Here is a 72,089-nt window from a genome sequence, read left to right on the forward strand (position 1 = left end):
AAGCTGAAAAATGGCCTGGGCAGGAAGGGGATGAAAGTGCCTGGTATTGAAGTGGTTATGGACCCTGCTTTGTGCACTGGTCCAAATCATTTGGTGGAGGGGGGGATCATGGTTTGGGGTCGTTTTTCAGGGGTTGGGCTTGGCCCCTTAGTTCCAGTGAGGGGAACTCTTAAGGTGTCAGCATACCAAGACATTTTGGACAATTTCATACCCCCAACTTTGAAGGAACAGTTTGGGGATGGCGCCTTACTGTTCCAACATGACTGTGTACGATATATACAGCGGCAAAGTGGCTCCTCTGCACAGAATCACATACGTGTAGGTGCCCTCAACAACCCCATTTCCGCTGTAATTGGACACAGAGGGAGGCAATCAGTGGGTCCAGCAGATGAGAACCGATCGTTCCCAAGAAAGACAGAAAGGTGATCTACCTATGTAAAGCAGGCAGAGCACCGTTCTGTGAGGAGCGGAGACAGTGATCCTGTGTTTCTCAAAACAGGAACATGGATCTCTGCCTTCCCACAGTACAAGCACCTCCCCCACACAGTAAGCACTCCCTAGACCAGTGATGGCAAACCTTGGCACCCCAGATGTTTTGGAACTACATTTCCCATGATGCTCATGCACTCTACAGTGTAGTTGAGCATCATGGGGAAATGTACTTCAAAAACATCTGGAGTGCCAAGGTTCGCCATCACTGCCCTAGGAACACATTTAACCCTTTGATCGCCCCTTGATGTTAACCCCTTACCAGCCAGTGTCATTAGTACAGTTACAGTGCATATTTTAGCACTGATCACCATTGACCACTTCAGCCCCGCAAGGTTCACTTTTGCTTTCTTTTGGTGGTATTTGATCACCTCTGCGGTTTTTATTTTTTGCGCTATAAACAAAAAAGACCGACAATTTTGAAAAAAAAAAAAAAAAACAATAATATTTTTTTACTTTCTGCTATAAAACATATCCAAAAAAATGTAAGAAATCTAATTTCTTCATCAGTTTAGGCCAATATGTCGTCTTCTACATATTTTTGGTAAAAAAAATCCCAATAAAACGTATATTGATTGGTTTGAGCAAAAGTTATAGCTTCTACAAACTAAGGAATATTTTTATGGAATTTTTATTGATTTTTTTTAACTAGTAATGGTGGCGATCTGTGATTTTTAGCGGGACTGCAACATTGTGGCAGACAGATCAGACACTATTGATATTTTTTGGAGACCAGTGACACCAGTCCAGTGATCAGTGCTAAAAATATGCACTGTCACTGTACTAGTGACAGTGGAGGGGAAGGGGTTAACATCAGCGATAAAAGGGTTAAACTTGTTCCCTAAGGGGTGCTTTGCAACTGGGGGGGGGGGGGTTGCTGTAACTGGGGAAAGAAAGAGATCAGAAATACAAGAACGCTATCTTACCCTCACAGATTGGCAATCTGCCTTGTTTACATAGGTAGACTGGAAGCAGTTAATTCCACTGGTCCCCAAAAAAAGGGTCAAAAGTGGCACTTAGTGTCCGAATTATCCACCATTTACTTATTTATTTTTTTACCAAAAATATGTAGCAGAATACATATTGGCCTAAATTACTGAAGAAATTTTTATTTTTTTCCATTTTTTTTTATTGGATATGTTTTAAAGCAGAAAATTTGATTTTTTCCCCCAAAATTGTCAGTCTTTTTTTGTTTATATTGCAAAAAAAAAAATGAATAAAAAAAAACAAAAAAACGCAGAGGTGATTAACCACTTGCTTACTGGGCACTTAAACCCCCCTCAGTCCCAGACCAATTTTCAGCTTTCAGTGCTCTCACATTTTGAATGACAATTACTCAGTCATGCAACACTGTAACCAAATGATTTTTTTGTCCTTTTCTTCATACCAATAGAGCTTTCTTTTGGTGGTATTTGATCACCTCTCGGTTTTTTATTTTCTGCACTATAAATGAAAAAAGACCGAAAATTTTGAAAAAAAATGAATTTTTCTTCGTTTCTGTGACAAAATTTAGCAAATTAGCAATTTTTCTTCATAAATTTTGGCCACAATTTATACTACTACACATCTTTGGTAAAAATAACCCAAATTTTTGCATATTATATGATCTGTGTGAAATTTATAGAGTCTACAAGCTATGGTGAAAATCAAAGATTTGCAAAAAAATATCACATCTGATGTACTAAGGCCTATCTCCATTCTTGAGACCCTAACAAGCCAGGAAAGTACAAATGCCCTCCAAAATGACCCCTTTTTGGAAAGTAGACATTCCAATGTATTTAGTAAGAGGCATGGTGAGTTATTTTAAGTTGTCATTTTTTCCCATAATTCTTTGCAAAATTACGATTTTTTTTTTCCCACAAAATTTTCATTGTAATAGCTTATTAATCCCACACGGATTGTGCATACCACAAATAACACCCCAAAATACATTCTCCTACTCCTCCTGAGTATAATGATACCACATGTGTGAGACTTTTACACAGCCTGACCACATACAGAGGCCGAATTTTGAAGTAGCACCTTCAGGCATTCTAGGATCATAAATTACACATTTCATTTCTCAACCACCTATTACAGTTTTGAAGGCCCTGGAACACCAGGGCAATGGAAACGTCCAGAAAATGACCCCATTTTGGAAAGCTAACACCCCAACGTATAATCTATGAGGCATAATGAGTCTTTTCAATGGTTCATTTTTTTCCAGAAGTTTTCGGAAAATGTGTAAAAAAATGAAAACGCATTTTTTTTTAAACAAAGTTGTCCGTTTATAAGATATTTCCAACGCATAGCATTTACATAGCAAAAATAACACCACAAAATACATTCTACTACTCCTCCTGGGTATGGCAATACCACATGTGTGAAACGTTTACACAGCCTGGCCACATACAGAGGCGCAACATGCAAGAAACACCGTTGGCGTTCCAGGGACACATAGCTTGCAAATACCAAGAATTACACCCCCAAATACATTATGATGAGCAAAGGGTAAAGAAAAGATTACCTGTGGTTTTAGAAGCGCAGTTGTCCACAGGAGGATATCACTGGTCCAGGCAGCAGGCAGGGACTTGGCCAGCAACAGCAAACACAGTTTTTCAGGCAGCAGGCAGGGATACTGTCCATATTACAGTCCAGGGTCAGTGCAGAGATGTCAGCAGTGCCAAAAATATTGGTCCTGGTAGTAGGCAGGTCCTTGTGGTGTGGTCAGTGCGGCATGATGGCAGTAAGTCCTACAGGCAGCAGACAGAAGTAGAGCCTCGTTCAGGACAGAATGGGGATAGGGGTAGAGGCTTCTCCCTCCCAAATCTCTTTGAAGCCTCAAAGTCTCCAGACCCTAATCTAGGAATAAGAAAACAAAGAAAATTGTTTTATTCTTCCAGAAAAACTATACTGGAGCCCCTCACATATGTGAGACCCCGTGTTGAATCCCACTAGTCCAGTTGCAGAATACAAGATCAGTCCAAGAGGCAGGCAAATATCGTGGTCAAACAGTCCAAGGTCAGTTCCAGATCAGGCAGAGATATGTACAGAATCGTTAGACAGAAGCATGGTCGAATAACAGTCCAGGGTCAGTTCCAGATCAGGCAGAGGTATGTACAGAATCGTTAGGCAGAAGCATGGTCGAATAACAGTCCAGGGTCAGTTCCAGATCAGGCAGCGGTATGTACAGAATTGGCAGGCATAAGAGTGGTCAAATAACAAGCCAGGGTCAGTTACAGAGCAGGCAGTGGCATAAGGGGTGTGAAGGTGTATGAAGGCAGGAACTGAGGATTATGTTTACCATACTTCACTAAAAATGTATTGAAGTATGGTAACGCCGAAAACAGTCGCCTATGCAGAGGCCTGGTTGGGAAGGACATTGTGCACAAAAATAAGATGTGTCTCTTCTGACTCCTGCTCTGGTACACACCTTACATCTTTTTTGACGTCTTTGGCCTGTTGGTTTGGGGGGGATTTTATCGGGAAAGTGGCGCTCGGAGAGTCGACTAACAACGTCTGATCGGATATTTTCTGGTGGGCCGTTTGGGAAAATAAGGGCAGTGAAAACTTCCTCCTGGTAGCCAAAGAAACGTTTGGGGTTTTGGGTGGAGTTGCGGTAAATGACATAGGAATTATAAATGGCCAATTGAAAAAAATAAATTGCTACTTTTTTGTACCAATGGTATGTCCGTCTTGTGACAAGATATGGTTCCATCATTTGGTCGTTGAAGTCGACTCCTCCCATGAACAAATTGTATTTGGAAATGCATTTGGATTTCTTTACGGGGCCATTCCTTCTGGGGATTTCCACAAAGGTATCGTTGTGGATAGAAGATAACATATACACATCCCTTCTGTCCCTCCACTTCACTGCCAGAACCTCCTTGTTTCTCAGACTTGCGGTTTCTCCTTTTCGCAGCTTCTTATTCACAAGACTTTGAGGAAAGCCCTTCCGATTCCTTTTTACGGTGCCACATGCTGGCGTCTTCTTCCGGTGAAGGTTGTGGAACAGGGGCAGAGATGTGTAGAAGTTATCTACATACAGGTGGTAGCCTTTATCCAATAGGGGGTATATGAGGTCCCAAACAATTTTTCCGCTGGATCCCAAGTAGTCCGGACAATTAGGGGGCTGCAGCTGGGTGTCCTTCCCTTCGTACACCATGAATGAATATGTGTACCCTGTGGCTCGGTCGCATAATTTGTAGACCTTCACCCCATAGCGGGCCCTTTTGCTGGGCATAAATTGCTTCGTTCTAAGCCTGCCGCTAAATTTAATAAGGGACTCATCCACACATATGTGTTGGTCCGGGGTAAACAATTTGGGGAATGTTTCTGAAAAATAATTTAGTATTGGTCGAATTTTGTAAAGCCGGTCATAATTTGGATCATTTCGTGGAAGGCACTGGGAATTGTCGCTGAAATGTAAGAACCTCAGGATGATCTGATACCTGGTTCTGGGCATTACCGCGGAGAAGAGCGGTGAGTGGTGGAGGGGGTGGGTTGACCAGTAGGTACGTAATTGATTTTTTTTGTTGAGTCCCATATTAAATGTGAGGCCTAAAAAAACCTTGAACTCCTCCACCGTTAGGTCTCTCCATTCGTAGGGACGGGCATAATAAGAGGTCGGATTTTGCAAAATAAATTGTTGTGCATACAGGTTGCACTGGGCCACAATTGGCGACAACATATCCTCCGTAAAAATTAAATTAAAAAAATCTATTGGGGTAAAATTCTCCGTGTCCACCTGGACTCCTGGCTGGGCGGTGAAAGGGGGAACATTGGCCTCTCCTAAATTAGGAGGAAGCTACAAGGGGTTCTGAAGGGCATAGGGAAGGCCAGCATGGCTCCTAACCCTTTGGGGCTGAGATGACACCCCACTGGTACTTGGCCTTTCTTGCCGGGGCACTGCGGTGCTGGTGGACGGCACTGCGGTGCTGGTGGACGGCACTGCCTCACTAGAACGCCTTCGTTTGATGGGCCGGATATCTTCCTCCTCGGATTCAGTCAGTGTTTCACTGCTGAGGACTGGCTCATAATTTACGTCGGCTTCAGAATCCGAATCTGAAAAGGAATCTGAAGAGGAGAGCCCCCCGTTGCTCACTGATGGGCACTGATGAGGTGGCACAGATGTGCACTGATGAGGTGGCACAGATGTGCACTGATTATACAGATGGGCGCTTTTGAGGTGGCACAAATGGGCGCTTTTGAGGTGGCACAAATGGGCGCTTTTGAGGTGGCACAAATGGGCGCTTTTGAGGTGGCACAAATGGGCGCTTTTGAGGTGGCACAAATGGGCACTGATGGGTCGGCACAGATGTGCACTGATTTATTGCACAGATGTGCAGATTTATTGCACGGATGTGCACTGATGAGGCAGCAGATGGGCACTGCTGAGGCGGCAGATGGGCACTGCTCAGTCGGCACAGATGGGCACTGCTCAGTCGGCACAGATGGGCACTGATTTATTGCACAGATGTGCAGATTTATTGCAGATGTGCACTGATGAGGCAGCAGATGGGCACTGCTGAGGCGGCACAGATGGGCACTGCTGAGGCGGCACAGATGGGCACCGATTGGCACTGGCGGGCACTGGCAGTGCAAAGATGGGCACTGGCGGTGCACAGATGGGGCACTGGCGGGGTAGAGATGGGGCACTGGCGGGGTAGAGATGGGCACTGGCGGGGTAGAGATGGGCACAGATGGCACAAAAGACTCAACTTTTCTCAACTCACAGTACAGTATTTCTGTGTGAGGAGACAGATTCGGCAATGGGTGATGATCTCATTTGTTTACATTTGAGATCATCACCCATTGGAGGCGGCGATCGCGCTGTAAACGACCGCTGTGATTGGCCGTTTACAGCGATCTGTGATTGGCTGTGTCCAGGGGACACGGCCAACACAGATTTTCCCCGATGCGCGCTCCCAGGAGCGCGCGGGGAGCTCTTAAAGGGGACGACGTCAATAGACGTCCGTCCCGGAATTTGAGATCCGCGCTGTAGCCGTCATTTGACTATAGCGCGTATCTCAAGTGGTTAAATACCACCACGAGAAAGTTTTATTTGTGGGAAAAAAAAAAGGAAAAGGACAATATTTGGGCATGACGTCATTCTTACTGTATGCAAATTTGCGTTCGTGGCATGAAGAGGTTACTTTTTTTTTTTAGAATGGGCGTTTGGCTTTTTAGTGATAACAACCAAAGGCGGCTAAAATCCGTTCGAGAGGGGACGTCCAACCCCCCCTCCCGCCGCTCTTCCTGTCCCACTGGTAGACCTGAGCCACCAGTCGGCACATCCGCCGCCTAGGCTGAGACCTGAACAAAGCCAGATTTGGTTTGGATCGGGTCTCCGGTGTGAAATCCCAACAGCACCGATTTATAAAAAAAAAACAACAGTATTCAGAATCGCTGATTTTGGCTTTCTGAATACTTGTAAGTGCAAAAGGAGGGTCTTTTAGACCCCTGATCCCTCAATAAAGAGTACCGGTCACATGCCTATTACTGTCACAAGAGATATTTACATTCCTTGTGACAGCAATAAAAGTGATCAGAATTTATTTTTTTATTTTTTTAAAGGGACAATGCAAAAAAAGAAAACAGAAAAGAAATCAGATAATTTTTTTTTTAAAGCACCCCCTCCCGTCTTTGCATGCTTGCGCAGCAAAGAAAACGCATACGTAAGTCACGCCGCATATATAAATGGTGTTCAAATCACACGTGAGGTATTGCCACAATCGTCAGAGTAAAGGCCCATACACACGATCAGACTTTTTGACAACAAACATGCAAATTAGCTGTTTTGGAGCAACATCCGACTGCGTGTACGCTCCATCAGACAAACTTTTTTGGTTTTCATCGGACTTTTGTTGGCTGTGCGAACGGACAAACTTTCTGGCAACAAAAGTCCGATGAAGCAAAGTCTGATCGTGTGTACAGAAAACCATAGGACTTTTGTACAAAGTACAAACAGGCATGCTCAGAACCAATGCAAAAGATCAGACAACAATACAGAAGTTGACCAAAGGTGGCAGTAGAGAGCAGAAAAACCACGTGGTTTGGTGAAAGTTGGCTGAAAAAGTCCTGCTGTGTGTATGCAATACAAGTTCAGGGCCGACGCCCTTTGTACAAAAATCCAAGGGAAAGTTTGTACAAAGTCCTATCGTGTGTATGAGGCTTAAGAGCAATAATACTAGCACTAGATCTCCTCTGTAACTCTAACCTGGTAACCTTTACATTATTTTTAAAAGCGCTGCCTATGGAGATTTATTAGGTACCTTAGTTTGTCGCCATTCCAGTAATGTTCACAAGCATGACATGTTAGGTATCTATTTACTTGGCGTAACATCATCTTTCACATTATAGAAAAAAATTGGGCTAACTTTATGGGGGTTTTTTTCATAAAAGTGTATTTTTTCCCCCCCAAAAATGTGTTTGAAAGAGCACTGCGCAAACATCATGAGACAAAAACAAAACAATTTCAACGATCACCAATTTATTCGCTAGGGTCTCTACTAAAAAATTATATATATATATATATATATATATATATATATATATATATATATATATATATTTATTAATGTTTGGGGGTACCACGTAATTTTCTAGCATAAAAAAAAAACAGATTTTAACATGTAAGCAACAAATGTCAGAAATAAGCTTCGGGATAAAAGGGTCAAAGTAACGCAGTGCCATATCGCAAAAAAATGGCCTGGTCATGAAGGGGGGTAAACATCACATACATTAACATGTATATATAACACATCCTAATACACAGGGGTCAAGGAGGCCTGAAGATAATTTAGTTACACACAGCATTTGGCATAACTCTCCTCCAAAGTAAATTTACAAGTAACACCGTAGTATTGTACATTAGACTGTAGCAATGTAGAAATTTCATCATTAACTACTAGCCGATATACGTCGGCACAATGGCAGCAGTGGGCAATTGGGTGTACCTGCACATCCCCTTTAACCGTACGGGCTGGGCTAGCGCGCACAGCATGACCGTGCCCATGGAACTGGCAAACGCGATGTCCGCCGGTCTCTCGGCGATCGTGTCACGGAGTGGCAGAATGGGGAAGTGCCTATGTAAACAAGGCATTTCTCTGCCATCAGGAGCAGTGATTGCTGTCATGTGAGTAGTAGCCCCCCCACCACATTTAGAATCACTCCCAAGGACACACTTAACCCATTCATTGCCCCCTAGTGGTTAACCCCTTCCCTGCCAGTCTCATTTACACAGTAATCAGTGCATTTTATAGCACTGATCACTGTATAAATGGCAGTGGTCCCAAAGTAGTGTCAAAATTGTGTCCGCCATAATGTCACAGTCACAATAAAAATAGCAGATTTTATTGCTCTGGTCAGGAAGGGGATAAAATCTTCCAGAGCTGAAGCTGTTCATTTAGGTTTTCATCGATGAGTAATCAGTAGAGGAAAATCAACTGTTTCAGAGATAGTTATTGAAATCTGAATGGAATCGGAAGCTCTGAATGCCACTTTATGGCCATAAATTGCAAATGAGTACACAATGTGGAGAGTAAGAATGAGCTCAGGCGTGTTCGCATGGTCCACGTGCAGAGCCTGCCAGGAAGTCGGCGCAGTGCTGCACTAATCACAGGCAGTGAGACATTGCCCCGATGTGCGGCTGCAGAGATCAGGCAATGTCTCACTGGCTGTGATTAGCACAGCGCTGCGCCGACTTCCTGGCGGGCTCTGCAGGTGGACCATGCGAACGTGCCTGAGCTCATCCCTAGTGGAGAGGGTGATACAGGGACAAGGTTGCAAGCCAAAGCTTTGAACTTTTACTATATGCTGCAATGGTATAACTTGATATAATATACAAAGCTTGGTTTGGTTCCATGGTGGTGGCTGGATGGTAAGCAGACTTTATTGAAAGGCGTTAGCCATAGTACATGGAAATACAGTTTGTGATACAAATCTAACATTGTCTTACCTTCTTGATGTCAGGTAGCCATTGTACCCTTAGACAAACTGAATGTGAGGATCCACCTTCTCCAACACATCCCTGAATCAGTGAGTGAGTATCTGATTCATTACTGGTGTTGCTGTTGCTAAGGTTAACCCTATAACCCAGCACAATGTTCTGCCAGATTTGTTTCTAGGTCTTATAATATAAATACTATATTGTCAAAAGTATTGGGACACCTGCCTTTACACGCACATGAACTTTAATGGCATCCCAGTCTTAGTCTGTAAGGTTCAATATTGAGTTGGCCCACCCTTTACAGCAATAGAACTGGGTTCACACTAGTGTGAACTGGAAACGGGTTTCCCCACTGCCAATTTGCATATCGGCTCGCTATGGAATAGGGTTGCCACCTCATCCCTTTAAAACCGAGCACATATTAATTGCACAGTTTCTGTGGCTGATTAAGGTGATAATTAAACTCACTTGGTGCCTTATCTGCATGAAATTAGCCTCAGAACCTATGTAATTCATATGTGTTCAGGTTTAAAGGGATGATGTGGCAACTCTACTATGGAGCCTGTTCACGTATCTTCGGTGGCTGTGGAGCGGCTTGCACAGGGGTCCTGTGCGTCTTTGGCTCCATTTCAGGGCAGAATTCAGGTAAAAATTTGGCCTCACTGGACCTAGAGTTGCCACCTCATCCCTTTAAACCTAAACACATATGAAACCAATTTAATGCAGATAAGGCACCAAGTGAGTTTAATTACCACCTGAATCAGCCACAGAACCCGTGAAATTCACATGTGTTTGGCTTTAAAGGGATGAGAGGGCAACTCTAAGCCCTTGTACACACGGTCGGAGATTCCGACAACGAAATCCGATCGTTCAGAACGTGACGACGTTATTTCGTTACGACGGGACTACGTTTAGGATAGTAGCCAATAGCTTTGATGTAGGAATTTGATCTGAGCATGTGTGGCACTTTGTCTGATCGGAATTCTCTACACATGATCGGAGTATGTCCGATCGGAGCATTTTGTCGGAAAATATTTCTGGCAAGTTGGAAAATTTGGTCCGGCGGAAACAGTCCGATGCAGACAACACACAGTCGGAATATCCGACAAAGCGCTCCGAATCTCCGATCGTGTGTACAAGGGCTAACAGTCCATTCACACAGGAGCAACTTTGGATCCGACTTGAAGTCATCCCAAGTTGCCTCAAGTCGTGCAACATGATTAAATCAATGTAAGTGAATGAGAGCTGTCTTAATGTACACTACTGAAGTCGCTCGGACTTCAGAAAAGAGAGGCCCGCAATTAAGCTGAAAGCTGGGTGGAGGGCCGGGCATGACAGATGCTAGGGGAAGAGCGTAGGGGGTTAAAAAAGGAATAGAAGTTTGGGGGGTGGAGTGGCGAGAGAAAGGGAAAGGGGCGGATCAATATAAAAGGAAGGGGAGGAGCTTAGAAGGCAATGTGGGTCAGAGCGTACAGAGAGTTTCCCACCCACCCGCCCAATTTTTGTTTTTGTGGGGAATGCTGGTATTTATGTGTTTGTTGTCGTTCTTGTTGTCTGTGTTTTGCTTTTTCTTGCAGGTTTCGGTGATGAGGGTCGTCATAGCAGCTGCAGCGGTGGTGTCTTTTGCTCTTTGATGGGGCAAAAGAAAACAGATGATGGAAATGTGGGGGGGAGCTCATAGGGATATGGGCCCCCTTTTGGTGTATCCCAGCGGAAGGGTAGGCTGGAATACGGGATTTGGTGGCACTGCGGGAAAGGTGGTTGTCTCCGGGCTGATAAACGGCCGGAGGCCTGGTATGGTAAATGTGGTCCCACAGTGTAATGGTGGAGAATGTTATGTTTAAAAGGTGGAACGTGGTACCGTCAAAGACCAACTGACTGGGAGTTCTTTCAAATTGCCGTTACTAAACAGTGGTTATATATATATTTAATAAAGTTATTTAAGTTATTGGTTTGAAGAGTTGTTAATAAAGGCTGCTATGGCCATTTATACTCCAAAACTCCTGTGTGGCCTGATTATTGGGATAGAGGGGGGGTTATATAGAGTAAAAGGTAATAAGAAATATATGAAAGGTGAAGGGAAAGGGTAAAGCCAAGGGTAAAATTACGGAGAGGTTATGTCCCGAATGCATTGGTCAAGGTTCCTGTACTACTTCAATCTAGGGTTGCCACCTTTTCTTCAAGCCAAACCCGAACATTTTCACGGCGCATGGCATTTTTTTTTGTAGTACACGCTATAGGATTGTAAAATACCTTGGGTTACCCAAAAAGAGTAGTAATGAAGTGTGCTACAGTGAACAGTTGCTATAGCCAAATTGCATTAAAAGTGGGGGGACTTAAAGGGGCATGATTAAATAAAACAAAAGCATTTAGTGTACCCATAAAATATGATTCGATTAATAAAAGAAATGTCAGTGAAAATAGCCTACCTTAAAAGTGGACACTGTCAGCCAGTAGAGCAGAGGACGGTGTCAGTAGGGCAGTGGACAGTGTCAATAGAGCAGTAGACAGAGTTAGTAGGGCAGGCAGTAGACGGTGTCAGTAGGGCAGGCAATAGACGGTGTCAGTAGGGCAGGCAGTAGACGGTGTCAGTAGGGCAGGCAGTAGACAGTGTCAGGAGAGCAGTGGACGGTGTCAGTAGAGCAGTAAATGGTGTCAGTAGAGCAGCGGACAGTGTCAGTAGGGCAGGCAGTAGACGGTGTCAGTAGAGCAGTGGACGGTGTCAGTAGAGCAGCGGACGGTGTCAGTAGAGCAGCGGACGGTGTCAGTAGAGCAGCGGACGATGTCAGTAGAGCAGCGGACAGTGTCAGTAGAGCAGCGGACAGTGTCAGTAGAGCAGGCAGTAGACAGTGTCAGTAGGGCAGGCAGTAGACAGTGTCAGTAGGGCAGTAAATGGTGTCAGTAGAGGAGTGGACGGTGTCAATAGAGCAGTAAATTGTGTCAGAGCAGTGGACAATGTCAGTAGGACAGTGGACAGTGTCAGTAGGGCAGGCAGTAGACAATGTCAGTAAGGCAGTAAATGGTGTCAGTAGGGCAGTAAATGGTGTCAGTAGAGCAGTGGACGGTGTCAGTAGAGCAGTAAATGGTGTCAGTGAAGCAGTAAATGGTGTCAGTGGAGCAGTAAATGGTGTCAGTAGAGCAGAGGACGGTGTCAGTAGAGCAGTGGACGGTGTCAGTAGAGAAGTAAATGGTGTCAGTAGAGCAGTGGACGGTGTCAGTCGGGCAGTAAACGGTGTCAGTAGGGTAGTAAATGGTGTCAGTAGACCAGAGGACGGTATCAGTAGAGCATTAAACGGTGTCAGTAGGGCAGAAAACGGTGTCAGTAAGGCAGAGGACCATGTCAGTAGACCAGAGGACCATGTCAGTAGACCAGAGGACAGTGTCAGTAGACCAGAGGACAGTGTCAGTAGAGCAGAGGACAGTGTCAGTAGGGCAGTAAATGGTGTCAGTAGAGCAGTGGACGGTGTCCCTAGAGCAGTAAATGGTGTCAGTAGAGCAGTGGACGGTGTCAATAGAGTAGTGGACGGTATCAATAGAGCAGTGGACGGTGTCAGTAGGGCAATGGACAGTGTCAGTAGGGCAGGCAGTAGACAATGTCAGTAAGGCAGTAAATGGTGTCAGTAGAGCAGTGGACGGTGTCAATAGAGCAGTGTACGGTGTCAATAGAGCAGTGGACGGTGTCAGTAGGGCAATGGACAGTGTCAGAAGGGCAGGCAGTAGACAATGTCAGTAAGGCAGTAAATGGTGTCAGTAGAGCAGTGGACGGTGTCAGTAGGGCAGTAAATGGTGTCAGTAGAGCAGTGGACGGTGTCAGTAGAGCAGTGGAGCAGTAAATGGTGTCAGTGGAGCAGTAAATGGTGTCAGTAGAGCAGAAAATGGTGTCAGTAGAGCAGTAAATGGTGTCAGAGCAGTGGACGGTGTCAGTAGAGCAGTGGACGGTGTAAATAGAGCAGTAGACGGTGTCAGTAGGGCAGGCAGTAGACGGTGTCAGTAGAGCAGTGGACGGTGTCAGTAGAGCAGCGGGCGGTGTCAGTAGAGCAGCGGGCGGTGTCAATAGAGCAACGGACAGTGTCAGTAGGGCAGGCAGTAGACGGTGTCAGTAGGGCAGGCAGTAGACGGTGTCAGTAGGGCAGGCAGTAGACGGTGTCAGTAGAGCAGCGGACGGTGTCAGTAGAGCAGCGGACAGTGTCAGTAGAGCAGCAGACGGTGTCAGTAGAGCAGCGGACAGTGTCAGTAGGGCAGGCAGTAGACAGTGTCAGTAGGGCAGTAAATGGTGTCAGTAGGACAGTGGACAGTGTCAGTAGGGCAGGCAGTAGACAATGTCAGTAAGGCAGTAAATGGTGTCAGTAGGGCAGTAAATGGTGTCAGTAGAGCAGTGGACGGTGTCAGTAGAGCAGTAAATGGTGTCAGTGAAGCAGTAAATGGTGTCAGTGGAGCAGTAAATGGTGTCATGTAGAGCAGTGGACGGTGTCAGTAGAGAAGTAAATGGTCTCAGTAGAGCAGTAAATGGTGTCAGTAGGGCAGTAAACGGTGTCAGTAGGGCAGTAAATGGTGTCAGTAGACCAGAGGACGGTGTCAGTAGAGCATTAAACGGTGTCAGTAGGGCAGAAAATGGTGTCAGTAAGGCAGAGGACCATGTCAGTAGACCAGAGGACAGTGTCAGTAGAGCAGCGGACAGTGTCAGTAGGGCAGTAAATGGTGTCAGTAGAGCAGTGGACGGTGTCAATAGAGTAGTGGACGGTATCAATAGAGCAGTGGACAGTGTCCGTAGGGCAATGGACAGTGTCAGTAGGGCAGGCAGTAGACAATGTCAGTAAGGCAGTAAATGGTGTCAGTAGAGCAGTGGACGGTGTCAATAGAGCAGTGTACGGTGTCGATAGAGCAGTGGACGGTGTCAGTAGGGCAATGGACAGTGTCAGAAGGGCAGGCAGTAGACAATGTCAGTAAGGCAGTAAATGGTGTCAGTAGAGCAGTGGACGGTGTCAGTAGGGCAGTAAATGGTGTCAGTAGAGCAGTGGACGGTGTCAGTAGAGCAGTGGAGCAGTAAATGGTGTCAGTAGAGCAGAAAATGGTGTCAGTAGAGCAGTAAATGGTGTCAGTAGAGCAGTGGACGGTGTCAGTAGAGCAGTGGACGGTGTAAATAGAGCAGTAGACGGTGTCAGTAGGGCAGGCAGTAGACGGTGTCAGTAGAGCAGTGGACGGTGTCAGTAGAGCAGCGGACGGTGTCAGTAGAGCAGCGGGCGGTGTCAGTAGAGCAGCGGGCGGTGTCAGTAGGGCAGGCAGTAGACGGTGTCAGTAGGGCAGGCAGTAGACGGTGTCAGTAGAGCAGCGGGCGGTGTCAGTAGAGCAGCGGGCGGTGTCAGTAGAGCAGCGGACAGTGTCAGTAGGGCAGGCAGTAGACGGTGTCAGTAGGGCAGGCAGTAGACGGTGTCAGTAGGGCAGGCAGTAGACGGTGTCAGTAGAGCAGCGTACGGTGTCAGTAGAGCAGCGGACGGTGTCAGTAGAGCAGCGGACAGTGTCAGTAGAGCAGCGGACAGTGTCAATAGGGCAGGCAGTAGACAGTGTCAGTAGGGCAGTAAATGGTGTCAGTAGGGCAGAAAACGGTGTCAGTAGACCAGAGGACAGTGTCAGTAGAGCAGCGAACAGTGTCAGTAGGGCAGTAAATGGTGTCAGTAGAGCAGTGGATGGTGTCTGTAGAGCAGTAAATGGTGTCAGTAGAGCAGTGAACGGTGTCAATAGAGTAGTGGACGGTATCAATAGAGCAGTGGACGGTGTCAGTAGGGCAATGGACAGTGTCAGTAGGGCAGGCATTAGACAATGTCAGTAAGGCAGTAAATGGTGTCAGTAGAGCAGGGGACGGTGTCAATAGAGCAGTGGACGGTGTCAATAGAGCAGTGGACGGTGTCAGTAGGGCAATGGACAGTGTCAGTAGGGCAGGCAGTAGACAATGTCAGTAAGGCAGTAAATGGTGTCAGTAGAGCAGTGCACGGTGTCAATAGGGCAGTAAATGGTGTCAGTAGAGCAGTGGACGGTGTCAGTAGAGCAGTGGAGCAGTAAATAGTGTCAGTGGAGCAGTAAACGGTGTCAGTAGGGCAGTAAACGGTATCAGTAGGGCAGAAAATGGTGTCAGTAGGGCAGAAAATGGTGTCAGTAGAGCAGTAAATGGGCAGAGGACGGTGTCAGTAGGGCAGAGGACGGTGTCAGTAGGGCAGAGGACGGTGTCAGTAGAGCAGAGGACGGTGTCAGTAGAGCAGAGGGGTGTGTGTATAGTGTATGGTGGGGGGAGGGGGGTGTATGTATAATGTATGGTGGGGGGAGGGGGGTGTATGGTGGGGGAGGGGGGTGTATGTATAATATATGGTGGGGGGAGGGGGAGGGTGGTGTATGTATAGTGTATGGTGGGGGAGGGGGTGTATGTATAGTGTATGGTGGGGGGACGTGGGTGTATGGTGGGGGAGGGGGTGTATGTATAGTGTATGGTGGGGGGAGGGGTGTATGTATAGTGTATGGTGGGGGGACGTGGGTGTATGGTGGGGGAGGGGGTGTATGTATAGTGTATGGTGGGGGGAGGGGTGTATGTATAGTGTATGGTGGGGGGAGGGGTGTATGTATAGTGTATGGTGGGGGGAGGGGTGTGTATGGTGGGGGAGGGGGTGTATGTATAGTGTATGGTGGGGGAGGGGGTATATGTATAGTGTATTTTGGGGGAGGGGTGTATGTATAATGTATGGTGGGGGAGGGGGTGTATGTATAATGTATGGTGGGGGGAGGGGGGTGTATGTATAATGTATGGTGGGGGGGGGGTGTATGGTGGGGGGCAGGGGGTGTATGTTTAATGTATGGTGGGGTGAGGGGGGTTTATGGTGGGGGAGGGGGGTGTATGTATAATCTATGGTGGGGGAGGGGGAGGGTGGTGTATGTATAGTGTATGGTGGAGGGAGGGGGTGTATGGTGGGAGAGGGGGGTGAATGTATAGTGTATGGTGGGGGGAGGTGGGTGTATGGTGTGTGTATGTATAATGTATGGTGGGGGAGGGGGGTATGTATAATGTATGGTGGGGGAGGGGGTGTATGGTGGGGGGAGGGGGGTGTATGTTTAATGTATGGTGGGGGGAGGGGGTGTATGGTGGGGGAGGGGGTGTATGTATAATGTATGGTGGGGGGAGGGGGAGGGTGGTGCATGTATAGTGTATGGTGGTGGAGGGGGGTGTATGTATAGTGTATGGTGGGGGAGGGGGATGTATGTATAATGTATGGTGGGGGAGGGGGGTGTATGGTGGGGGAGGGGGGTGTATGTATAATGTATGGTGGGGGGAGGGGGAGGGTGGTGTATGTATAGTGTATGGTGGTGGAGGGGGGTGTATGTATAGTGTATGGTGGGGGAGGTGGGTGTATGGTGGGGGAGGGGGGTGTATGTATAATGTATGGTGGGGGAGGGGGGTGTATGGTGGGGGAGGGGTGTATGTATAGTGTAAGGTGGGGGGAGGGGGTTATGGTGGGGAGGGGTGAATGTATAGTGTACGGTGGGGGGAGGGGTGTATGTATAGTGTATGGCGGGGGAGGGGGGTGTATGGTGGGGGGGAGGGGTGTATGTATAGTGTATGGCGGGGGGAGGGGTGTATGTATAGTGTATGGCGGGGGGAGGGGTGGTGTATGGTGGGGGGAGGAAAGGTGAGAGTACTTTGAAAACCTGACAATGAAAAAACGTACCTTACAAGCTTGGCTGCAGTCCAGCGCGATCTCTGCACACATTCCAGAGCAGCAGGGAATGGGGAGGCTCCGCCCACCTACTTGTCCCTTCTACAGCCAGCCAGAGGATTGGAGGAGAGCACTTAAACACCCTTAATAACCAGACCAATTTTCAGCTTTCAGTGCTCTCACATTTTGACTGACAATTACTCAGTCATGCAACACGGGACCTATATGAAATTTTTGTCCTTTTTTTCACACAAATGGAGCTTTCTGTTGGTGGTATTTAATCACCGCTGGGTTTTTTTTTTTGTGCTATAAAAGAAAAAATACAGAAAATTCTGTAAAAAAATGAATTTTTCTTTGTTTCTGTTATAAAATTTAGCAGATTAGTAATTTTTTCTTCAGAAATTTTAACCAAAATTTATACTACTACATATCTTTGGTAAAAATAAGTACAAATTGGTGGATATTATTTGGTCTTTGTGAAAGTTATAGAGTCCACAAGCTATGGTGCCTATATCTGAAAATTGATCACACCTGAAGTACTGACGGCCTATTTCAATTCTTGAGACCCTAACATGCCAGAAAAGTACAAATACCCCCCAAATGACCCCTTTTTGGAAAGAAGACATTCCAAGGTATTTAGTAAGAGGCATGATGAGTTTTTTGAAGTTGTAATTTTTTCCCACAATTCTTTGCAATATCAAGATTTTTTTTTTTCACAAAATTGTCATATTATCAGTTTATTTCTCACACACAGCATATGCATACCACAAATTACACCCCAAAACACATTCTGCTATTACTCCCGAGTACGGCGATACCACATGTGTGAGACTTTTACACAGTGTGGCCACATACAGAGGCCTAACATGCAGGGAGTGTCATCAGGCGTTCTGGAGCACCCAGGACAATTCTGACATTTCTCTCCTACATGTAAAAATCATCATTTATTTGCTAGAAAATTACATAGAATCCCAAAACATTATATATGTTTTTTAGCAAATACCCTAGAGAATACAATGGTGGTCGTTGCAACTTTTTATCTCGCACAGTATTTGCGCTGCAATTTTTCTAATGCTTTTTTTTGGAAAAAGAACGTTTTGTGCTTAAAAAAAAAACACAGTAAAGTTAGCCCAATGTTTGCATAATGTGAAAGATGAAGTTACGCTGAGTAAATAGATACCTAACATGTCACTCTTCTAAATTGCACACGCTCGTGGAATGACGCCAAACGTCGCTACTTAAAAATCCCCAAAGGCGACGCTTTAACTTTTTTTTACTGGCTATATATTTTGAGTTACAGAGGAGGTCTAGGGCTAGAATTATTGCTCTCGCTCTAACGTTCGCAGCGATACCTCACATGTGTGGTTTGAACACCGTTTTCATATGTGGGCGGGACTTACGTATGAGTTCGCTTCTGCATGCGAGCACATGGGGACAGGGGCGCTTTAAAAAAAAAAAAAAAATGTTATTGTTCATTTTACTTTATTTATTTTAGTTTGAAATTTTTTTCCACAAAAATAATTTTTTTGATCACTTTTATTCCTATTACAAGGAATGTAAACATCCCTTGTAATAGGAATATGGCATGACAGGTCCTCTTTACAGTGAGATATAGGGTCAATAAGACCCCACATCTCACCTCTAGGCTGGGAAGCCTGAAAAAAAAAAAGATTCTGGCTTTGATCGTATTGGCGAGTCGGTAGAAGCACCGGAGGGCGGCGGGAGGGGGAGATGTCTATGGCTGGGTATTGCAGGGTATCACAGAGTATGGCTGGGTATCTCAGTATGACGTTGCAGAGTATTGCGTTGCAGAGCATTGCAGGGTATTGGCGGGTGTTGCAGAGCATTGCAGAGTGTTGCAGAGCATTGCAGAGTGTTGCAGGGTATTGTAGGGTGTTGCAGAGCATTGCAGAGTGTTGCAGGGTATTGGCGGGTGTTGCAGAGCATTGCAGGGTATTGGCGGGTGTTGCAGAGCATTGCAGGATATTGCAGAGTGTTGCAGAGCATTGCAGGGTATTGCAGAGTATTGGCAGGTGTTGCAGAGCATTGCAGGGTATTGGCGGATGTTGCAGAGCATTGCAGAGTGTTGCAGGGTATTGCAGAATGTTGCAAGGTATTGCAGGGTATTGCAGAGTGTTGCAGGGTATTGCAGAGTGTTGCAGGGCATTGCAGAGTAATGGCAGAGTAATGGCAGGGTATTGCAGAGTGTTGCAGGGTATTGCAGAGTAATAACATAACATGACGCCGGTTTGTTTACAAGTGACCACTCCGTCATTTACCGTGATACGCCGGGTCCTGTGGACCCGACGGTCACGAATGCTCTCGAATGCGCGCCCCAGGGGGGGTGCGAGAGCGAAATTCTGGGAGGACGTCATATGACGTCCTCCCAGAGTTAAGCAACCGCCCTGTAGTTGTCATTCGGCTATGGGCCTGTTGTTAACTGGTTAATAAGCGCTACGCCGCTGCGGACCCCGAAATTGAGGAGACACGGCCGCGCAGGAAGGGAGCCACTGACGGGTCTGAAAGGAATAATGTGCCCGGGTCTCAGGTGGTCAGAGACCCAGGCACATGTTTCAAAACCCGTACTGTCCGGGTGAATCCTGGACAGGTGGCAACTCTACTTCAATCGACTTCTAGGCAACTTGTACCCATTGATTTCAATATTAGTTGCCTCCAAGTCTGATCCCCTGTCTTAACTGAAGCAACTTTCCAGGAAGTAAAAATAGGCAAACCCCTCCCTCCCACAGAGCTGATTATTATGTGATTGACCACTGGTAAAGTCCCCTGTCCTGGAAGCAACTTCAAGTTGCCTTATAAGTTGCCTCAAGTCGTGCTGTGATTCATACTCAAGTCGTGTCCAAGTTGCCTCCCAAAGTCTCGCTCGAAGTCATGCTGCCCCTGTGTGAATGGACTATAACTGGATCCCTGCTGCGAGCCACATCTGTCTACCAAGCCTTAAGCCTCTTACACATGATCGGATTGTTGGCCAACAAAACGTCAGACTTTTGTCCGAAAGGCGTTTGCCGTGAACTTGTCCTGCATACAAGATTGTACACAATTGTCGGCCAACAAACACGAATGCAGTGATGCACTACGTGGAATTTCAGCTCTTGAGCGCTACCCTTTGGGCACCTTCTGCTAATGTCGTGTTTGATGAGCATTGATTCCGCTCATGCATGTTTGTACTTTGGACTTTTGTGCGACGAGCTTGTGTACATACGATGCAAAAATCTGACAACAGACCCTTGTCTGCCAAAAATTTACTAGCATGTCACCTAACATTTGTTGTGAATGGACACAGCTGATCACGTGGTAAAGAACCTATGTGTGAACCATGTGTATACAACAGTTTCGGACAAAATCCATCGGATTTCGTTGTCGGAATCTCCGACCATGTGTACAAGGGCTTAGAGTTGCCCTTTCATCCCTTTAAAGCCAAACACATGTGAATTTCACGGGTTCTGTGGCTGATTCATGTGGTAATTAAACTCACTTGGTGCCTTATCTGCACTAAATTGGTTTCAGAACCTGTGTAATTCATATGTGTTTGGGTTTAAAGGGATGAGGTGGCAACTCTAGGTCCAGTGAGGCCAAATTTTTGGTGCCTTTTGGGGGGTCTGCTTCTGGTGCCTTTGGGAGGTCTGCTTCTTGTGCGGTCTTCTGGTGCCTTTGGGGGGTCTGCTTCTTGTGCGGTCTTCTCGTGCCTTTGGGGGGTCTGCTTTTGGTGCCTTTGGGGGGTCTGCTTCTGGTGCCTTTGGGGGGTCTGCTTCTGGTGCCTTTGGGGGTCTGCTTCTGGTGCCTTTGAGGGGTCTGCTTCTGGTGCCTTTGGGGGGTCTGCTTCTGGTGCCTTTGGGGGGTCTGCTTCTGGTGCCTTTGGGGGTCTGCTTCTGGTGCGGTCTTCTGGTGCCTTTGGGGGTCTTCTTCTGGTGCGGTCTTTGGGGGTCTGCTTCTGGTGCCTTTGGGGGTCTGCTTCTGGTGCCTTTGGGGAGGGTCTGCTTGTGTAAAGAGGTACGGCCAGGTAACCGTGTCAAAGGCCTTTTGGAGGTCTATGGAGAGAATAAATCCAGATTGGGGGGAGTTCCCATACCAAGAGGATTGCAAGAGAGAGATGAGGTCAATAGCTCTCCTGATCTGGTCCGGCCCCTGTCTCCCCGGAATAAAACCAACCTGGTCCTTGTGTATATATTTACTGATAAACGAGGCCATTCTGTTCGCTAAAATTTTTGTCATGATTTTTAGATCATTATTAATTAAAGATATTGGTCTGTAATTGCCTACCTCACTGGGATCTTTGCCCGGCTTGAGGATGACCGAAATGAACGCGAGGTTGGCCGCTGGCTCCAATTGGGAGCCCTCCCGGAGAGAGTTGAAGAGCCGGACCAGATAAGGAGAGAGGACCTCAGAAAAGGTTTTATAGTATCGTGACGAAAATCCGTCCGGGCCCGGAGCGGAGTCGGGCTTCAGGCACTTGATGACGTCCTGGACTTCCCTGATCTGGAAAGGAGAGTCCATGATGTCACGGTGAGAATTTGAGAGTTTGAGAAGTGCCACCTCATCTAAAAATGCATTAATAGAGTTCGGGTCGGTCGGGGTGGAATTGGAGTATAAATTTGAGTAAAAGGTATGGAAGGCCTCTATTATTTTATGGGGATTCTGAGTAAGGGTACCCGCTCGGGATTTTATCTTGGGTAAAGAGAAGGCCCTAATTTTAGGGGAGAGTCTCGCTGCCAGCTGCGGACCAATTTTACCGGCCTGTAGATAGAACCTACCGCTTAGCCAGCTTAAGTGTTTGTTCGCATTGGACGTAAGGGCTAAATTGAGGGCCACACGAGCCGAATCCAGCTTAGCTAAGGTTTCCGGGGTAGGGTTGATTTTGTGGGCTGTACTACAGGACTTAAATTCGCTTTCAAGTTTTTCCACATCTATTTTCCTTTCCAGTTTTAGTTTAGATGCTAATTGAATTATTTTCCCCCTCAGTACCGCCTTATGCGCACCCCATAAATTGCTTGGGGAAATGTCCCCAGTATCATTGAGACTGAAGAATTCCCGAGTATCTCTTTCCAGCAAGGTGCAATGAACTGGATTGGAAAGAAGGGACTTACTAAGGCGCCACTGAGGGGGGCCAGGAGGGGAGAGGGAACTAGTTATGCGCAGAGTCACAAGAGAGTGGTCCGACCATGGAACTTCGTGGATATCAGCATGAGTCGCAGTGTGGATCTCCGAGTTAGGGATAAAGTTATGGTCAATCCTGGCGTACGTTTTGTGCGACGCAGAGTAGTGAGTGTAGTCTTTTGCCGTAGGGTTTAGTTCTCTCCAAGAGTCAATTAGACCTCTGTCATGGAGGAGACGAGCAATTCGTAGACTCTGTTTAGGAGGTCTTTTTAGTTTGGCTTTGTCTAGAGTGGTTTTGTCAAGCATGTGGTCAAACGAAATGTTGGAATCACCTCCCAAAACAATTCTGCCTTCCAAGTGTGGGGCAAGGGTGGAGAGCATGGAGGCAAAGAAGCATGTTTGGCCCTGGTTGGGAGCGTAATAAGAGATAATTGAGTACATAACTCCCGCAATGTGACCTTTAACTAGTATGTATCTACCTTCGGTGTCTTTTATCGTGTGAGAGTGTAGGAACGGAATCCGTTTCGCCAGTAAGATGGCCACCCCCCCTTTTTTGGAGTCGGCATTAGCTAGGTTAAATGTTGGAAAGCTGCTGTGAAGAAAGGAAGGTGTATAGCTGGCAGGGAAATGGGTCTCTTGGAGGAGCACAATATCAAGGCTTCTGGTGTGGTAGCTCTGAAATGCCTTACAGCGTTTTGAGGGAGAGTTGAGCCCTTGGGTGTTATGCGAGGCGATCTTGAGCGTGAGAGTATGAGGTATAGAATCAGCCATGGAAGTCAGAGGTGGGTAGCGAGCATGAGTGAGTGGTCCTTGGAGCATTGGGCACGGATTGTGGGGGACCATCCTCACGGGAGTCTCCTGAGAGATAAATGAGCGACGGTCTCCGTGAAGGTTCCTGGAGGGAGAGGGAAGGGGAGAGAAGGCGCCTGAGAGAAGGCAAAGATAGAAAGAGGAGAGGAGAAAGGATAGATGGATCGAGGAAGGAGAAAAAGAACATATTTAGTATAGCATATATGCAAAACATGACTATCAGCTATTCTCTTAAGAAAACTAGAAGGACTGGCGAACCAAGTCCTAGTCCGGGGCCCTCTGGTAAGGAGGGCTCGGAAAAATTACAACCGCTAAGGGTTGTTTTCCTGGTGTCACCCAGGGGAGGTGCTTTCCTCCAAGTCACAACAGGTGGGGTGGCATGATGGACCGCTCCGGCCGCGGTCCCCAAGAATTATAAAATAAAAAACATAGTACGGGGACAAGTGATACAACATATATCTCTGAGGACAACTTATAGAAAAAAATAACTAGTGTCAAGATCTAGAATAGTGCAACAAAAAAAAAAAAGGGAGGAAAAAAATGGGGGGGATAAACACATTGTGCAGTGGGGTGATGGAAGTCCATGAGGGGGGTCCCCTCCCTTGCCAGGGTGGGAGTAAATAAAGGCACGGACGGGTATCCCAGTTAGCCATAAGGGGGCTAATGGGACCCGACCAAATAGTGCAGAGGAATCCACAAGGGTCCAACCTAAAAGTCAGAGTCCAGGGGGGATTGTCCACTCACTCATTTAAGCGGGTTCCCCCTGCAGTCCCGTGAGAGGAAAAAACAATGGATCCGGGTTAGGATCCTGAGGAAAAAAAAAAGTAATCTAGTGGGGCGTCCCGTTGCCTCTTTGGAAGCTGTTTGTTCCATAGTGGGGTGAGGGGGCTCCCTGGAGGAGGTCTCTTGGAGGAGCTTTTCTTGGTCGGTTGAAGCAAAGGAGCTAATTCCTGGGAGATAAGTCCGAGTTGCAGCAGCAAGCGCTCGCCATCTTGGAAACAGGAAAAGCCATACTGTTTATCTCTTAATTGAAACTGGAGGTGAAAGGGGAATGCCCAGCGGTATTTGATGGAGTTCTGATTCAGGATTTCAAGCAGGGGTTTAAGGGCTCTGCGCTTTTGAATGGTGGTGGGGGAAATGTCCGCAAAAATTTGGATTTTGTGACCCTGGAAGGAAAGGTCATCCAGATTACGGGTTTTTCTCATCACTTCTTCTTTTACGCTGTAAAAATGGGGTTTAACGATAATGTCCCTCGGGAGGCCATCTTGGCGGGGGAGCTGTAATGCTCTGTGGGCTCTATCGAGCTCTAACCTATGGCCCTGGATATCTGGGATGAGTTCCTTGATAAAGAGTTTGACAGTGCTAGGTACATCTGCGACAGATTCGGGTAACCCCCGTATGCGAAAATTGTATCGTCTGCTTCTGTTCTCAAGGTCGTCAATTTTAGCCTGGGCGACTTCTAATTGATCCTGGAGTGTTTGGATGCAGGTCGAGTTCTGGACGGTGCGGGCCACTCTATTGTCCACTACATGTTCTATTGCATCCAGACGGGCCCCTAAGTCTTGTAAATCTGCCTTGATGGTGGATGTAATTTGCTTAGCATTTTGGGCAAGCCCTGCAGCAAGCATGTCAGAGAAGCTCTGCATTAGTAGGTTTACATCATGAGGCTGGGCCGGCAGCATGGGTGACGAGTGCATGGTGCTTGGGATGCCTGCAAGGCCTGCAAGGCCTATGGGAGCATGCAGGGAGGGAGTCTGGAGATTGCCCCCTATTGTTCTGTCTAGCAGGGATTCTGTGGAGGCAGGGGAAAAGCCTTGTGGGGAGGCTGTATTCACAGGGGTTGCCAGCAGTGAAGACCGGTGCTGAATAGGGGAGGGAGGATCTGCTATAGATGCTTGTTCCTCCATGGTGTCTCGTGCCTGAGACGCGGCTGCCATCTTAGCTGCTCTAGGGGCCTTCTGTGTGAAGTCCAGCTGGCGGCTGACGTCCATTTTTCTGGGGCCGGTCGGCATGCGACTGGATGCCTGAGTGGTTCAGGAAGCTTGGGAGTCCGTGCAGCGTGTGTCCCGCTCGGTGTAGGAGGAAGGGGAGCCGGATGGGGCCGGAGCGGTGCGGAGCTCTCGGTTAGAGCGTCTTCCCAGGAGTCCCGCGCATGCGCACCATCTTCCCTGTGAATTTAATGTGAGTTCAGACATACAACTGTGTGCCTGTACTGGCATTACATAGAAATCGCATGTGATCGACACCTGCAGTGCGGGTGCGAATCACATGCTATGTCTGAGATCGCAGCAGTGTGAAACTGGGCTAAAACTTAAAATTACAGGTACTAAGGCAGAAAACTAAAGCGACATCTATTAAAATGAGTTCTATGATTTGCATATTTGGGGAGAATTGTTTTTGCGCGTAAAGAGATTAGACTTTTATAACGTGACAATTATGAAGCAATTTGAAACTCAGATGTCTGTTTCAGTAGAACGTATACATCAACATTGAAGAGCAATACTGAACAGGTGTGATGTTATTATTATTATTTTTTAATGCTAATGAGGCATGATGTCCCAGACTTGTCACAGACAAAGGTGGAGACGAGAAATCAAAAAAAGATAGACTCAGACCTTAAGGCTCCTCATTTTCAGACATCAGTGTAAAAAGGGCTTAGCCAATCATTGGTAGTATATAAAAAAAGAAAAAGTCCTATTGGTTGTCCGCAATTCCAAACCTCTATAAATTCTACAGACACAGCCATTTCAAGCAGAACTCTTGATCCTGAGATCGCTTGCGATATTGGATTGCCATTTTGCAGATTGCCTCTTTTGAAAATCTTTGATTTTTATCCTTTTAATATTCACATTTGCATAGATTTATCTTGTCTTTGTCTATCCCTTTTTATAGTTATAGATATTGTGTAGTTTATTATTGCTGTTTATTATTGCCAGATACTGTGTACTGCATCAATACTGGTTAATATTTTTTATTTCCATTTGAACTTCTGTTTGTACTATAACCTGTTCTTTACCATGGCATCAGAGGGGTAAGTGCATTTGATTTTATACTGTTCTTTGAATCTTCATTTAAGCCATTTATCTTCTATGCTAGCCATCATTGTTTTGTCCATGACATTTGATTGAGGAACATTCTCTGCACTATTGAGCTGCAGCCACACATACATGGACATGATTTGTGGGTCCCATAATTATTTTTTTTTAATTTTTTTTATATATATATCTTGTTTCATGTGTATTTCATATTGGGTTAGATACACTTATGCGCTGGTGGGTATTTGTATTTTTATATTTGGTATATTTTTTATTGGGCCATATTTACATATTGAGCAACTTGTGGATGATGTGTTTTTTTTTTCCCTTTCCTTTTTCCCCATAGACATATCTGTATTGATGGGGAATTCCACCCACAGCGCTATTGCGCTCTGCCGGCTGGAAAGGATCCCTGCCAACAGAGCACAATTGGGTTGATTTATTAAAACTGGAGAGTGCAAATACAGTAGACAATCTGCTTTATAACTTTCGCTTGTTCAATCAAACTGACAAACCTAGAAGCAGATTGGGTTCTGTACAGAGCTCCACCAGATTTTGTGCTCTCCAGTTTCAGTAAATAAACCCCAATGATTACTGCTAGCTGCTATAGTCGCAGTAGAAATTGCATGTAAAAACTCTGAAAGGCTAATTGCCCCAAGTTGGATAGGCTTGGGTACAACCAGTCTGCCCATAGATGAATTGAATCTCAACTGGTCTCTGCTGAACCGTTAACTTATGTGCCATGGATGGATTTTAATTTGAGTATTTGTTTGTTTTTTTGTTTTGTTTTTATTCTCATTGATGGGTTGAAAGGAGGAAAGTGGACGGTTCAGCAGGGACCAGCTGAGATTTTAATGAATTCAACGCACTCTGGCTGCGCTATTGTATTCTGAAAGTGGGGGGTTCCCTGTCAGTAATATAATCACTGCAGTGACCATAAATGCTGTCTGTACCAAAGTTGATTGACAACTGGTTGTACTGAAACCAATCGCTTTCATTACAAATGGCTGAGTTGCAATAGTCTGTGGATAGCTTTAACATATTTATCCCCAGCTGCTGAGAAGACCGCACCAGAAGCAGACCCCCAAAGGCACCAGAAGATCGCACCAGAAGCAGACCCCCAAAGGCACCAGAAGACCGCACCAGAAGCAGACCCCCAAAGAGAGCAACAGAAGCAGACCCCCAAAGGCACCAGAAGACCGCACAAGAAGCAGACCCCCAAAGGCACCAGAAGCAGACCCCCAAAAGCACCAGAAGACTGAAACAGAAGCAGACCCCCAAAGAATGCACCAGAAGACCGAAACAGAAGCAGACCCCCAAAGGCACCAGAAGACCACACCAGAAGCAGACCCCCAAAGGCACCAGAAGACCGCTCCAGAAGCAGACCCCCAAAGGCACCAGAAGACCACACCAGAAGCAGACCCCCAAAGGCACCAGAAGACCGCAGCAGAAGCAGACCCCCAAAGACCGCACCAGAAGCAGACCCCCAAAGGCACCAGAAGACCACACCAGAAGCAGACCCCCCAAAGGCACCAGAAGCAGAACCCCCAAAGGCACCAGAAGCAGACCCCCAAAGGCACCAGAAGACCGAAACAGAAGCAGACCCCCAAAGAAGGCACCAGAAGACCGAAATAGAAGCAGACCCCCAAAGGCAGCAGAAGACCACACCAGAAGCAGACCCCCAAAGGCACCAGAAGACCGCTCCAGAAGGAGACCCCCCAAAAGGCACAGAAGCAGACCCCCCAATGGCACTAGAAGACCGCACCAGAAGCAGACCCCCCAAAGGCACCAGAAGACCGCACCAGAAGCAGACCCCCAAAGACAGCAACAGAAGCAGACCCCCTAAGGCACCAGAAGACCGCACAAGAAGCAGAACCCCAAAGGCACCAGAAGGCACCAGAAGCAGACCCCCCAAAAGCACCAGAAGACCGAAACAGAAGCAGACCCCCAAAGAAGGCACCAGAAGACCAAAACAGAAGCAGACCCCCAAAGGCACCAGAAGACCACACCAGAAGCAGACCCCCAAAGGCACCAGAAGACCGCTCCAGAAGCAGACCCCCAAAGTCACCAGAAGACCACACCAGAAGCAGACCCCCAAAGGCACCAGAAGACCGCACCAGAAGTAGACCCCCAAAGACCGCACCAGAAGCAGACCCCCAAAGGCACCAGAAGACCACACCAGAAGCAGACCCCGAAAGGCACCAGAAGACCGCACCAGAAGCAGACCCCCAAAGACCGCACCAGAAGCAGACCCCCAAAGGCACCAGAAGACCACACCAGAAGCAGACCCCCAAAGGCACCAAAAGCAGACCCCCCAAAGGCACCAGAAGCAGACCCCCCCAAGGGCACCAGAAGCAGACCCCAAAAGGCACCAGAAGCAGACCCCCAAAGGCACCAGAAGCAGACCCCCAAAAGCACCAGAAGACCGAAACAGAAGCAGACCCCCAAAGAAAGCACCAGAAGACCGAAACAGAAGCAGACCCCCAAAGGCACCAGAAGACCACACCAGAAGCAGACCCCCAAAGGCACCAGAAGACCGCTCCAGAAGCAGACCCCCAAAGGCACCAGAAGCAGACCCCCCAAAGGCACTAGAAGACCGCACCAGAAGCAGAACCCCCCCAAAGGTACCAGAAGACCGCACCAGAAGCAGACCCCCCCAAAGGCACCAGAAGAACGCACCAGAAGCAGACCCCCAAAGGCACCAGAAGCAGACCCCCAAAGGCACCAGAAGCAGACCCCCAAAGCCACCAGAAGCAGACCCACAAAGACCGCACCAGAAGCAGACCCCCCCAAAGGCACCAGAAGACCGCACCAGAAGCAGACCCCCAAAGGCACCAGAAGACCGCACCAGAAGCAGACCCCCCAAAAGGCACCAAAAATTTGGCCTCACTGGACCTAGAGTTGCCACCTCATCCCTTTAAACCCAAACACATATGAATTACACAGGTTCTGAAACCAGAAGCAGACCCCCAAAGGCACCAGAAGCAGACCCCCCAAAAGCACCAGAAGACCAAAACAGACGCAGACCCCCAAAGAAGGCACCAGAAGACCGAAACAGAAGCAGACCCCCAAAGGCACCAGAAGACCACAACAGAAGCAGACCCCCAAAGGCACCAGAAGACCGCTCCAGAAACAGACCCCAAAGGCACCAGAAGACCACACCAGAAGCAGACCCCCAAAGGCACCAGAAGACCGCACCAGAAGCAGACCCCCCAAAGACCGCACCAGAAGCAGACCCCCAAAGGCACCAGAAGACCACACCAGAAGCAGACCCCCCAAAGACACCAGAAGCAGACCCCCAAAGGCACCAGAAGCAGACCCCCCAAAAGCACCAGAAGACCGAAACAGAAGCAGACCCCCAAAGGCACCAGAAGACCACACCAGACGCAGACCCCCAAAGGCACCAGAAGACTGCTCCAGAAGCAGACCCACAAAGGCACCAGAAGCAGACCCCCCAAAGGCACTAGAAGACCTCACCAGAAGCAGACCCCCCCAACGGTACCAGAAGACCGCACCAGAAGCAGACCCCCCCAAAGGCACCAGAAGACCGCACCAGAAGCAGACCCTCCCCAAAGGCACCAGAAGCAGACCCCCAAAGGCACCAGAAGCAGACCCCCAAAGACCGCACCAGAAGAAGACCCCCAAAGGCACCAGAAGACCGCACCAGAAGCAGACCCCCAAAGGCACCAGAAGCAGACCCCCCAAAGGCACCAGAAGCAGACCCCCCAAAGGCACCAGAAGACCGCACAAGAAGCAGACCCCCCAAAGGCACCAGAAGACCGCACAAGAAACAGACCCCCAAAGGCACCAGAAGACCGCACCAGAAGCAGACCCCCCAAAAGGCACCAAAAATTTGGCCTCACTGAACCTAGAGTTGCCACCTCATCCCTTTAAACCCAAACACATATGAATTACACAGGTTCTGAAACCAATTTAATGCAGATAAGGCACCAAGTGAGTTTAATTACCACCTGAATCAGCCACAGAACCCGTGAAATTCACATGTGTTTGGCTTTAAAGGGATGAGAGGGCAATTCTAAGCCCTTGTACACACGGTCGGAGATTCCGACAACGAAATCCGTCGGATTTTGTCCGACGGATTTTGTCCGAAACTGTTGTATACACACGGTTCACACATAGGTTCTTTACCACATGATCAGCTGTGTCCAATCACAACAAATGTTAGATGACATGCTAGTAAATTTTTGGCAGACAAGGGTCTGTTGTCAGATTTTTGCATCGTATGTACACAAGCTCGTCGCACAAAAGTCCAAAGTACAAACATGCATGAGCGGAATCAATGCTCACCAAACACGACATTAGCAGAAGGTGCCCAAAGGGTGGCGCTCAAGAGCTGAAATTCCACGTAGTGCATCACTGCATTCGTGTTTGTTGGCTGACAATTGTGTACAATCTTGTATGCAGGACAAGTTCACGGCACACGCCTTTCGGACAAAAGTCTGACGTTTTGTTGGCCAACAATCCGATCATGTGTACGAGGCTTAAGGCTTGGTAGACAGATGTGGCTCGCAGCAGGGGTCCAGTTATAGTCCATTCACACAGGGGCAACATGACTTCGAGCGAGACTTTGGGAGGCAACTTGAAGTTGCTTCCAGGACAGGGGACTTTACCAGTGGTCAATCACATAATAATCAGCTCTGTGGGAGGGAGGGGTTTGCCTATTTTTACTTCCTGGAAAGTTGCTTCAGTTAAGACAGGGGATTAGACTTGGAGGCAACTTGAAATCAATGGGTACAAGTTGCCTAGAAGTCGATTGAAGTAGAGTTGCCACCTGTCCGGGATTCACCCGGACAGTACGGGTTTTGAAACAAGTGCCCGAGTCTCTGACCACCTGAGACCCGGGCACATTATTCCTTTCAGATCCGTCAGTGGCTCCCTTCCTGCGTGGCCGTGTCTCCTCAATTTCGGGGTCCGCAGCGGCGTAGCGCTTATTAACCAGTTAACAACCAGCCCATAGCCGAATGATGGCTATATGATGTCCTCCTAGAATTCTGCTCTCGCGCGCCCCCTGGGGGCATCCGAGACCGCCGGGTCCACAGGACCGTTTACCACGTGATCGCACGTCAAATGACGGAGTGATCACTCCCTCCCCCTCTCTGTACCGATCGGTACAGCGGAGGGGGAAGAGATCGGTGTCAGCAGTGCTGTGGGCTGCATCTGCAGTGCCCACATCGCTGCTCACCGAAAATAAACCCCTCAATTCCCTGCAATTACTCTGCAATACCTTGCATTACTCTGCAATACCCTGCCATTACTCTGCAATACCCTGCCATTACTCTGCAATACCCTGCCATTACTCTACAATACCCTGCCATTACTCTACAATACCCTGCCATTACTCTACAATACCCTGCCATTACTCTGCAATGCCCTGCAACACTCTGTAATACCCTGCCATTACTCTGCAATACCCTGCCATTACTCTGCGATTACTCTGCAATGCCCTGCAATACCCTGCAACACTCTGCAATACCCTGCAATACCCTGCAACACTCTGCAATGCTCTGCAACACCGGCCAATACCCTGCAACACTCTGCAATGCTCTGCAACACCCGCCAATACCCTGCAACACTCTGCAATGCTCTGCAACACCCGCCAATACCCTGCAACACCCGCCAATACGTTGAAACACTGCAATGCTCTGTAACACCCGCCAATACCCTGCAACACTCTGCAATGCTCTGCAACACCCACCAATACCCTGCAATGCTCTGCAACGCAATACTCTGCAACACCATACTCTGAGATACCCAGCCATACTTTGAGATACCCAGCCATACCCAGCCATAGTCGGTGATACCCTGCAATACCCAGCCATAGACATCCCCCCCTCCCACCGCCCTCCGGTGCTTCTACCGACTCGCCAATACGATCAAAGCCAGAATCTTTTTTTTTTCAGGCTTCCCAGCTTAGAGGTGAGATGTGGGGTCTTATTGACCCTATATCTCACTGTAAAGAGGACCTGTCATGCCATATTCCTATTACAAGGGATGTTTACATTCCTTGTAATAGGAATAAAAGTGATCAAAAAATTTTTTTTTGGGGAAAAAAAAGTCAAACTAAAATAAATAAAGTAAAATGAACAATATTTTTTTTTTTTTTTTTAAAGCGCCCCTGTCCCCATGTGCTCGCATGCAGAAGCGAACGCATACGTATGTCCCGCCCACATATGAAAACGGTGTTCAAACCACACATGTGAGGTATCGCTGCGAACGTTAGAGGGAGAGCAATAATTCTAGCCCTAGACCTCCTCTGTAACTCAAAACATATAACCAGTAAAAAAAATGTAAAGCGTCGCCTTTGGGGATTTTTAAGTAGCGACGTTTGGCGCCATTCCACGAGCGTGTGCAATTTTGAAGAGTGACATGTTAGGTATCTATTTACTCATCGTAACTTCATCTTTCACATTATGCAAACATTGGGCTAACTTTACTGTGTTTTTTTTTTTAAGCACAAAACGTTTTTTTTTCCAAAAAAAAGCATTCGAAAAATTGCAGCGCAAATACCGTGCGAGATAAAAAGTTGCAACGACCACCATTGTATTCTTTAGGGTATTTGCTAAAAAAAAATATATAATGTTTTGGGATTCTATGTAATTTTCTAGCAAATAAATGATGATTTTTACATGTAGGAGAGAAATGTCAGAATTGTCCTGGGTGCTCCAGAACGCCTGATGGCGCTCCCTGCATGTTAGGCCTCTGTATGTGGCCACACTGTGTAAAATTCTCACACATGTGGTATCGCCGTACTCGGGAGTAATAGCAGAATGTGTTTTGGGGTGTAATTTGTGGTATGCATATGCTGTGTGTGAGAAATAAACTGATAATATGACAATTTTGTGAAAAAAAAAAGTAAAAAAATCTTGATTTTGCAAAGAATTGTGGGAAAAAATGATAACTTCAAAAAATTCATCATGCCTCTTACTAAATACCTTGGAATGTCTTCTTTCCAAAAAGGGGTCATTTGGGGGGTATTTGTACTTTTCTGGCATGTTAGGGTCTCAAGAATTGAAATAGGCCGTCAGTACTTCAGGTGTGATCAATTTTCAGATATTGGCACCATAGCTTGTGGACTCTATAACTTTCACAAAGACCAAATAATATCCACCAATTTGTACTTATTTTTACCAAAGATATGTAGTAGTATAAATTTTGGCCAAAATTTATGAAGAAAAAATTACTAATCTGCTAAATTTTATAACAGAAACAAAGAAAAATTCATTTTTTTACAGAATTTTCTGTATTTTTTCTTTTATAGCACAAAAAATAAAAAACCCAGCGGTGATTAAATACCACCAAAAGAAAGCTCCATTTGTGTGAAAAAAAGGACAAAAATTTCATATAGGTCCAGTGTTGCATGACTGAGTAATTGTCATTCAAAATGTGAGAGCACCGAAAGCTGAAAATTGGTCTGGTTATTAAGGGTGTTTAAGTGCCCAGTGGTCAAGTGGTTAATTTCTGCTCCTGTTTAGCTGTCTGAGACTCTGAGTACAGGACGGGAGTCGGGACACAGAGGCAGAGGCGGAGCCTCCATGGTGCTCTCCTCCAATCCCCTGGCTGGCTGCAGAAGGGACAAGGAGGGGGGGCAGAGACTCCATGGTGCTCTCCTCCAATCCTCTGGCTGGCTGCAGAAGGGACAAGGAGGTGGGCGGAGCCTCCATCGTGCTCTCCTCCAATCCTCTGGCTGGCTGTAGAAGGGACAAGTAGGTGGGCGGAGCCTCCCCATTCCCTGCTGCTCTGGAACTCTACTGACACCGTCCACTGCTCTACTGACACCATTTACTGCCCTACTGACACCGTCCACTGCTCTACTGACACCATTTACTGCCTTACTGACATTGTCTACTGCCTGCCCTTCTGACACCGTCCACTGCTCTATTGACACCGTCCACTGCTCTACTGACACCATTTACTGCCTTACTGACATTGTCTACTGCCTGCCCTACTGACACTGTCCATTGCCCTACTGACACCGTCCACTGCTCTATTGACACAGTCCACTACTCTATTGACACCGTCCACTGCTCTACTGACACCATTTACTGCTCTACGGACACCATCCACTGCTCTACTGACACCATTTACTGCCCTACTGACACTGTCTACTGCCTGCTCTACTGACACTGTCCGCTGCTCTACTGACACTGTCCGCTGCTCTACTGACACTGTCCACTGCTCTACTGACACCGTCCTCTGCTCCACTGACACCATTTACTGCTCCACTGCTCTACTGACACCGTCCACTGCTCTACTGACACCGTCCACTCCTCTACTTACACCATTTACTGCCCTACTGACACTGTCTACTGCCTTCCCTACTGACACTGTCTACTGCCTGCCCTACTGACACTGTCCGCTGCTCTACTGACACTGTCCGCTGCTCTACTGACACTGTCCGCTGCTCTACTGACACTGTCCACTGCTCTACTGACACCGTCTACTGCCTGCCCTACTGACACTGTCTACTGCCTGCCCTACTGACACTGTCTACTGCCTGCCCTACCGACACTGTCTACTGCTCTATTGACACCGTCCACTGCCTGCCCTACTGACACTGTCTACTGCTCTATTGACACCGTCCACTGCCCTACTGACACCGTCCTCTGCTCTACTGGCAGACAGTGTCCACTTTTAAGGTAGGCTATTTTCACTGACATTTCTTTTATTAATTGAATCATATTTTATGGCTACACTAAATGCTTTTGTTTTATTTAATCATGCCCATTTAAGTCCCCCCACTTTTAATACAATTTGGCTATAGCAACTGTTCACTGTAGCACACTTCATTACTACTCTTTTTGGGTAACCCAAGGTATTTTACAATCCTATAGCGTGTACTACAAAAAAAAATGCCATGCGCCGTGAAAATGTTCGGGTTTGGCTTGAAGAAAAAGTGGCAACCCTAGATTGAAGTAGTACAGGAACCTTGACCAATGCATTCGGGACATAACCTCTCCGTACTTTTACCCTTGGCTTTACCCTTTCCCTTCAAATTTCATATATTTCTTATTACCTTTTACTCTATATAACTCCCCCTCTATCGCAATAATCAGGCCACACAGGAGTTTTGGAGTATAAATGGCCATAGCAGCCTTTATTAGCAACTCTTCAAACCAATAACTTGAATAACTTTATTAAATATATATATAACCACTGTTTAGTAACGGCAATTTGAAAGAACTCCCAGTCAGTTGGTCTTTGAAGGTATCACGTTCCACCTTTTAAACATAACATTCTCCACCATTACAATGTGAGACCACATTTACCATACCAGGCCTCCGGCCGTTTATCAGCCTGGAGACAACCACCTTTCCCGCAGTGCCACCAAATCCCGTATTCCAGCCTACCCGTCCGCTGGGATACACAAAAAGGGGGCCCATATCCCTTTGAGCTCCCCCCCACATTTCCATCATCTGTTTTCTTTTGACCCATCAAAGACCAAAAGACACCGCCGCTACAGCTGCTATGACGACCCTCATCACCGAAACCTGCAAGAAAAAGCAAAACACAGACAACAAGAACGACAACAAACACATAAATACCAGCATTCCCCACAAAAACCAAAATTGGGCGGGTGGGCGGGCAACTCTCTGTACGCTCTGACCCACGTTGCCTTCTAAGCTCCTCCCCTTCCTTTTATATTGCTCCGCCCCTTTCCCTTTCTCTCGCCACTCCACCCCCCAAACTTCTATTCCTTTTTTAACCCCCTACGCTCTTCCCCTAGCATCTGTCATGCCCGGCCCTCCACCCAGCTTTCAGCTTAATTGCGGGCCTCTCTTTTCTGAAGTCCGAGCGACTTCAGTAGTGTACATTAAGACAGCTCTCATTCACTTACATTGATTTAATCATGTTGCGTGACTTGAGGCAACTTGGGATGACTTCAAGTCGGATCCAAAGTTGCTCCTGTGTGAATGGACTGTTAGCCCTTGTACACACGACCTGCCCCCCGATCCCCCCGCCCCCTCCCAGTCACAGTGTCACTGATTGCAGTGATCATTTATTTATTGATCACTGCATTTAGTGTCAGTTGTGACAGTAAAAGCTGTCAGGGCAGTTAATGTTAGGTCCAGGGTAGCCCCCTACCCCCCCAATAAAGGTTTAACCCCCTGATTGCCCCTAGAGTTAACCCTTTCACCCCCTTTTGCCAGTGTCACTAAGCAATCGTTTTTCTGATCGCTGCATTAGTGTCACTGGTGCCGCTAAGTAGCTAGTTATTTTTTTAGGTTCACCGCCAGATTTTTATAGCACTAGGTACCCCGATATACTACCCAATAACGGTTTTAACCCCCTGATTGCCCCTAGTTAACCATTTCACCCCCTTTTGCCAGTGTCACTAAGCGATAATTTTTCTGATCGCTGCATTAGTGTCACTAGTGTCCCTAGGTAGCTAGTTATTTTTTTAGGTTCACCGCCAGGTTTTTGTAGCGCTAGGTATCCCGATATACTACCCAATAATGGTTTTAACCCCCTGATTGCCCCTAGTTAACCCTTTCACCAGCGATCACTGTGTAAGTGTCACTGGTGACGCTGGTTAGCCAGTTAGTTATTTAGGTTCCCCGTCAGGTTTTTATATAGCGCCAGGGACCCCCATATACTACCTAATAAAGATTTTAACCCGCTGATTGCCCCTAGTTAACCCTTTCACCAGTGATCACCGTATAAGTGTTATGGGTGACTCTGGTTAGTTAGTTTGCTTTTTATAGCAGCAGGGCACCCACCATTTATTACCCAATAAAGGTTTAACCCCCTGATCACCCGGCGGGTGATATCAATTAGGTTTTAGGGTCAGGGTCTGCGTCGCCCCAGGCAGCGCTAGGTTAGTGCCAGTACCGCTAACACCCACGCGCAAAGCATAAACCTCCCGTAGTGGTATAGAATCTGAACAGATCAATATCTGACTGATCAGATCTATACTAGCGTCCCCAGCAGTTTAGGGTTCCAAAAAAATGCATTGTTAGAGGGATCAGCCCAGATACCTGCTAGCACTTGCGTTTTGCCCCTCCACCCAGCCCACCCAAGTGCAGTATCGATCGATCACTGTTACTTACAAAACACTAAACACATAACTGCAGCGTTCGCAGAGTCAGGCCTGATCCCTGCGATTGCTAACAGTTTTTTTTGGTAGCGTTTTATATTTAAATCCGGAAGGCAATGCTTGGTTTTCGGGGTGCCGTACGCGGGTAGACTCCCAAAAACTCCCACATATGTGGTATCCCCGTACTCAGGAGAAGCAGCAGAATATATTTTGGGGTGCAATTCCACATATAACTATGGCATGTGTGAGCAATATATCATTTAGTGACAACTTTTTGTAAACTTTTTTTTTTGTGTCAATATTCAATCACTTGGGACAAAAAAAAATATTCAATGGGCTCAACATGCCCCTCAGCAATTTCCTTGGGGTGTCTACTTTCCAAAATGGGATCATTTGGGGGGGGGGTTTGTATTGCCCTGTCATTTTAGCACCTCAAGAAATGAGATAGACAGTCATAAATTAAAAGCTGTGTAAATTCCAGAAAATGTACTCTAGTTTGTAGACGCTATAACTTTTGCGCAAACCAATAAATATATACGCTTATTGACATTTTTTTTACTAAAGACATGTGGCTGAATAAATTTTACTCTAAATGTATGACTAAAATTGAGTTTATTTGATTTTTCTTATAACAAAAAGTAGAAAATATATTTTTTTCTCGAAATTTTCGGTCTTTTTCCATTTATATCGCAAAAAATAAAAATTGCAGAGGCAATCAAATACCATCAAAAGAAAGATCTATTTGTGGGAAGAAAAGGATGCAAATTTTGTTCGGGTACAACATTGCATGATCGCATAATTACCAGTTAAAGCAGTGCGAAATTGTAAAAACACCTCTGGTCCTTAGGCTGACAATTGGTCCGGGGCTGAAGTGGTTAATTAGTTTTATGTAGGTACCCACCTGCTAATGCTGCAGGAGCAGAAAAGGGATTCCATCTTGCTTGAAGAGATCATGGCTTGCCATCTTGCTTGAAGAGATCATGGCTTGCCATCTTGCTTGAAGAGATCATGGTTTGCCATCTTGCTTGAAGAGATCATGGCTTGCCATCTTGCTTGAAGAGATCATGGCTTGCCATCTTGCTTGAAGATTTAATGGCTTCCCATCTTGCTTGAAGTTTTCATGGCTTCCCATCTTGCTTGAAGATTTCATGGCTTCCCATCTTGCTTGAAGATTTCATGGCTACAGTGGGCTTGGGAGGGGGGTCCTGTTTAAAGCCTAGCTGCAGGAAATGGGCAGCAAAAAATCTATGTGCATTGCGCCTGAACACTGCTGTTGATTGAGCTATATACTTTTTCATTCCTAACTCAGTCTAGCAATATTTTTGAGTCCACAAAATTGAGTGGTTAACCCAAGCAATTAGTTATGATTAAAGCTCATAACTCAGGCAGTTGATTGGAGCTATATACTTTTTCATTCCTAACTCAGGCTAGAAATATTTTTGGGTCCACAACATTCAGTGGCTAAACCCAAACAATGAGTTATGATTAAAGCTCATAACTCTGAAACAGCTTCTATAGCATGTTAGAAAATTTATTTTATCATCATCCATGATTTTTATGTAGGTACCCCTGCTTTGAGAGATCATAGCTTCCCATCTTGCTTGAAGATTTCATGGCTTATCAAACAGTCACGAAAAAGAGAAAATTTACAATGGCATTATGCTTACTTATCCAGAGATAATGAAATCTGAGGTTTGGGTTAAAAATACACAAACAAAATCATGGCACGATATACATTTTTTTTTTTTTTTTTTTTTTTTTTCAAAAGATTTTTATTTTCAATATAACAAGGTACAGAGCATTACATTCTCATGACGTACATTTTGTATAACAGAGGGATAAACACTTAGCTTACTATTTTCTCCAATACTACACAGTTCAGATATAACATGTAATCGGCTCGATAAGGTTCAGTGTATGTAAAGTAGAGTACAAGTAAACAGAAGAAAAAAAAAAAACAGGTATAGTCATAACTATGAACGAAGTACAAGCTCTAGTGATATACATATTGAGAACGATATCTTGTTGTATTAAAGTGGATAAATTCCCTATAGAACGTAGCTACATGAGAACATTTTTTTTACTGTTAACCTAAAATGCTTACTTCATGGTTAAACCTGGCTTAATAATAAGGTTGAATATAGACAGGCACAGGGAGAACATGCAAACTCCAGGCAGGTAGTGTCATGGTTGGGATTTGAACCAGCAACCCTTCTTACTTCTAGATGAGAGCGCTAACCACTACACCACTGTGCTGCCCAAACCACTGTGCGTCAATATCTCCAGGTCACTTAACCCCTGAATCTCTAAAGCTGGCCATGCACATGTCAGTTTTTTAATTCAGCTAGTGGGTTAAATTTAAAAAACAACACCTGACTGGATTCCTCCATCCACACACTCAATGTGGGTGCTGGAATCCTCTCCACTGTATTATTGAATTCTGACAGCAGAAAGGCTACCTTTCTGTCAAAATATACAGATCATCTCTCCAGCCTACAGCCCTGACTGATTGGGAATATCCTGACTTCTGTTCAACCACAGTGGCCACACATGGATCCAAATTCATCTTTAGTTACTCTTATGCCGCGTACACACGATCAAACAAGCGGGTGGAAAAGTCCGGCAAACTCAAGTCCGCCGGACAATCCCCCCGTGTGTAGGCTCCGGCATACTTTTTTGACCCGAAAGTACGGCGGACTTAGAAAGTAGTTTTGTACTCCAATCTTCCCGCCGGACTCACATTTCGACGGACAATCCGGCCGTGTGTGTGCCAGTCTGCCGTACTTTTGAATTGAACGGACTTTTCCCGCCCGGAGAAAAGTCCGCTCATTTCGAGCGGGTCTCCGGGTAGGCGGGGCCCGCGAAGGAGACGCCGCTGGCCCCGCCACCTGGTATGGACTTAAAGGGGAACCCCAACGCCGAAAAAAATCGGCGTGGGGGTCCCCCCCAAGTCCACAACAAACCCTTGTCCGAGCACGCAACCCGGCCAGCCAGGAAAGGAGGGGCGAGCGAGCGCCCCCCCCTCCTGAGCCGTACCAGGCCGCGTGCCCTCAACATGGGGGGTGCCTTGGGGAAGTGGGGGCCGCGCGGCCCCCCCACCCCAAAGCACCTTGTCCCCATGTTGATGAGGACAAGGGCCTCTTCCTGACAACCCTGGCCGTTGGTTGTCGGAATCCGAATAAGGGGGCCCCCGGATACCGGCCCCCCCACCCTATGTGAATGAGTATGGGGTACAATGTACCCCTACCCATTCACCTGTAAAATAAAGTACAAAACAAAAACACAACACACAAGATAAAATAATTTATTGCACAGCTCCGGGGGTCTTCCGTCTTCGGGGGTCTTCTCGCCGGACTCCTCCACTATCTTCTTGTAGCTCTTTTATTAGCGGAGGAGTCCGGCTTTCTTCCTCGCCGCCGCCCTCTTCTTTCCGACTTCGGGGGTCTTGTCCCCCTCTTCTGTTCTTCTGTCGCCTCTGTCACCGCCGCCGCCGCCTTCTGTTCTGTTCTTCTCTTCTTCTTCTTCTTCTTCAGATGTTGCCTCGTCGAGTCCTCCGCTCACAATGGCTCTGACCGGGCACGTGGCGACTTATATAGGGACATCACCGGATGATGTCCCCACCTATTATGATGTGACAGTCCCAGCATCCGACACAGTAACAGTCTCAACCCTCTTGACAAATGCCAAGATGGTCACCTTGGCAAACAAGCAGAAAAAAAAAACAGGTCGTCGACGCCAACAACATATTAAAAAAAGCCTGTGGCACTTGTTATTCCCAGGCGGTCTCCCATCCAGGTATAACCAAGGCCCATCCCTGCTTAGCATCCGAGATCAGACGAGATTGGGTGCATTGAGTGTGATGTGGCCGTAGGCGATCTTGCCGGCCACTCTCAACCCTCTTGACAAAGGCCAAGATGGTCACCTCGGCAAACAAGCAGAAAAATAAAACAGGTCGTCGACGCCAACAACATATTTAAAAAAAGCCTACGGCACAAGGTACTCCCAAGCAGTCTCCCATCCAGGTCCTAACCAGGCCCGACCCTGCTTAACATCCGAAATCAGACGATATCAGGCGCGTTCAGGGTGAAGTGGCTGTAGGCGATCTTGCTGGCCACTCTCAACCCTCTTGACAAACGCCAAGATGGTCACCTCGGCAAACAAGCAGAAAAAAAAAAACAGGTCGTTGACGCCAACAACATATTAAAATAAAGCCGACGGCACCTGGTATTCCCAGAAGGTCTCCCATCCAGGTACTAGCCAGTCCCAAACCTGCTTAGCATCCGAGATCAGAGGAGATTGGGCACATTCAGGGTGATGAGGCTGTAGGTGGTTTTGCTTACCACTCTTAACCCTCTTGACAAACGCCAAGATGGTCACCTCGGCAAACAAGCAGAAAAATAAAACAGGTCGTCGACGCCAACAACATATTAAAAAAGGTCTACGGCACCTGGTATTCCCAGGAGGTCTCCCATCCAGGTACTAACCAGGCTCAATCCTGCTTAGCATCCGAGATCAGATGAGATTGGGAACATTCAGGGTAATGTGGCCATAAGAGGTTTTGCTGTCCACTCTCAACCCTCTTGGCAAACGCCAAGATGGTCACCTCGGCAAACAAGCAATAAAATAAAACAGGTCGTCGACGCCATCAACATATTAAAAAAAGCCTATGGCACCTGGTATTTCCAAAGGTCTCCCATCCAGGGACTAACCAGACCGGACCCTGCTTAGCATCCGAGATCAAACGATATGTGGCGCATTCAGGGTAATGTGGCATTAGGCGATCTTGCTTGCCACTCTTAACCCTCTTGACAAACGCCAAGATGGTCACCTCAGCAAACAAGCAGTAAAATAAAACAGGTCGTCGATGCCAACAACATATTAAAAAAAGCCTACAGCACCTGGTACTCCCGAGCAGTCTCCCATCCAGTTACTAACAAGGCCCGACCCTGCCTAACATCTGAAATCAGGCGCATTCAGGGTGATGTGGCCGTAGGCAATCTTGCTAGCCGCTCTCAACCCTCTTGACAAACGCCAAGATGGTTATCTTGGCAAACAAGCAATTAATTAAAACAGGTCGTCGAAGCCAACAACATATTAAAAAAAGTCTACGGCACCTGGTATTACAAGGCGGTCTTACAAGAATGGACCAGAGGGCTGAAAAGTGACTGGATTTCATGTTTAAAAAGCCAAGAAACTGCATAGCTAACTGCCATTTCCTGAAACCGGAAGTGACCTCCTCCACACCGGAATTTTTTTTAAATATGTTGTTGGCGTCCTGTTTTATTTTTCTGCTTGTTTGCCGAGGTGACCACCTTGATGTTTGTCAAGAGGGTTGAGAGTGGCCTGCAAGATGGCCTACGGCCATATCACCCTGAATGCCCCCTATCTCATCTGATTTCAGATAAGCAGGGTCGGTCCTGGTTAGTACCTGGATGGGAGAACGCTTGGGAGTTCCAGGTGCCGTAGGTTTTTTTAAATATGTTGTTGTCGTCGACGTCCTGTTTAATTTTTCTGCTTGTTTGCCGAGGTGCCCATCTTGGCGTTTGTCAAGAGGGTTGAGAGTGGCCACCAAGATCGCATACAGCCACATCACCCTGAATGCACTCAAGCTCGTTTGATCTCGGATGCTAAGCAGGGTCGGGCCTGGTTAGTACCTGAATGCGAGACCGCCTGGGAACACCAGGTGCCATAGGCTTTTTTTTTTAATAGGTTGTTGGCGTCGACGTCCTATTTTATTTTTCTGCTTGTTTGCCAAGGTGACCATCTTGGCGTTTGTCAGGAGGGTTGAGAGTGGCCAGCAAGATCACCTACGGCCACATCTCCCTGAATGCGCTCGATCTCGTTTGATCTCCGATGCTAAGCAGTGTCGGGCCTGGCTAGTAACTGGATGGGAGACCGCTCGGGAGTACCAGGTGCTGTAGGCTTTTTTTAATATGTTGTTGGCAACAACGAACTGTTTTATTTTTCTGCTCGTTTGCCGAGGTGACCATCTTGGCGTTTGTCAAGAGGGTTGAGAGTGGCCAGCAAGATTGCCTACAGCTTCATCACCCTGAATGCGCCCTATCTCGTCTGATCTCAGATGCTAAGCAGGGTCGGGCCTGCTTAGTAGCTGGATGTGAGACCGCCTGGGAATACCAGGTGCCGTAGGCGTCTTTTTAATATGTTGCTGGCGTCGAGGACCTGTTTTATTTTTCTGCTTGTTTGCCGAGGTGACCTTCTTGGCGTTTGTCAAGAGGGTTGAGAAAGGGCCAGCAAGATCGCCCATGGCCACATCACCCTGAATGCGCCCGATCTCGTCCGATCTCGAATACTAAGCAGGGTCAGGCCTGGTGAGTACCTGCATGGGAGACAGCCTGGGAATACCAGGTGCTGTGGGCAATTTTTTAATATGTTGCTGGCGTCAACTACCTGTTTTATTTTTCTGCTTGTTTGCTGAGGTGACCATCTTGCAGTTTGTCAAGAGGGTTAAAAGTGGACAGAAAGATCATCTAAGGCCACATCACCATGAATTTGCCCTATCTCGTCTGATCTTGCATGCTAAGCAGGGTTGGGCCTGTTTAGTCCCTGGATGAGAGACCTTTGGGAATACCAGGTGCCGTAGGCTTTTTTTTAATATGTTGTTGGCATTGACGACCTGTTTTATTTTTCTGCTTGTTTGCGAAGGTGATCATCTTGGCTTTTGTCTAGAGGGTTGAGAGTGGCGAGCAAAATTGCCTATAGTCATATCACCCTGAATGCGCCAGCTATCGTCTGATCTCGGATGCTAAGCAGGGTCGGGCCTGGTCAGTAACTGAATGGGAGACCGCCTGGGAATATCAGGTGCCGTAGGCTTTTTTTAAAATATGTTGTTGGCATCGACGACCTGTTTTATTTTACTGCTTGTTTGCCGAGGCGACCATCTTGGCGTTTGTCAAGAGGGTTGAGAGTGGCCAGCAAGATCGCCTACAGCCACATCACCCTGAAAGTGCTCGATCTCATCTGATCTCGGATGCTAAGCAGGGTCAGGCATGGTTAATACCTGGATGGGAGACCGGCTGGGAATACCAGGTGCCATAGGCTTTTTTTTAATATGTTGTTGGCGTCGACGACCTGTTTTATTTTTCTGCTTCTTTGCCGAGGTGACCATCTTGGCGTTTGTCAAGAGGGTTGAGAGTGGCCAGCAAGATCCCCTACAGCTTCATCACCCTGAATGCGCCCTATCTCGTCTGATCTCAGATGCTAAGCAGGGTCGGGCCTGCTTAGTAGCTGGATGTGAGACCGCCTGGGAATATCAGGTGCTGTAGGCGTCTTTTTAATATGTTGTTGGCGTCGACGACCTGTTTTATTTTTCTGCTCGTTTGCCGAGGTGACCATCTTGGCATTTGTCAAGAGGGTTGAGAGTGGTCAGCAAAATCGCCTACAGCCTCATCACCCTGAATGTGCCCAATCTCCTCTGATCTCGGATGCTAAGCAGGTTTGGGCCTGGTTAGTACCTGGATGGGAGATCTTCTGGGAATACCAGGTGCCGTAGTCTTTATTTTAATATGTTGTTGGCGTCGACGACCTGTTTTAATTAAGCCTCTAGTCTGGTTGCTAGGTTGTTCTGAAGTAGAAGGCTGAGGGACTGGGTCAATCTCAGTTCATGCTGGACTGGCGGAAGAGTGCTCATTCCTCTGAGAAGGCCGGGCTAGATCTGATTCAGTCTCTCTTCCAACTGCTTCCAGGGCAACATGGCAGGCAGTCCAAATGTTCGGTTATGGCTTATGAAGTGAATGGCAGATCCTATTCTAACTGTTCATCCTTTCTTCCTGGGAATTCGGTGTTTTGATCTTGGAATGGTTCTTAGCTTTTCTTGGTTAGAGTATGAGGGCACCATACTACAGCCAACAAACTTTGGCCAGGCCAAAATCAACGTGCCCTATTCATGGTTCAGACTTTAGGGACTGGGTCAAGATGTCTTCTCCCCATAGGGGAAAAGGTATGACACATGCCATTCCCACACAAATAGGTTTAAACGTCCATAATTTAAACCATATGAAAGTTTTCAATGAAAATTATTCATTAATGTCCATGTATAGTGTAGCCAGTAGCAAGCAAAAACAGAGTAGGGTTCAGGCACAATGCACGTAGATATCACTTGCTGCCCATTTGCTAGAGCAGGACTTAGACAGGACCCCCTCCCAAGCCCACTGTAGCATTGGTTTTATACAATGCCATTAATTCGCCTTTTGCTGCTGATTCATACCCAGTCTGGCGCAGCATAGAATGTATTGCGACTGATTTCCCGTTTCAGGCTCTCTGTGGTCCCAACAGAGCAGTGTTCAGATGCAATGCACATAGATTTCTTGCTGCCCATTTGTTGCAGCTAGGCTTTCGACAGGACCCCCTCCCAAGCCCACGGTAGCATTGTTTGTATACAATGCCATTAATTTGCCCTTTGCTGCTGATTCATTCCCATCCTGGCGCAGCATAGAATGCATTGCGATTGATTTCCCGTTGCTTTCCAGCTCTTTGTGGTCCCAACAGAGCAGTATTCAGACACAATGCACATAATTGATTTATTTTTATTTTTTTGTTAGGCTTTAGTACGGTTATTAGTTAGCATTAGAACCATATTGTTTAATGTGAAAATTATGAATATTTTTACTGCTGAATGCTTTATATTTTTAGAAGCCAGGAAAGCATTTTATTGTTTTAAAATGCCTAGCTTGTCAATATTACAATTGAGTGCAGTGTGTTTTAAAGGTTGTTAATGCAATAATCGGGGGCCTAAAGCCCCATATCATCCTCCTTGTGTTTTTTAACCACTTTCAGACCGGACCATTTTGCTGGTAAATGACCAGAGGTCTTTTTACAATTTGGCACTGCGCTGCTTTAACTGGTAATTGCGCGGTCATGCAATGTTGTACCCAAACAAAATTTGCGTCCTTTTCTTCCCACAAATAGAGCTTTCTTTTGATGGTATTTGATTGCCTCTGCGATTTTTATTTTTTGCGATATAAATGGAAAAAGACCGCAAATTTTGAAAAAAATCCAATAAACTCAATTTTAGTCATACATTTAGGCCAAAATGTATTCAGCCACATGTCTTTGGTAAAAAAAAAGTCAATAACTGTATATTTATTGGTTTGCGCAAAAGTTGTCACATCTACAAACTAAGGTACGTTTTCTGGAATTTACGCAGCTTTTAGTTTACGACTGCCTATCTCATTTCTTGAGGTGCTAAAATGGCAGGGCAGTACAAAACCCCCCCAAATGACCCCATTTTGGAAAGTAGACCCCCTAAGGAAATTGATAAGTGGCATGTTGAGCCCATTGAATATTTTATTTTTTTGCCTCAAGCGATTGAATAATGACAAAAAAAAATTATTATTTTTTTTTACACAAAGTTGTCACTAAATGATATATTGCTCACACATGCTATGAGCATATGTGAAATGACACCCCAAAATAAATTCTGCTGCTTCTCCTGAGTACGGGGATACCACACGTGTGGGATTTTTTGGGAGCCTAGCCGCGTACGGGGCCCCGAAAGCCAAGAACCGCCTTCAGGTTTTCTAAGGGCGTAAATATTTGACTTCACTCCTCACTACCTATTACAGTTTTGAAGACCATAAAATGCCAAGATGGCACAAAACCCCCACAAATGACCCCATTTTAGAAAGTAGACACCCCAAGCTATTTCCTGAGAGGCATGTTGAGTCCATGGAATATTTTATATTTTGCCACAAGTTGCGGGAAAATTACAAACTTTAATTTTTTTTTATTTTTTTTTCACAAAGTTGTCACTAAATGATATATTGCTCACACATGCCATGGGCATATATGAAATGACACCCCAAAATAAATTCTGCTTCTTCTCCTGATTGCGGGGATACCACATGTGTGGGATTTTTTGGGAGCCTAGCCGCGTACGGGGCCCCGAAAGCCAAGAACCGCCTTCAGGTTTTCTAAGGGCGTAAATATTTGACTTCACTCCTCACTACCTATTACAGTTTTGAAGGCCATAAAATGCCAAGATGGCACAAAACCCCCACAAATGACCCCATTTTAGAAAGTAGACATCCCAAGCTATTTGCTGAGAGGCATGTTGAGTCCATGGAATATTTTATATTTTGCCACAAGTTGCGGGAATATTACAAACTTTTTTTTTTATTTATTTTTTTCACAAAGTTGTCACTAAATGATATATTGCTCACGCATGCCATGGGCATATGTGAAATGACACCCCAAAATAAATTTTGCTGCTTCTCCTGAGTACGGGGATACCACATATGTGGGACTTTTTGGGAGCCTAGCCGCGTACGGGGCCCCGAAAACCAAGCACCGCCTTCAGGCTTTCTAAGGGCGTTACAGTTTTGAAGGCCATAAAATGCCAAGATGGCACAAACCCCCCCCAAATGACCCCATTTTGGAAAGTAGACACCCCTAAATTTAGGGGTACACTAGTGAGACTAGGTAATAAATGGCGGGTGCCCTGAAACTATAAAAAAATAACTAACCAACCAGCGTCACCTGTAACCGTTATATGGTGATCACTGGTGAAAGGGTTAACTAGGGGGCAATCAGGGGGCTTTATGCGGTAGTATATGGGGGTCCCTGGCGCTATAAAAAGCTGCGGCGAACCTAAATACCTACCTGCCTAACTAGCGTCACCTGTGACACTAATACAGCGATCAGAAAAATGATCGCTTATTAGGCTGGGTTCACACTGGAGCGATGCAGGAACGCCACGAATCCGCTGCGGGTTCCCGCATCGCATGCCTCCCGGCGGCAGTTCACACTGCCCTATGCGAACTGCTGGGAGTGTCAGTGAAATGTTAATGACACCCCCAGATCAGTTCGCATATCGCAGTGCGATCTGCAAACTCGGATCGCATGGTGTGAACACCCATGCGATCCGATTCTGCTGCGGACCAAAAAAAGGGTCCCGTGCGAGTTTGCGGCGAGTGCGACACGAATTCAGCCATACTATCTGTATGGCTGAACTCGAATCGCACAGAGATCGGATGTGATTTGCACTGCAGTGCGGTGCGAATCACATCCGTTCTCAAACCGCTGCAATGTGAACCCAGCCTTAGTGACACTGGCGACGGGGGGTGATCACGGGGTTAAACCTTTATTGGGGGGGTTAGGGGGGTACCTTAGAACTAAAGGGGGCTAACCCTAACTGCCCTAACAGTTATTACAGTCACAAATGACACCCGCCGGGTGATCAGGGGGTTAAACCTTTATTAGGTAATAAATGGCGGGTGCCCTGAAACTATAAAAAAATAACTAACCAACCAGCGTCACCTGTAACAGTTATATGGTGATCACTGGTGAAAGGGTTAACTAGGGGGCAATCAGGGGTAGTAGTATATGGGGGTCCCTGGCGCTATAAAAAGTTGCGGCGAACCTAAATACCTACCTGCCTAACTAGCGTCACCTGTGACACTAATACAGCGATCAGAAAAATGATCGCTTATTAGGCTGGGTTCACACTGGAGCGATGCAGGAACGCCACGAATCCGCTGCGGGTTCCTGCATCGCATGCCTCCCGGCGGCAGTTCACACTGCCCTATGCGAACTGCTGGGAGTGTCAGTGAAATGTTAATGACACCCCCAGATCAGTTCGCATATCGCAGTGCGATCTGCAAACTTGGATCGCATGGTGTGAACACCCATGCGATCCGATTCTGCTGCGGACCAAAAAAAGGGTCCCGTGCGAATTTGCGGCGGGTGCAGCGCGAATTCAGCCATACTATCTGTATGGCTGAACTCGAATCGCACAGAGATCGGATGTGATTTGCACTGCAGTGCGGTGCGAATCACATCCGTTCTCATAAACCGCTGCAATGTGAACCCAGCCTTAGTGACACTGGCGACGGGGGGTGATCACGGGGTTTAACTCTTTATGGGGGGGGTTAGGGGGGCACATTAGAACTAAAGGGGGCTAACCCTAACTGCCCTAACAGTTATTACAGTCACAAATGACACCAATGCAAAAAAAAAAAAATATGCAATTGGTGTCACTGTGACTGGGGGGGCAGGGGTAATTGGGGGGGTGATCGGGGGGTAAAGGGGGGGTGTGAGTGTGCCTGGCATGTTCTACTGTATGTGTGGTGTGTTGGTGCAACTCACCGATGCTCTCTCCTCGGTGCCGGAACGAAAAATACCGACACGGTGGAGAGAATACATCACTTCCTCTCCTGTGTTTACATTACAGGAGAGGAAGTGATGTCACGAAGGATTTCCATTCGTCGGGAGCGATCGCGAGGGGGTGGCCATGAATGAATGGCCGTCCCCTCGTCCGGGATCGCTCCCGAACGAATGCCGACCGCCACAGGCACCGGGGAGGCAGGGACTTATATATACGCCCTTATGCCTGCCCGTGCCATTCTGCCGACGTATATCGTCGTGCGGCGGTCGGCAAGTGGTTAATGTTACCAATATCTCGTTGCTGATGACTGGAATGAGCACAAGATGTATGTGTGAAATGCGTCCACATGACCATAGTTTGGTGTCTTTGGTGTTATCTTTGTGAAACAATATAAAAGGCAATCGGAAGTTCTGGATCTGCAGTCATTTCTTTCTTCCTTCTGACTGGAATAATCCAGTATGGCTGGGCTGCTGTTCGATCTAAAGTAAGTGAAGGCTACACATTTTTTCTTCATTTTATACATTTATTTTTCTTTAACCACTTTCAGACCGGACCATTTTGCTGGTAAATGACCAGAGGTCTTTTTACACTTTGGCACTGCGCTGCTTTAACTGGTAATTGCGCGGTCATGCAATGTTGTACCCAAACAAAATTTGCGTCCTTTTCTTCCCACAAATAGAGCTTTCTTTTGATGGTATTTGATTGCCTCTGCGATTTTTATTTTTTGCGATATAAACGTAAAAAGACCGCAAATTTTGAAAAAAAATGATATTTTCTACTTTTTGTTATTAGAAAAATCCAATAAACTCAATTTTAGTCATACATTTAGGCCAAAACGTATTCAGCCACATGTCTTTGGTAAAAAAAAAGTCAATAATTGTATATTTATTGGTTTGCGCAAAAGTTGTCACATCTACAAACTAAGGTACGTTTTCTGGAATTTACGCAGCTTTTAGTTTACGACTGCCTATCTCATTTCTTGAGGTGCTAAAATGGCAGGGCAGTACAAAACCCCCCCAAATGACCCCATTTTGGAAAGTAGACCCCCTAAGGAAATTGATAAGAGGCATGTTGAGCCCATTGAATATTTTATTTTTTTGCCTCAAGCGATTGAATAATGACAAAAAAAAAAATTTTTTTTTTTTTTTACACAAAGTTGTCACTAAATGATATATTGCTCACACATGCTATGGGCGTATGTGAAATGACACCCCAAAATAAATTCTGCTGCTTCTCCTGAGTATGGGGATACCACATATGTGGGACTTTTTGGGAGCCTAGCCGCGTACGGGGCCCCGAAAACCAAGCACCGCCTTCAGGCTTTCTAAGGGCGTAAATTTTTGAGTTCACTTCTCACTACCTATTACAGTTTTGAAGGCCATAAAATGCCAAGATGGCACAAAACCCCCACAAATGACCCCATTTTAGAAAGTAGACACCCCAAGCTATTTGCTGAGAGGCATGTTGAGTTCATGGAATATTTTATATTTTGCCACAAGTTGCGGGAAAATTACAAACTTTTTATTTTTTATTTTTTTTTTAACAAAGTTGTCACTAAATGATATATTGCTCATGCATGCCATGGGCATATGTGAAATGACACCCCAAAATAAATTCTGCTGCTTCTCCTGAGTACGGGGATACCACATATGTGGGACTTTTTGGGAGCCTAGCCGCGTACGGGGCCCCGAAAACCAAGCACCGCCTTCAGGCTTTCTAAGGGCGTAATTTTTTGATTTCACTCCTCACTACCTATTACAGTTTTGAAGGCCATAAAATGCCAAGATGGCACAAAACCCCCACAAATGACCCCATTTTAGAAAGTAGACACCCCAAGCTATTTGCTGAGAGGCATGTTGAGTCCATGGAATATTTTATATTTTGCCACAAGTTGCGGGAAAATTACAAACTTTTTTTTTTTTTTTTTTTTTTTCACAAAGTTGTCACTAAATGATATATTGCTCACGCATGCCATGGGCATATGTGAAATGACACCCCAAAATAAATTCTGCTGCTTCTCCTGAGTATGGGGATACCACATATGTGGGACTTTTTGGGAGCCTAGCCGCGTACGGGGCCCCGAAAACCAAGCACCGCCTTCAGGCTTTCTAAGGGCGTTACAGTTTTGAAGGCCATAAAATGCCAAGATGGCACAAACCCCCCCCAAATGACCCCATTTTGGAAAGTAGACACCCCTAAATTTAGGGGTACACTAGTGAGACTAGGTAATAAATGGCGGGTGCCCTGAAACTATAAAAAAATAACTAACCAACCAGCGTCACCTGTAACAGTTATATGGTGATCACTGGTGAAAGGGTTAACTAGGGGGCAATCAGGGGGCTTTATGCGGTAGTATATGGGGGTCCCTGGCGCTATAAAAAGCTGCAGCGAACCTAAATACCTACCTGCCTAACTAGCGTCACCTGTGACACTAATACAGCGATCAGAAAAACGATCGCTTATTAGGCTGGGTTCACACTGGAGCGATGCGGGAACGCCACGAATGCGCGGCGGGTTCCCGCATCGCATGCCTCCCGGCGGCAGTTCACACTGCCCTATGCGAACTGCTGGGAGTGTCAGTGAAATGTTACTGACACCCCCAGATCAGTTCGCATATCGCAGTGCGATCTGCAAACTCGGATCGCATGGTGTGAACACCCATGCGATCCGATTCTGCTGCGGGCCAAAAAAAGGGTCCCGTGCGAATTTGCGGCGGGTGCGGCGGGTGCGGCGAATGGCTGAACTCGAATCGCACAGAGATCGGATGTGATTTGCACTGCAGTGCGGTGCGAATCACATCCGTTCTCATAAACCGCTGCAATGTGAACCCAGCCTTAGTGACACTGGCGACGGGGGGTGATCACGGGGTTAAACCTTTATTGGGGGGGTTAGGGGGGTACCTTAGAACTAAAGGGGGCTAACCCTAACTGCCCTAACAGTTATTAGTCACAAATGACACCCGCCGGGTGATCAGGGGGTTAAACCTTTATTAGGTAATAAATGGCGGGTGCCCTGAAACTATAAAAAAATAACTAACCAACCAGCGTCACCTGTAACAGTTATATGGTGATCACTGGTGAAAGGGTTAACTAGGGGGCAATCAGGGGGCTTTATGCGGTAGTATATGGGGGTCCCTGGCGCTATAAAAAGCTGCGGCAAACCTAAATACCTACCTGCCTAACTAGCGTCACCTGTGACACTAATACGGCGATCAGAAAAACGATCGCTTATTAGGCTGGGTTCACACTGGAGCGATGCGGGAACGCCACGAATGCGCGGCGGGTTCCCGCATCGCATGCCTCCCGGCGGCAGTTCACACTGCCCTATGCGAACTGCTGGGAGTGTCAGTGAAATGTTACTGACACCCCCAGATCAGTTCGCATATCGCAGTGCGATCTGCAAACTCGGATCGCATGGTGTGAACACCCATGCGATCCGATTCTGCTGCGGGCCAAAAAAAGGGTCCCGTGCGAATTTGCGGCGGGTGCGGCGGGTGTGGCGGGTGCGGCGAATGGCTGAACTCGAATCGCACAGAGATCGGATGTGATTTGCACTGCAGTGCGGTGCGGATCACATTCGTTCTCATAAACCGCTGCAATGTGAACCCAGCCTTAGTGACACTGGCGACGGGGGGTGATCACGGGGTTAAACCTTTATTGGGGGGGTTAGGGGGTACATTAGAACTAAAGGGGGCTAACTCTAACTGCCCTAACAGTTATTACAGTCACAAATGACACCAATGCAAAAAAAAAAAAAAAAAAATGACATTGGTGTCACTGTGACTGGGGGGCAGGGGTAATTGGGGGGGTGATCGGGGGGTAAAGGGGGGGTGTGAGTGTGCCTGGCATGTTCTACTGTGTGTGTGAGTGTTGGTGCAACTTACTGATCCGCTCTCCTCCGTGTCGGAACGAAAAATACCGACACGGAGGAGAGAATACATCACTTCCTCTCCTGTGTTTACATTACAGGAGAGGAAGTGATGTCACCGGGGATTTCTATTCGTCGGGAGCGATCGCGAGGGGGTGGCCATGAATGAATGGCCGTCCCCTCGTCCGGGATCGCTCCCGTACGAATACCGACCGCCGCAGGCACCGGGCGGGGGCCCGATCGGGCCCCCGACCCGCGGGAGGCAAGGGACGTACATGTATGTCCTTATGCCTGCCCGTGCCATTGTACCGACGTACATCGGCGTGCGGCAACTGGTTAAAGATGCATTTAGCCTTTAACTCGAGGGCACGTTCAACCCATTAGTGATCAATGGGCAGCATGTCTCCCCTTGGTGGTCAATAGGGATGAGCCGAAGACCCCCCTGTTCGGTTCGCACCAGAACTTTCGAACGGACCCCAAATTCGTACGAACGTTAGAACCCCATTGAAGTCTATGGGACTCGAACTTTCGAAATTAAAAGTGCTAATTTTAACGGCTAATATGCAAGATACTGTCCTAAAAAGGGTTTGGGGACCTGGCTCCTGCCCCAGGGGACATGGGTCAATGCAAAAAAAAGTTTTAAAAACGGCCGTTTTGGCGGGAGCACTGATTTTAATGACGATTAAAGTGGAAAAAAAAAGTGAAACATTCCTTTAAATATGGTGCCTGGGGGGTGTCTGTAGTATGCCTGTGAAGTGCCACGTGTTTCCCGTGTTTAGAACAGTCCCTGCACAAAATGACATTTAACGGAAATAACGTCATTTAAAGCTGCTTGCGCTTTTAATGTTATATCTGGTTCCTGCAATATGGTTGAAAATCATTGAGAAAAATGGCATGGGTAGCCCTCCCTGCCCATTACCAGCCCCTTTGGGTCTTGTACGCATATTAAGGGGAACCCCATACCCATATTAAAAAAAGGAAATGCGTGTGGCCCCCAGGCCCTATATACTCAGAACAGCAGTATACAGGCGGTGCAAACAAGACAGGGACTGTGTAGGTTTGTTGTGTTAAGTTGAATCTGTTTGTAATTTTCAACTGGTACATTTTTAAAGTGTAGCTGCAGTCAAAAAAACATTTTTTAAGCTTTTTGGAAAACATAGGGAAGGGTTATCACCCCTGTATAATTTGTTTTGTCGTCCATCTTTTTTCATCTCACTTGCTGTTGTCTCCTTCCGTTTGCAAGTAGGAGATGTTTGTAAGTTGGATGTTTGAAAGTAGGGGCCTGCCCTATATGCTCTGCAGAAATGGCGGAACAAGGTGTTGGTTTTGCCACAACATTGTAAGCCCTCAAAGTGACTCTTGCTGGGCGCTAGAGCGCTCTGCTGTGAACGATTATATCAAGAATTGTAATTACATGCCATTGTTGAACAGTGGTAGAAAAATTGACCTTTGGTGGTTGTGGTGCTGGTGCCATAACACTATAAGTCCTCACAGTTACTCTGGGTGGGCACAGGAACGGGCCCTTCTGTGAAATATTATATCAAGAATTGTAATTACATGTCCCTGTTAAACAGGGGCAGAAAAATTGGGCCTTTTGTGCTGGTGCCATGACACTGCAACCTCTCCCATATACTCTAGTTTTATTGCAGGAATTATCCCTGCTGCAAAGCATTGCATCAAAAATTGTAATTAAACGCCCCTGTTAAACAGGGGCAGAAAAATTGGGCCTTAGGCACTGGTGCTGGTGCCACGACACTGCAACCTCCCCCATATACTCTTGTTTTATTGCAGGAATTAGCCCTGCTGCAAAGCATTGCATTAAAAATTTTAATTAAACGCCCCTGTTAAACAGGGGCAGAAAAATTGGGCTGATGGCATCACCCAGAAACAGAGGAGGAAGAGGATAGACAATTAACATAACAGGACAGTCACTCAGCATCAGCATAGGCCAGTGATGGCGAACCTTGGCACCCCAGATGTTTTGGAACTACATTTCCCATGATGCTCCAGTACACTGCAGAGTGCCAGAGCATCATGGGAAATGTAGTTCCAAAACATCTGGGGTGCCAAGGTTCGCCATCACTGGCATAGGCAGTCTTGAAGGGATGTGATTTTTCAAAAAAAATTATTCGGTTACATCAGCTTCAGGTGCTTGGTAGCTGTGGGTGATCCAAGACTAATTCATCTTGATGAAGGTCAGTCAATCAACTGATTCGGTAGACAGCCGCACCCTGTGATCGGTAACAAAGCCACCAGCAGCACTGAAGGTGCGTTCCGAAAGAACGCTGAATGCAGGACAGGCCAGTAGCTCAATTGCATACTGTGCAAGCTCTGGCCAGTGATCCATCCTCAAGACCCAGTAAGCCAGAGGATTTTCGGTGGGAAAGGTGTCCAAGTCTGACCTTGCCCCTAGGTATTCCTGCACCATGTAAATCAGACGCTGGCGATGGTTGCTGGAACCGATCATACCTTGGGGCTGCGGACTAAAAAATTGTCTGAAAGCATCAGTCAGACGGCCACCTTCTCCACCGCTCCTTCTGACCGATGCCTCAGCAACACGTTGTCCAGGACCAGGAGTTTGTAACCTCCCAGTCTCTGGGAACGCGTTGCACAGACCTTTCTGCAAGGCCTCCCGGAGATGTCTCATCCTCTGCTCCCTCTGCGATGGCAAGATAAGGTCGGCAACCTTACCCTTGTACCGTGGATCAAGGAGAGTGGCCAGCCAGTAATGGTCCCTCTCCTTGATCCGAAGAATACGAGGATCCTTCCACAGGCTTTGCAGGATCAGGGAGGCCATGCAGCGTAGGTTAGCTGAGGCATTTGTAAGGATTAAGGTATGTCTAAACAAAATGGTTGACAGTATGTCTTACTAAATACTTGTATTTCTTTATCCTTCTCAGTAAAATAAGGACTCGTCATCTTTAGTCACGTACGCATAAGAGGCCGCATCAGCCCTAAAAAGCAGTCTACGCCCAGAAGATTGTCTTATCAGCTGATAACACCCGGAGAATTGCCTTTTCTTTGCAAAAATGTTGTTTTTTTACATTGCTGATGTTTGCCCTTTTCTGTCTATAAAAGATGTAATAAAGAAGCCTCAGGTCAGAGAGTCAGAGTTAAGCACGGACTTCTGAGCAGAAATACTGAATACCTCCGTGTCTCTTTGCTTAGATAAGAACTCTAACTAACAATTGGGAAACGGTAACATAACCTGACAAATAGGTGACTTGTTGAGGTCACACCTAACATTTCTGGCGCCGCGAACAGGGACCTGCAGAAAGAAACTACAAGAGGCGAACGAACATAAGGACGGAACAAAAAGGCCGGGCACATCAAGAACCACAGACAAATCCTGCGCAGGTAAGAAAAGCTTTATTTTCTTATAAACTCTGTGCTTCTTAGATCTGTGCCCACCTGATCTGTCTGAATTGTTCTTCAGGTAAACACCAACCTCTGTAGTAAGCGGGTCTTGAACTTAATATTTTGGCTTATGTTACCGTTGTTTCTTGTCTGTCTACTTGTCATCTGTCTGTTGTGACTGAGATAAGCCCTGTTTGTATGGTGTGAATTGAAACATATATCATCCCAATGGGTAACGGAATGCGCCCTTAACTCGTAAGAGTACTTTGGGGGTCCGACACTTAAGTTTGATATACGCTTTTTGATTCATGAGCCTAAAAACGGGTTGAAAGTATAAGTCCTGACTGCCTCGATAAAGCAGGAATAAGAAACGAATGCTGAGAGATTCCATGGTAATGGGAAGGGAATAAAGGTCTCCACAAAGTCCCGGAGACCTAGTCATATGTGTTTGGCCACCAAAAGGGAATGCTTGTATATGTTGTAGCTGTCAGTCTGGTCATAATATTTGTCAGTTGGCTAGCATATAAAGTAATTCGATTTCAGAAATCTCATCCAGGAGAGGTTTTTAATATTTTGGCACCCTAGGAGGAGAAGGCAACGAGACACTTAGTAAGTGATCCAAACGCCACCTAGGCAGGACTGTCAAAATGGGCAAGACACATGGTAAACCCCAGGAGGAATCTCAGAAATGTTATGCTGTTAAAGACATAATTACAATGTTGTATGGGAAGGATAAGGCACAGGGCACGAATAGGGTTCTCAAGAAATTTGGAATGGATGGAGAAAATGGGCTAAGTGTAGAAGGTTGGGAGAATATAAAGAGAGACAGACAGGGGGAGGTCCTGCAGAACAGATGGGTATCACAAATACAATGTTTAATTAAGGTTTCCAACAGGGCTGAAGAGGAGGGATGGGAGTATTGTCAGGAAAAGGGTGGATGGGATATGAAGGTCCGACACAAAAGTCTTCCTTCTGCTCCCGGCGATAGGGTAAATACGGGAGATACTCCACCTCCTTATAACACCACCACACCAGGTAATGAAAGACCAAAACTTTATCCTTCCTTAAGAGGAAGAGGGTGGGTATGCCGAGTATGCGGTACCCAGAACCCAGACTGGGCACAGGAATGTGTGCATTGCAGCGCTCAAAGACCAGAGCCCGTAGCTCCAGTCCATAGTCGGACTAGGGTAATACAAGTAAATAATCCAAATGCGGGTCAAGCAGGACAGCCACCTACAGTGACCCGACAAGTCGTTCTGATGACATGGACACCTTGGTCGGCTGACACTCTTATGGCATTAATACAGAATGCTCCTGATCCCGTAGCAAAACCTGCCGCATTCTGTAGATTCGTGACACAATTACTAGACACACATGAAGCAACTTGGCAAGATGGGGAAGATTTGTGTAGACATAAAATGACACTAACGATGTTTAATCAATTTATGAATGAAATTGCTCCACATAGACCACAAGGGGATCCAGCGGCAGATCCACCAGGAATACACCCCCGTCATATAGACTCTAGACCCCTGTTTATTGCTCAGTTACGAGAATTTTGCCAAGGGAAACAGCAGGAAAGGGGTTCGACAGCGCCCATAAAACAGGTCCCAGGTCAGACTGTTACAGAATTTTACCTCAACATGGAAAGCATGATGGCTGACGAAGGTCTAGATTTAGCCTTACCCGTCACCATTAGGGCTTTCAATCGACAGTTTATGGAAGGACTAGTACCCCAAATAGGTGACAAACTGAAGGCATGTACTCCCGAATGGAGAGCCATATGGGACAGAGGAACATTGTTGCAGAAAGCACAAGGCATAGAGGCTGATTTAGCAGAAACTAAACCCAGAAGGACACCGGGAGTTAACACTGTTGCCCGGGTCAATGAAGGAGGGAATTCCTCCCGTAAACCTCTTACCTGTTATTACTGCAACAAGGTGGGACATATAAAAAGAGACTGTAGGAAAAGGATAAAAGACGAACAGGAAGGAAACACGGACAGAGACACGAGGGACTACAGACAGAGGCGTACCAATGATAGGGACGATCCGACCGCATGACTTGCCCCAGTCCTAGCTGAATCAGAGAACAAAATGCTCCACATGTTGATGAAGGTGGAAGGTAAACATATTCCTTGTTTGGTTGACACAGGAGCGTCACGCAGTCTGTTGTCTGATTCAGTAGTCCCTCCACACATGACATCCCGTGACACCATACCCATAAGTGGTTATGACGGTCTTTTGTCCGATGCCCCACTGACTAAACCTTAAAAAGTAAAAATAGGGGGGAATGGCAACCACCTGACACTTGTGTATTGTTGCAATATGTAGATGACCTATTGTTATGTTGTCCGGATAACGATACTTGTTTAAAAGCCACTCTATCATTGTTACAATTCCTGGCTGAAAAAGGGTGCAAGGTGAATAGAACTAAGTATGTCAGAAAAAGGTTGTCTTTTTGGGCCACTGTATATCCCAGGGTACTCGACACCTCACTGAAGAACGAGTCCAGGCCATAAGACAGATGAATGTCCCACGCAACTTTAAGCAACTTCGTATGTTTCTGGGAATGGTGTCATATTGTAGACAATGGATACCACATGCCAGTTCTCTGATGCAGCCATTATATGATTGCTTGAAAATAGTACCCTATGTACTCACAGAAGCAGGTCATGAATCTTTTAGCACCTTAAAAAGGTTACTAATTTCGGCACCTGCGATCGGGATCCCTGATTATACCAAAACATTTCATTTGTACATTGCTGAAATCACGGGACACGCAACAGGGGCGTTGACACAACAACACATCAAACAAAGGCCGGTAGCATACTTCTCGGCGGCTCTCGATCCTGTCTCTAGAGGATCACCGTCCTGTGTACGAGCAGTTGCAGCAGTGTCAATTATCATTGACAAATCCTCAGAAATTGTCTTAGACAATCCTGTAGTGGTACATACCACACATGACATACACGCCATCTTGTCACAGGTCCAGCCAAAACACATATCAATGGCAAGGCAGCTGCGTCTACAATGCACCTTGCTCCTACCCCCCAATGTTACCTTTCAGCGATGCACTTCTTTTAACTTAGCACAGCTTTTACCATTACAGACAGATTTGACAGGGGGGAGTAATGATGATAATGGTGTAGACACAGCACAAGATACTCAGGATTCTGACACACTTTCGTTTCAGGACATAACATCTGATGAACACGATTGTTTTCAACTTATGGAACAAGAAACCACGGGGTTCCCACATGTCACAGACATACCCATTGCAAATGCAGAACACACACTGTACATAGATGGTAGTAGATTTGCCGATGACAAAGGTAAATATCACACAGGTTATGCTGTGGTAACGGACACACAGGTAATTGAGGCAAAGTCACTACCAGCACACATGTCGGCACAAGAAGCGGAACTAACCGCTCTAGAGAAAGCCCTAGAACACTTAGAGGGACAAGAAGGGAACATTTACACTGATTCCGCATACGCCTACGGAGTGGCACATGATTATGGCCACATATGGAAAGCTAGAGGTTACCTTACAGCAGCAGGCACACCTGTTAAACATGGTGAAGGAATCAAAAGAGTCCTGAACAATCTTCAAAAGGTTAAAAGAGTAGCCATCATGAAGATAGCGGCACACACGAGCGCAAAAACAACTGAGGCAAAAGGAAACGCATTTGCAGATTTAACTGCAAAGAAGGCAGCTCTAGGGGAAGTAAGCCCTGAGACCTTAGCCACGGTACAGGTGAGTATGCCCGAAACCACATGGCAGCAGCTAATCGAACTACAGGAACAAGCAGGGGCTATTGAGAAGGACCGTTGGGTTAAGGAGGGAGCTGCACCAGGCCTTGACAATGTATGGAGAGAAGGAGACAAAATATGTCTACCCGCTTCTCTATACCCCGCAATGGCAGCGGCTGTCCACTTACCCACTCATGTCAGCTCCAATTCTATGTATAGGATTGTAAGCCAAGGATGGCTAGCCCCTGGATTCAGTAGTACTGCAAGGAACTACTGTGCTGCATGCCAAATCTGTCTGATTAATAACCCAGGACAGAGAGTGAAAACCCCACGTAAACATCAGGTCCGGGCCCAATATCCCTTTCAGAGACTGCAGATTGACTACATACAAATGCCTAAGAGCGGCCCCTTTGAATTTGTTCTCGTGTGCATCTGCCTATTTTCAGGCTGGCCCGAAAGTTATCCTGTGAAATCAGCTACGGCAAAAGCCACCGCCAAGAAACTGATTACTGAGCTGATACCTAGGTTTGGTCTCCCAGAAACAATAGAATCAGATAGGGGGACACATTTCACGGGAGAAATAATGCAAAATGTGATGGCAATGTTAGGGGTTCAACAAAGTTTTCATACTCCTTACCACCCACAGAGTTCAGGATCAGTAGAAAGAGTAAATGGTACAATCAAGCTGAAAATACAAAAGGCCATGCAGGAGTTGAACAAACCATGGCCTGAGTGCCTAGCTTTAGCTTTGTTCTCTATTAGGTACACCCCAACAGGAAAAACCGGGTTATCCCCATATGAAATACTGTTTGGAAGTGCACCTAGATTAGGGGAACAAGTGGGACTTTAAACGAAGCATGTCAATTGAAAATAACAATGTATGAACACATGTGAATAAAATGATTTAGATTTAATTTATAATCAATAGCCACTAGGGGTTGTCCAAGATCGGAATGCATACAATAGTAGTACAGTAATATAAATATGGATATACACTCAATGTATCTTCATAATAGTAATCAGAGAATCTAGAAGTATAGACAAATCAATGGACATACATGGATGCAGTTCATAACAGAAATGCATAAATCAAAAATCATAAAATCACATGAACGAGTGCAAACTCAATAAGACAAAAGTTGATATTATCAAGGATTAAAATAAGCTTAGGTAGGCATCCTTAGTTTAAGAACCCGACGCGTTTCTTGGCTTCTTGCCAGTCATGAATAGGGATATACATGTAAGGAAATTCCATAATACATTGCATTATTGGTTATTGATTTTGATTATTGATTTCACCCTGAGGATATAAGTTCAGGATTGCTTATCTGCTTAGTGATTTAAAAAGATTTTCTTGGTACATTTTAGAGAATCTATCTCATGACAGTATTACTTAATAACTGAATTATCTCATTGCCATGTCTATCTATTTCTGTTTAATGTCTTCATCTTAGGAAACATCTGTTTGTGGTTTTTATCTCTGTACACTGTTACTGGGTATGAAAAGGCTAGAATTAGTTTTTAGGAAGTTGTGGCTGGGCACCTCATGGTCAGCAGACGTTAACAGAAATTAAGGAATCATTGAACTGTAATAGCTTGAACTATAGAGGTTAAGATTAAGGTCACAAGACATTAACGAATAATATGCTAATGAACATTTATGTGTATCATTTTGATTGGCCCCCAAAATTGGGGCAGAGTCTTGTAAAGACAGCATAAAACAGCGAATCCTGTAATAAAGAGTTGTAGCCATTTCAGCATACCTAGTGTGTGTATGTGTCATTGGTTAACCGCCGGCGAGGACCTCCACTGAGCCATCTCCAAGAGCCTAGGCCACAAGGAGAAGACGGGCAACCTAACAGTTTTGGTACCAGAAGTGGGGTGGTGTTTGTTTTGAACAGGTAAGACACATTCTGCTCCTTTTTACCTATTTTTGGTAACTGGTGTTGATGCTTGCCCTGTTCAAACAACCTTGTATATCCACCCACTTACATAACTGTGCCTTCGCAACGGGCTAGGCTGGCCCCTTGGAAGGTTAGAGGGGCTCGCAGGTATTTTGGTTTTTTGAGTAGTCTGACTAGGCTGGTCTGACTGTATTGAGTAGAGGTATATATATGTGTGTTTAAAACTCGGGAAGTATAGGATACGCCCGTAGTATAAGGAGTGGCTGAGTGGACGCCCAATTTTTTTTTGGGGGAAATATTGGAAAGTGCACTTATAATAACATGTTGATATAATGTAACTTTATTTGGCCATTGTATATATATATATAAGATTTTGCTTGTTTTTCTTTTAGGTACCACCGTAAGTATTTAGGGTGTATAGAGAATTAGAGATAAGTGTATGGTATATATATGTATGACAACTGAATGTAAAGTACTGTATTGATTTGAAAGGTTTTATTAAGGCATTACACATATATGCACTAAATGAACAACATATATCAGGAACCCAATTGTAGTGAGATAGCGCCCGCCTGCCCACATTGCACCTTTGGTTTACTGTTCCTTAGTGTTGACAGGACGTGGATCCTGCTTACCACTAGACCAACTGGGTTCTCATACCGACTTGGTGCAAGGGGAGTATATCCTACCACGAGGAGGGGTTTCCTATACCGAGTACTGAGGGTTAACCTTCATAGCTATATCAGCCCCACAGCAATAACAGACGAGGGGACTTATTCCCAAGTCAGGGAACAGATTATAGCACAAACAGGTTGCTTTCATCTCTGTCCCTGTACTAGACACACCCTACCAAGGTTATTGGATGGGGAATTCTGCAGCAACCCAGACCACGGCCAACCCATCCCCCTATGAGTATGTTAAAAACACACTACCGGGGCCACAGGTAGAACCTTTTTGGACACAGGTCAGAGAACGGTGCCAACAGCTAGGAATACATGACCCAGGACCACTAGGTCCCTGTTCAGAGGATGATTGGAAAGAGGTGAGCAAGGTGTGTCAGGTGCACAAGCACTCTTATCCACCTGGGAAATGGGAAGACACCCAGTACATGAAAGATTGTTACAAAACATGGAATAAATGCTTAGCCAAGTATAAAACAAAGTATGTAACTAAAGTCCCCACAGTAAAGCCTGTAAACTCACCCGCCCTATCTCAGCAACCTGAGGCACCACCCCCCCCCTTATGTGATGGTTAAACAGGAAGATGGAACATTGGGTCCACGTCTTCAGCTGTATCCATCTTTGGACCCAGCAGTGTTGGCCACCGTAGTGTATGGGGCAGCTGATCAGGCACAAGTTACACGATGGGAAAACGAAAGTAGAAGCAGGGAAGAGGAAGTCCGGGCAGAAGGTATACAAAGAAGGGAAGAAGAGAGGATTAGAAAGATGGAGCCAAAGGAAAGGGAATTAGAAGAGAAGTTAAAAGAGCTTAAAAAAAGAAAGGAGGAATTAGAGGAGAAAATGTCTAGGAGGGAGGAAGAGCTAGAAGAGTACAAAAGAGAGCTGGATAAGAGGGAAGGTGAGATGAGAGAATATTCTGCGATAACTAAGGGAGAAAGGGATGGAAAGACCCTAAAAGAGAGGGAAGAGGAAGGAGTCAGGAAGTTAAGCCCCAGGGAAAAGGAATGGGAGGAGAAACAGAAAGAATTTAATAAGAGACAGCAGGTAGAGGAAGAAAGGATACAAAGGAAAAGGGAAGATTTAGAGGCATACGAGAGGAAACTAGAGAAAGAGGCAAGAAGGATTGAGGAGGCCAAGGAAAAGATAATTTCACAGCCATCCACCACACTCAGAAGCCAAACGAAACCGGCCATAAGCCAGAAACCCCCACAGGAGGAAAGGGAGCAGGGTGAAAGAGAAATAGACATGGAACAGGAAAGTCTAGGTGCCACCTTTAAAGCACCACTTATGCATATAGGGGAGACGGTAGTCCATATTCCCCTACCTTTAGGCACACTGTCAAAAATAAAGGAATTATGCCCCAGCCCAAAGAAAAGCCCTAGGGAGGCTGGCGCTTTCCTTGCAAAATACAGTGCAGGGACAAGCTTGGATAAGGAGGATATAAAAGGGATCCTTAGTATAGTTGACCCTGACAGTCCAGAAGGGCATCCCGTAGAGGCCTTATGGACAGCCCACATAGAGGAAGATAAAGATTGGGTATCTTTTTGGAAAGGTATGGGGAATCACTGGTCTACTATATACAAGGGTTCATCCGCACTCCAGGAACTTATCCTAGCAAAACAGGGACAAAAGGAAAAATTCTATGAATTTTGTACCCGGGTATATGGCTTGTGGAAAGCAGTAGATAACGCCAACCCCCAATTGTTCACCACCACCATTATGGCTGGTGGCGATACGAAGGTGACACAGCTGCTTAAATTCACTAATCCAAAGTGGGCAGAACAAGCCCCAGATGAATTTATGAAGGATACTAGGTCACGAGAAACATCAGGGGTATTTGAGCAGAAGGGTGGCATTTTTCCCTCCCTGACACCAACCCAGACTCCGCCCACCCACATAATGACAATGCAACCTTATCCACCAATGCAATCTTATCCCCCAGATCAGGCTTACCCACCAGACCAGGGATGCTTTAACTGTGGGGAACTGGGGCACTGGAAGTCCCAATGTCCCTACAGAATTAGAACAAACGCTCAGAGAGGAAGAGGTAGGAATCTAAACACCACCCCACGTCGCCTTCAGGATATCAGGTATCCTCACCCACCACAACCCCAATACCAGCCTCAGCCTCATAGACCACCCCCACGCATCCCGATACAGTGGCCATCCGCTCGGCGGACACCACAATAGGGATGCCAAGAGTATGTCCCGTCCCTCAGCCTTGTGTGTTACAATCCATCGTGGAAAAGTCTTCCGCAGGTACTATTGCGGGTAGACAATCACCTGATATGTCTATTATTAGATTCAGGGGCTACATTCAGTAGTTTGAATGATGCCATATATGACACACCGCACTGTACTGAGGGAAACTCTATTGGTATAAATGGGACATCAATTACCCACCCCATCACTCCACCATTGCCCGTGGCTACTCCAGAAGGGCAGGAACTATGTACCCAGAGTTTTGCTGTCCTTGTGGATTGTCCAGTATCTTTAATGGGGAGGGACCTACTCTCAAAACTGAATATCACCATTAAATTTGACAGAGGGGGCTCCCTCACTGCCAGCTCACCATTCTGCGATTTACATGCTCCAAAAAGACACACTTACAAGGGACTCTTTGCATCATTACCACCCACTCTAGAAACACATGCCATATGGGCAGAAAACAAAGGGAGTGTGGGTTTTATTAACTGTACACCTTACACACCACAAATGCGTCCAGACGCCAAAGTACAATATCACAAGCAATACCCCCTGCCACTCGAAAAAATTGAAGGCATCACACCATTAATCGATGATTACATAGCAAAAGGGATTCTGAAACACATTATAAGCCCCTGGAATACACCAATCTACCCTGTGAAAAAGGCGAATGGGGAGTGGAGGCTTGTACAGGACCTAAGGGCCGTCAACAAGCAGGTTATACCTCTGCCACCTTTGGTAGCAGATATTTCTTTCATCTTTTTGAAAATACCTGCTGATTCCCTTTGCTACACAGTAGTAGACCTGGCAAATGCATTTTTTAGCATCCCGATCGATGAAAGGGTATTGCCCATGTTTTCATTTTCATGGGGATGGAGGGGAAAGCAGTTGACCTGGTCGAGATTACCGCAGGGGTATGTGGACAGTCCGGCAGCCTTCTCCATGGTCCTTAATGAGACAATTAAGTCATGGACTGCTGAGCGCGGGTCGGTACTAATACAGTATGTGGACGACTTGCTCCTGTGCAGTCGATCTGCTGAAGATTGTGCGGTCGATTCCACATCTCTGTTACATCACCTGGCCAGGTCTGGCCACCTAGCATCGCGGAAGAAGATACAATGGTGTCAAAGTCAGGTAGAATACCTGGGATGCATTCTGAAGGAGGGAACCAGGCTAGTATCCCCCAAACGTGCCGCAGCCCTGCAGGCTCTCAGTCCTCCGAGAGACAAAGCAACCTTGCTGTCATTCTTGGGCGCAATTGTATATTGCCGCCAATGGATCCCAGATTGTTCATATTATGATGGCATTCTGAGGGAGGCTACCTTGTCCACCGCCCCAAAGACAATAGACTGGACAACAGAAAGGCTCCATGCTTTTCAGGCCTTGTTAAAAAGTCTGACTCAGGCCCCCGCCCTGGGATTGGTAGAATATGGCAAACCCTTTCAATTATACTGTGTGGTGTCGGGAAATTCTTTTGCTGCGGTTTTGACACAGCAACATGGAACCGGGTACCGACCAGTCTCCTATCTCTCAAAAAAGTTGCCTACCCAAGTACAAGGGATGCCATCTTGTCTACAAAACCTTGCTGCTTGTGCAATGGCAGTTCAAGAAGCTAACAAATCAGTATTAGGCCATGAGCTGACTCTCTACACTACTCATTCAGTGACTCACCTCCTGCAAAACATGAACACGCAACATATGACAGCACAAAGGCTTAGTGGGTATGAGATCACACTTCTGAATACTGATAACCTCACCCTCAAACACGCACCACCAAGTAATCCCACTGTCCGCCTTTTGCATTCTTTGCTCAGGCTGCCACGAGACCCTGATCAGAAGCACAATTGTGTTGAACAGGTTGCAGCAATAACCAGCCCTCGCCCAGATCTCACTGATATTCCCCTACCAGGAGTACAGGACGTCTTCATAGACGGCAGCTGCTCCCGCCCCTCTGATGCAACATTCCTGACAGGGTACGCCATTGTCCAACTCCCTGATGTGGTGTTGGAAGCAAAAGCTTTACCACCCTCCTCGGCACAGGTAGCAGAATTGGAGGCGCTCACAAGAGCTTGCATACTTTTCTCAGATCAGGAGGTAAACATCTACACAGATAGTAGGTACGCTTTTGGGGTCACGCATGACTATGGCGTAATATGGGCAAATAGAGGATTTAAAACTGCTGACAACAAGCCAATTGCTAACTCTACGCAAATTAAAGCACTCTTGCAAGCGATTCTTCTCCCAAAGCGGATAGCGGTCATCAAGGTAAAGGCACATTCATCAAATAACAGCAGAATTTCCAAAGGAAACGCGCTGGCAGACAGAGAAGCAAAAAAGGCCGCTGCCCTATACATTGGTCAGCCAGCCCCCACAACAATGTTCTTCAAAGAACATTTTACATCACCCAACTTTAAAACCATTGTGGCACAAATACAGGGATTAGCTACAGAGGAGGATGTTTCTTTTTGGGTCAAGGATGGCTTGACCAAGGACCAAGAAGGTCTTTGGTCAAAAGAGGGGAAGATATTGGGCATACCAGAATCAAGCAGTGTTCTCATACTTTCCTATCTCCATGGTCCAGGACATATAGGTACCACCGCCCTAACAAACATATACACAAAGTCTTTCTGTACAAACAACTTAAGTAAACAGGCAAAACTCCTCACCAGCAGTTGTATGACCTGTGCACAAAACAATGTCCAAGGGAAAAATCATGGATTACATGGCCACCTGCCCCCACCCCTGGGTCCCCTAACAGATTTACAAATAGACTTTACACACATGCCCAAACAAAAAGGCAATTTGAAATACCTTTGCGTGATCGTATGCAAATGGTCAGGCTGGGTTGAAGGTATTCCATGTACAGGTGAGACTGCTAAAATTGCTGCCAAATGCATACTGAACCATTGGGTTTGTAGGTTTGGAATACCAACGGCCATATGGTCAGACAGAGGACCTGCCTTCAGCTCCTCTGTCACACAGACTTTAGCTAAGCTACTAGGCTTACAGTGGAAACTGCACATCCCTTACCACCCACAAAGTGCAGGGGTAGTGGAAAGAATGAACAGGAACATTAAAGACAAGTTAAAAAAGGCTACGGGGGGCACCATGAAAGGATGGTTGGATTACCTTCCTTCTGTCCTATTTCAGATCAGAACAACACCACATGCCAGAACAAAACTCTCGCCCTTTGAGATTTTGATGGGAGTTCCTGCAAACATAGAGCTGCCCCTCTTAGATCAAAACACTGACATTAACATCTATTCCCAACAGGAAATGTACGTGAAAAATCTGGTAAGTATGCTACAGGAAATGAACGAACAAGTCTCTGTCACCTTTTCTCCTATTTCCACAGAGCCAACACACCCCTTCATCCCAGGAGATCAAGTGCTAGTCAAGCAACTGGCCCACAAAAAGAGGATCGGACCAATCTACTCTGGACCTTGGAAGATAGAGAAGGTTTCCAGAACTGCTGCACTGACCGATCTAGGAAACACCTGGATCCACGCCAGCCGGTTAAAGAAGTGTCCACAGCAACCCCAGACCCCAGACCCGCCTCCAGCACCCCAGGACTCCTCTGACCAGGAACAGCAACCAGATTTGAAGGACGTTCAAGAAGGCATAAAGCAAATCTCTCTGAACGACAAGACAAATCCCTCACCCACAGGAAGAAACGAGTAACAGAACTTTGTACACAGTACCTGACAAAAATGATTTCCACTTCTGTGTCAGGAAGAACATTATGCTTCTGGACATGTCTGATTCTGATAGTATTCATACCTGTTTGGTTAATAGCAAATTGTGTGTACCATCCAGAAGATTTAGGGCTACTAGAAGGCATATGTGGGAAAGCACAGACAGCCAATGCACCTAGTTTAAAATATAAAAGAAGTATACACCCCACTGAACCCCCTTCAGGTTTCACCGACAAAATGTTGTTGTTAAAGTTTAAGTACAGTTATGCACAAAAGTCTGGTTTTGAGAAATGTTGGATATGCAGCAAACTCCACCCTAGTACAGCCAGAATCCCATTAATAGCCATTCCCTTAAACATCACTCCTTTCCTGAATGGAATACCCCCTATTGTTCTTGCCAATGTCATAAGAAAAAGTCCCAACAAGCCCCTCAGTTTTCAAATCGTGGGTAGAAGCCATGCTCCAGATTGGTGTTTCATAATGGGAAGCATTTCCAGGGGAGCTGAGGTGTGCAAATGGTCGAAACTTAATGTCTCCATGGCTTCCCTTACCGATAACTCATTTTTTCGCACCTCAGACCCTGTGATAAATGCTACCATCTATGACCTTTTTAATTCTAGCTCCCACTCCCCGGTCACACAGTTATTAGCTCTGCTGATGGCATCTGGACATTCAAAAGGCGCAAGGACCATTGTTAGTCAACGACCCTTAGCATTAGGTAACACAACCTACATCTGTTGTGGCAAAATCTGTTACCCATGGATTCCTGAGGAACCCCAAGGGTGGTGTTATCTTGCTAAAATAGTCCCTGTAATGGGAGTAGTGGGGGATAATGGACAAGGACACCTACTTAAAGCTAGTACCCACCCAAGATACCCTCTAAAACACCTTGTGAAAAGAGAAATGTTCCTAGAAAAAGATATGACCTGGGCCTGGTTTCCTTCCTGGACAGGATGGGGAATAGATTTGATGAAGAAACTAAACAACTACACTTCAATCATAGATGAGATCTTGGAAAAGGACTCTGATGACATCACAAAACTAAACCTAGAAACCAGAGCAATTAGAAAACAACTAGAGCTACATGACCTGGCTATAGAAAGCATGAGTGCAGCCCTCACTGGCCTCTGTGAAATTACTGAGGACTATGAATGCTGCACCTGGATACATAACACGAGTATCGAGATCCCTGATTACTATGACATAATTGCACAACACAGGAAAGAGGTAAACAAGCTACAACAGGATGCAAGGGATATTGGGAAAACATGGGACCCTTTCTCTACAGGGTTCAGTTTAGGAGGTCTCACTTCATGGTTGAAGAACACTGCAATGACTATTTTCACCATACTGCTTTTCATATTGTTCTTGTATGCATGCTTCATGTTACTCAAATGCCTCTGCAGGAAGGGTAGCGAAGCACATTCCGAAACCATGAAGCTGACTTCCATTTCCAGAGATCCCACGGTATGGTACGAGAACCAGGAACATGAGGCCGGAGGATATGAATCCTTGAGGCGTGACGAAAAGGTAGAAAATGACCATTTCGATGATATCGAATGGTCAAAGGGAGGATTGTAAGGAAATTCCATAATACATTGCATTATTGGTTATTGATTTTGATTATTGATTTCACCCTGAGGATATAAGTTCAGGATTGCTTATCTGCTTAGTGATTTAAAAAGATTTTCTTGGTACATTTTAGAGAATCTATCTCATGACAGTATTACTTAATAACTGAATTATCTCATTGCCATGTCTATCTATTTCTGTTTAATGTCTTCATCTTAGGAAACATCTGTTTGTGGTTTTTATCTCTGTACACTGTTACTGGGTATGAAAAGGCTAGAATTAGTTTTTAGGAAGTTGTGGCTGGGCACCTCATGGTCAGCAGACGTTAACAGAAATTAAGGAATCATTGAACTGTAATAGCTTGAACTATAGAGGTTAAGATTAAGGTCACAAGACATTAACGAATAATATGCTAATGAACATTTATGTGTATCATTTTGATTGGCCCCCAAAATTGGGGCAGAGTCTTGTAAAGACAGCATAAAACAGCGAATCCTGTAATAAAGAGTTGTAGCCATTTCAGCATACCTAGTGTGTGTATGTGTCATTGGTTAACCGCCGGCGAGGACCTCCACTGAGCCATCTCCAAGAGCCTAGGCCACAAGGAGAAGACGGGCAACCTAACAATACATACAGACGAATATTAACTAAGGATAAGGATAATGAGTAATTGTGCAGCATGGTCACCAAAGGAGCAGGTGTCTTCCACCCAAATTATATAGTTTAAAAGATAAGTGACCTGCTGCAGTACCAAGTAGCAATGGCATGCTTCCATCCCGGGTACATTATGTAAAAAGAAAAGGGGAACAAGTGGGACTTTAAACGAAGCATGTCAATTGAAAATAACAATGTATGAACACATGTGAATAAAATGATTTAGATTTAATTTATAATCAATAGCCACTAGGGGTTGTCCAAGATCGGAATGCATACAATAGTAGTACAGTAATATAAATATGGATATACACTCAATGTATCTTCATAATAGTAATCAGAGAATCTAGAAGTATAGACAAATCAATGGACATACATGGATGCAGTTCATAACAGAAATGCATAAATCAAAAATCATAAAATCACATGAACGAGTGCAAACTCAATAAGACAAAAGTTGATATTATCAAGGATTAAAATAAGCTTAGGTAGGCATCCTTAGTTTAAGAACCCGACGCGTTTCTTGGCTTCTTGCCAGTCATCAGGGGTGGGATGCATGTTTTTACTAAAAAAGCAAATAAATATGACAAATGTTAATATAGGCGGAACCTCAGTTAAATAGAGAAAATATCAAATTGGTCCACTTGATTGATAAAGTGACTTACAAAATAGCCCAAAGATTGGGCAGAACTTCCAGCAATGGGAACTGTTAGAGCTGGGATAAAACCGTCTCATCCGGGGTTGAGGCAGGGTTCAGACCATCCCCCAACAATGTCAGGGGGCAGGCCAGGGGGAACCGAAACAGACATCCTCAACACAGGTCCACTAGGTACTAAATGTATATGTGTGTTACCCAAATCTGCGAAAGAGAAAAAAGAAAAGAGAAGAAGAAAAGTGTGATGGGTCACAAAAAAAAAAAAAAAAAAAAAAAAAACCCCAAAAGCAGGACACTGAGTGTTGGATTGAACGTGTTGAATGAATATAGCTGATGGCTGAAAAGTGTGTGTGAATGAGATATACATGAATGATTGGGAAATAGGAGAAGACTAAATGTGTGTTAAATAGGTGGGAATGGATGATGGGGAAGTACACAATCATCCAATTCAAATGTGTAAAAAAGTCTGTGCAGTGCTCTGAATGAAACAATGTAT

The 72,089-nt window shown here is 46.1% G+C and overlaps 1 long non-coding RNA gene and 11 pseudogenes across 1 annotated transcript; 9 read left to right on the forward strand and 3 right to left on the reverse strand.

Annotated features, from left to right (window-relative positions):
- Positions 1 to 41,337: 41,337 nt before the first annotated feature.
- LOC143958988 (5S ribosomal RNA) lies at positions 41,338 to 41,456 on the reverse strand (annotated as a pseudogene).
- A 107-nt stretch (positions 41,457 to 41,563) lies between these two features.
- Positions 41,564 to 41,682, reverse strand: LOC143958613 (5S ribosomal RNA; annotated as a pseudogene).
- A 799-nt stretch (positions 41,683 to 42,481) lies between these two features.
- LOC143958977 (5S ribosomal RNA) lies at positions 42,482 to 42,597 on the forward strand (annotated as a pseudogene).
- Positions 42,598 to 42,704: 107 nt separating this feature from the next.
- LOC143958937 (5S ribosomal RNA) lies at positions 42,705 to 42,823 on the forward strand (annotated as a pseudogene).
- Positions 42,824 to 42,933: 110 nt separating this feature from the next.
- On the forward strand, positions 42,934 to 43,052 carry LOC143958812 (5S ribosomal RNA; annotated as a pseudogene).
- Positions 43,053 to 43,159: 107 nt separating this feature from the next.
- LOC143959010 (5S ribosomal RNA) lies at positions 43,160 to 43,278 on the forward strand (annotated as a pseudogene).
- Positions 43,279 to 43,387: 109 nt separating this feature from the next.
- Positions 43,388 to 43,506, forward strand: LOC143958801 (5S ribosomal RNA; annotated as a pseudogene).
- Positions 43,507 to 43,840: 334 nt separating this feature from the next.
- Positions 43,841 to 43,959, forward strand: LOC143958912 (5S ribosomal RNA; annotated as a pseudogene).
- Positions 43,960 to 44,068: 109 nt separating this feature from the next.
- On the forward strand, positions 44,069 to 44,187 carry LOC143958779 (5S ribosomal RNA; annotated as a pseudogene).
- Positions 44,188 to 44,295: 108 nt separating this feature from the next.
- On the forward strand, positions 44,296 to 44,414 carry LOC143958999 (5S ribosomal RNA; annotated as a pseudogene).
- A 108-nt stretch (positions 44,415 to 44,522) lies between these two features.
- LOC143958790 (5S ribosomal RNA) lies at positions 44,523 to 44,641 on the forward strand (annotated as a pseudogene).
- Positions 44,642 to 71,147: 26,506 nt separating this feature from the next.
- Positions 71,148 to 71,809, reverse strand: LOC143958530 (uncharacterized). The gene is made up of 2 exons (XR_013270133.1): positions 71,604 to 71,809; positions 71,148 to 71,503 (listed from the first exon to the last, which is right to left on the reverse strand). It is a non-coding gene; the product is annotated as an uncharacterized LOC143958530 (long non-coding RNA).
- Between the last annotated feature and the right edge of the window lie 280 nt (positions 71,810 to 72,089).

This window comes from Lithobates pipiens, unplaced genomic scaffold (assembly GCF_037356315.1).
Source record: "Lithobates pipiens isolate NorthernLeopardFrog02 unplaced genomic scaffold, aLitPip1_a1.2 Scaffold_107, whole genome shotgun sequence".
Taxonomy (NCBI): domain Eukaryota; kingdom Metazoa; phylum Chordata; class Amphibia; order Anura; family Ranidae; genus Lithobates; species Lithobates pipiens.